Consider the following 60,288-nt stretch of genomic DNA (forward strand, 5'->3'; position numbering starts at 1 on the left):
AGAGAATCCACACAGGGGAGAGGCAGCCCTATGAATGCAGTGAGTGTGGGAAAAGCTTCATTAGCCGTTCAGGCCTTTCTAAACATCAGAGAATCCACACAGGGGAGAGGCCCTATGAATGCCGTGAGTGTGGGAAAACCTTCAATCGCAGTTCAGGCCTTTCTAAACATCAGAGAATCCACACAGGGGAGAGGCTCTTTGATTGCAGTGAGTGTGGGAAAACCTTCACTTGCAGCTCAGCCCTTTCTATTCATCAGAGAATCCACACAGGGGAGAGGCCCTATGAATGCCGTGAGTGTGGGAAAAGCTTCATTAGCAGTTCAGGACTTTCTAAACATCAGAGAATCCACACAGGGGAGAGGCCCTTTTATTGCAGTGAGTGTGGAAAAACCTTCACTTGCAGCTCAGCCTTTTCTGTTCATCAGAGAATCCACACAGGGGAGAGGCCCTATGAATGTCATGAGTGTGGGAAAAAGCTTTATTACCAGCTCACACCTTCTTCTATACATCAGATAATCCACACAGGAAGAGGCCCTATGAATGTGAGTGTGGGGAAAACCTTCAATTACAGATCAGTCCTTTCTCGACATCAGAGAATCCACACAGGGAGAGGCCCTATGAATGCAGTGAGTGTGGGAAAAACTTGACTAGCAGCTCAGGCCTTTCTAAACATCACAAAATCCACACCGGTGAGAGACCTTATAAATGCAGTGAGTGTGGGAAAAACCTTCAATCACAGCTCACACCTTCTTACCCATCTCAGAATCCACACAGGTATGCGACCCAATGGAAGCAGTGAGTGTGGGAAAACCTTGTCTTGCCACTGAGCCCATGTGAGCCATCAGAGAATCTGCAAGGGGGATCAACACCATAAACCCTCTAGGGCTATCACTACTTTAATACTTTTCCTGATTCCCACTTTTAAAAGCTGTTTGAAGCACCGATATCCCTCAGCTTGTCCAGATGAGTGAGTGGCCTATTTTTGCATTTTGCAGTTTGACCTCTTTGAGGTGGACTCATTTATCCTTTCTATCAACTCCATTATCCCATAAGTAATTCAAGTGTGCCCTTCCTATCAGGAACCAGGGAGCATCACATTTATACCATTCCTCCTATTGCAAAGTTATTGTTAGAGTCACCAGTGTTACAGATTGTATCATTGCCAGTTGTTCTCATGTTGTGCTGAAGAGCAGTTATCATGGGAACTTTTCATATTACATTTAAATGAAGAGCAGGGGCAGGAAAAAAGTGTCATTTCAGCCTCTGTGATACTGGAAGGAGATGTAAAAAGCGACAGAGTCCTCTTAGACTAAAATATGTACTGGAGCATAAGAAATATACAAAAACCTGTAGGAGAACACTTCAACCTCCCTGGACACACAATAGCAGATTTAAAAGTGCCATCCTGGAGCAAAAATACTTCAGGGCCAGACTTCAAAGAGAAACTGCTGAGCTTCAGTTCATCTGCAAATTTAACACCATCAGCTCAGGACTAAACAAAGACTGTCCCTGGCTAGCCAACTACAAAAGCAGTTTCTCCTCCCTTTGTGTTCACACCTCAACTGCTAGAAGAGGGGCCCATCCTCCCTGATTTAACTAACCTTGTTATCTCTAGACTGATTCTTGCCTGCATATTTACACCCGCCTCTGGAAATTTCCACTACATGCATCTGACGATGTGGGGATTCACCCACGAAAGCTCATGCACCCATATGTCTGTTAGTCTACAAGGTGCCACAGGACTCTTTGTCACATTTTGCAGATCCAGACTAAGGCCTGGTCTACACTTGTGTGTGTGTGTGTGTGGGGGGGGGTGTCGAACTACCTTAGTTCGAACTTCTTACCTGTCCAGACGCCGCGGGATCAAAGTCTGCGGCTCCCCCATCAACTCCGCCACCACCGTTTGCGGTGGTGGAGTTCCAGAGTCGACGGGAGCGCATTCGGAGTTCGAACTATCGCATCTAGATTAGACGCGATAGTTCGAACTCCGAGAAGTCGAACGCTACCCGTCGACCCGGCTGGTAAGTATAGATGTACCCTAACAGAGCTACTCCTCTGATACTTGGAAGGAGATGGGGTGACTCAGAGATTCCCTCCTTCCCCATCATGGCAGAACTGTTACCTTTTGTCTGAGCCAGGCAGAGTTTATCGTCATCACATTCTACCCCTCCACTTCTCAAAGTGTCATGTGATGAAGAGTTCTCAGTTGTCTGTGCTTGGAGATGATGCTTTGACTTATTTAATCCTATGCCAGAGTTGCTATGACTGGTGAGAAAAGTATCAAAGACCAGGAAGGGGAATTCAAATGGATCCTAATCGCAGTGTGATCATTTCGAGTTTAAATCCCAGGTTCCATCTATTGGTAAAGCCAATTCTGGCAAGGTGGCTGTTTTTTCCCCCATTATGGCAATGCTAGGATACTAAACATGTTGTAAATAACATAACTGACTATTGAGACAGTTACTCACTGAAATATGTTTGAATGGTTCAGAGGAGAATGTGATGGGAGAATCTCTTGTCCTGATTCTAAATAATTAGATGTAATCTGCTCTGGAATTTCAGTTTACACGTTCATTGTCATGTATTTTATCTCTCTGTGATCTGGGTTTCTATCTTTCTTGATGGCTGTGTGGTCACACAATTAGATATTAGTTCAGCTCAGATTTATTGGAGAATTTAAGACTAATGACCTTTTGCTAAAGTCATCATTTCTCACTTCAGCTTTGCTTTTTTCCCATCCTTCCATGATGATATGGAGAAATTTCAAGTGCAGTTCTGTCAATAGGAGAGAACTCTCCAATTTACTGGCCATGCTAACAAAGACACCGCAGTGATTTAAAATCTCCACTTGGAAATGGTGAACAGCAGCAGACCCCCGACTAACTGAAGGAAGTGCATATGAGCACAGTGTAGTTCAATTGTTTAAATCAATATGGTCTCAGATGGCTATGTTGGCAGGCGAAGGCCTTCTGCTGATGTAGCGCTGTCTACGCAGGGGATTAGAGATGTGTAACTACGTTGCTCAGCTGTGTCTGTTTTTCGCACCCCTGAGCAATAATTATACCGATAAATGTCTTTAGTGTAGACCAGACAGTTTTCTCTTGTGTTTTCTGCATTTGTATCACTTCTCCCCTACTTCCTACTACTTTGAAAGATTTAAAGTGTGAAAAGAGAGGTATTTTTCCTCATGATGCTAACATTCCCACATAGGAGACCCCTTCCACCAACACGCATGGCAGAAGAACCAGAGATATATGAACTCACAGAAGTGTTGGGACAAACCACAACTTGAGCCAAGGTTCAGTTGTTGGCAATGGGGATTAAAAGAAAACTAACATATGTGACCAGAATTTGTGATCTTTGAATATATTAGTGTTACTAGTGAAAATGAAATCATAGGTGATGTTATTGGTTAAAGAGTAAGAGACTAATTGTTTGATAATCTGAATAATTTTGGAAAACTGAAAATTGTCTTGTTTTTTTTTCTTTTTTTAGTTCAGGAAATGATGGTTAATCTTCAAAAGTTAATTTGATTTAATTTACCCCCTGTAGTGTAAGGAGTTCTGGTAGAAAACCTCACTCCAAAGGTTGGGATGGGAGAATAGGTGTTAGAAAGAGTGTATAAGAGAATATTGGGTCTGTATAGATTTTATTTTTTTGTATTTCAAATAGAACTTATTTTGCTTAGCTTCAAAGTCAATTTCTATTAAAAGGAAAACTACTCAAGGAGACAAGTTGTATAAGTTTTTACCCACTTACACTGTAAGCGTCACTGACTTCCCCACTTCTCTAATTTGCAAAGGAAAGGCCTGACATCTGTCATAGGATGTGTCCAGCAGGTAGGAAAGCTGCAGTTGTCAACCATCAATGCCAAGGAAAAGGCTGAAGTCCATTGCCTTTCATATCTAAAAGCCATCTAGAGGCTGGTCTACACTGAAAAACTATGTTGACATGGCCACATCTCTCAGGGGTGTGAAAGATCCACTCCACTGAGAGAAGTAGTTAATGTGACCTAAGCCCCAGTGTAGACAGTGTTATGTTGTCAGAAGAATATTTCCAGTGTTTGAAGGGTAGACATACCCTTAGACAGATTGATACCCTCTGGGAAGCGAGTCATGACATCAATTCCAATTTTGACCCATCTCTCTATGTGAGAAATCTGCTAGTATGGAGGGCTGAGCCAGCTGTGCGATTACCTGGTTCAATTGAGGGAAAAGTTCTTAGTACCCATCAGTCCAAAGACTGAGAGAAATGTTGAGTTCCAACCATTGTCATTTTAGTATTTGATTGTTCCTTTCTCTATTTTTTGTGTTGGCCTTTCTGTTCTATCAGAGTGTGACTGTGTAGCTCAGTGCATGTGTGATAAATGCTCTTTGGTGCCAATTGGCAGAGAGGTCAAAGTAATTCACAAGAAACTCCTGCCTCAGACCTGACAAACTCATCACACCTAATGCACTGATTTTTATGATATTTATCCAGGAAGCATAGCAGTGAGATCTCTACTGAAAGCTTGTAAATTATTGTTACTCCTGATCACTGCAAGAGGTGTGTATGAGTCCTATTGAAGGAGTCATGTAAGTATATGGAAAATTATGCCCATATGGTATTGTCATGAAAGTGAGTCACCCCAATCAAAGGTCTTGTTGGGAATGGCCCATTCAAGTGGGAGGGAATTGTCACCCGTCCCTTGCTAGCCAGTTATGTGATGTGTTGCTACATTGTCAATCTTTGCACCAGCCCAGAAAAGCCAATGGAAAACTATCAAAGACAAATTATAGACATCGAAACCCTGTGGAAGTGTAAACGACAATATGACAATGAGGAAATGATCCTTTCTGTGAATATACACAAAAGACTGATTCATTTTATAACACGGTGGAGAGAAACACTCTGGTTCCATTCACCAAGGAGATCACTAATGACCAATGGTGCTTCAAGAAAGGCAGGGCCCTGGCTCCTAGGGACTAGCAGTCACTGCAATAGACTGTCACCTCACACTTCAATCTACTTAGGTAGGAAAGGTAACTATTAAAAAGTGTAGGTTGCATTTTGTGATTTTGTTTTGTTGGTAAGAGTTGGTTTCCATCATTCACATTTGTTTGTTTAAATCTCTGTCCCTCGTTAAAGAAATTTCCCTCTGTTCAATAACTGTGCTCAAGTGCTATGTGTGATCCAGTAGCAGTGGGCTACAGTAAAACTGGTAACCTGGGATGTACCATTGCTTCGGGCAGAGAGGATCTGGGATTTTTCTGAGCCCTGGTCTACTCTAGGGGAGGGAATCAATCTAAGTTACGCAACTTCAGCTACATGAATAACGTAGCTGAAGTTGATGTACTTAGATCGACTTACCATGGTGTCTTTGTCGCGGTGAGTCGACTGCTGCAGCTCCCCGTAGACTCTGCCTGCACCTCTCACCGAGCTGGAGTACAGTGGTCGACAGAAGAGTACTCGAGGATCGATTTATTGCATCTACACTAGACGTGATAGATCGACACCCCCCCCCCACGCTGGATCGATCGCTGCCCGCCAATTCGGCAGATAGTATAGACATACCCCGAGTATCTGGTGATTGGAGCTGGACCCCAGAGGGGGACACATTGAAGGAACTCAGGGTTAAGGTGTCTTTGTTGTCAACTGTCAAGGTTGCTGTAGCTCAGAGGAGGGTGCTTGACTGTCTGACAGGGTGGTGAGTTTGGTCACTAACATCCAGCTGCCAAATGCAAAAGTCCCTCTTCCTCGTGGCAGGTGGCCACAAGGACACTCACGGCCCTCAGCACCCTGAGAAGGGTCACAATGTGCGTCTATGTTGATCCACACAGGGAAAGCTCCCTATAGCATAAAACTCTGCTGTATGAAATCATGGAACATGTGCTCTTCGCTCTGTGAAAGCACATAAAGAATCCAAGCGCTGGAGGGTAGGGTTTGGGTCCAGAGTGACCTAGACACATTGGAGAATTGGGCCAAAAGAAATCTGATGAGGTTCAACAAGGACAAGTGCAGATTCCTACTCTCTAGGATGGAAGAGTCCCATGCACCGCTACAGGCTGGGGACAGACTGGCTAAGTGGCAGTTCTGCAGAAAAGGAGCTGGGGATTACAGTGGACAAGAAGCTGGATATGAGTCAATAATGTGCCCTTGTTGCCAGGAAGGTTAACAGCATATTGGGCAGCATTAGTGGGAATGTTGCCAGCAGATCAAAGGAAGTGATTATTCCCTTCTATTTGGCACTGATGTGGCCACATCTGGAGTACTGCATCCAGTTCCCCCCGCGCGCGCCCCCCCCCCACGCTACAGAAAGGATGTGGACAAATTGGAGAGTGTTCAGCGGAGGACAACAAAAATTATTAGGAGACCTGGGCATATGATTTATGAAGAGAGGGTGAGGGAACTGGAGTTATTTAGTCTGCAGAAGAGAAGAGTGAGGTGGGGATTTGAGAGCAGCCTTCAACTACCTGAAGGGGGGTCCAAAGAGGATGGAGCTCGGCTGTTCTCAGTGGTGGCAGATGACAGAACAAGGAGCAATGGTCTCAAGTTGTAGTGGGGGAGGTCTAGGTTGGATATTAGGAAAAACTTTTTCACTAGGAGGGTGGTGAAGTATTGGAATGGGTTCCCTAGGGAGGTGGTACAATCTCCATCCTTAGAGGTTTGTAAGGCCCGGCTTGACAGAGCCCTGACTGGGATGATTTAGTTGGGGATTGGTCCTGCTTTGAGTAGGGGCTTGGACTAGATACCTCCTGAGGTTTCTTTCAACCCTAATCTTCTCTGATTCTAAGTAGCTGCAAGTGTCTCTTTGTGTTCACATCTGTAAAGACGCCAGGAATGGGCAACGGGATGGATCACTTCATGATTACGTGTTCTGTTAATTCCCTCTAAAGCATCTGGCTTTGACCACTCTTGGGAGATAGGACACTTGGCAGGATGGACCATTGGTCTGACTCAGTAGGGTTGTTCTTATGTTTTATGTACAGAAATGAGGCTCTTACAAAGCCGAAATGGGGGGGAGGGGCTCTAAATTTATATCAGAGTTAGAGAGAAATATGTTCAAACACAGTGAGACTCGATGTACGAAAGAAATAACACGTGATCCCCATCTCCTTCCCCAAAGCCTTAGGTGGGGATTAGCTGCCAACTGCTGCGGCTGCTGCTCTGAGGGGAGCGGTATAAGTTGTCTGCCTGTGGGTGCGGCCCACCAGCTGGTTCTTCTGGGGCAGACGGTGAGTTGCTGGGCAGGAATGGTGCATCAGCTGGAGTATGAAATATGAACAGGGATCTAAAGACTCTACACTGGCCTCCAGTGGGGGTTGAGGATGCTGAGGCAGTGGAATTTCAGCATCAGAGTCATCAAGATTCAAAGCTGCTTGGGGGTGGAGAGGAGGGGGATGACTCCACTGGATTTTTAGTGCATCCCCCTAACTACTCGCCCATGACAGCCTGGCTTTGTCATTGCTCTGTGGTTCTCCTGTTGCTCATTCCCAGCTTCTGGAAAGCAATGGCGAGGGACACCATCCCTGCCCATCCTGGCTAATAGCCATTGATGAACCTATCCTCTGTGCACTTCTCTAGTTCTTTTTTGAACTCTGTTCTAGTCTTGGCTTTCACAACATCTTCTGCTAAAGAGTTCCCCAGGTTAACTGTGCATTGTGTGAAGAAATACTTCGTTTCAAATCTGTAGACTATTCATTTCATTTGGTGACCCCTCCTAGTTCTTGTGTTATGAGAAGGAGTAAATAACACTCCCTTCCTTGGTCCTTTGAAAGATATGTGAGCCCCCACCTCCCTGCCCCACCTCTCATGTCCAGGGAACAACAGGGATATAACAACATGGCAAACAACAAGGTTCAAAGTCAATGCACGTGGGAGAAGTATCTGCTGTTTCATTCCTTACATTCCTGTCCCATTTCCTTTCCCTCCTTTCTGTTAAAAGCTTTTGTGTTTTGCACAGAAACATTATTTCCACAGGAGACACCCAGGAGTGGGGGCTGCATTCCTGTGCCAAACAATCACTAGAAGGAGGCAGACAAAGGCCTTTAAGATGAGGTGTCCATCACTGTCAAAATATCATCTCCCTCCTTCAGCTCACTGGCAGCCTGAATTTCTTCCTTATCCTACCAGAGTCTTGTCTGGACTCGGCACTATCCAGCCCCTCTGTATGTAGTGGGCAAAACCCACAAACCTTGTCTTTAAAACAAGCCGTCCCCTTCCTTCTTAGGGAAGATTTTTCTATGATTGAAGTTGAGCTTCAGTTCCCCTCTCCTAGGGGCAGGTTGGGTGTGGGGCCAGCTCCCAATGAGATCTGTTTTCACCTTTGCCCCCTAACTCTGCTCCCAGCGGTCAGGTGGCTTCCAGCCCATCCACCCTGCTTACTAGCTCCATGGTCACGTGTAACCCCCTTTGCCAGCACACGTAGCCTGCAGGAAAGCTGCTCCTGCCAGCTGTGTCGGTGGTATAGTGGGGAGCATAGCTGCCTTCCAAACAGTTGACCTGGCTTCAATTCCCAGCCAATGCAATAATGGCTTTTCTCTTTTGTTGGTTCCTTGTCTGGAAGTGGTTTAATTTCAGTCACGTTGTGTTACAATCACATTATCAATAGAATGAGACAATAAATGTGTCAAAGCCCAGCAGGTCACACAGGAGGGAGGACTACAAGGGGCTGGAATGTGTCATCTGAGAAGACAGAACACTTGGAAACCTGCATCTCCCATCCCCTGGCTTCCGTGTGATAATTCCAGCTGCGTGAGCTATTTGTACCCTGTTCCTGCATGATGGGGAAATAAAGTTTTGAGTCAGTTTTTGCTCCTACAGATTCCTTTGCTGTTACAATTATATTGATATGAACAAAAGGGAAGCAAAAAAAACAAAAAAAAATCCCATCCAACTTGCAGTACAGTTAGGGAAAGAGAAGATCAGGGGTAAGCCAAACATTTCAAAATAAAAATACTAAAATGGGAGGTGGGGGAGAGAGATCAGGTATGTGGAGATCCCTTTGATATTTGAAACCTACAACTACCCAGCTTTCTGAACACCTGTGAGGAGCAAGATGGAGTTGGGACATCTTCAATCATTGATTGTCTCTCTGTGTTCTCTGTCTCTTTCTTCTCCCCCCATTATTCTTCTCCAGTGTCTCTGCCTTTCTCCTCTTGCTCCCTCTCCCCCTGCCCTTTCCCAGGAACTCACAGTCTACAGCATTCAGGAAAAGCCAGAGTTTCATAGATTCATAGACTCTAGGACGGGAAGGGACCTCGAGAGGTCATTGAGTCCAGTCCCCTGCCCTCATGGCAGGACCAAATACTGTCTAGACCATCCCTGATAGATATTTAAATATTTTACTGGCTGCAGCCACAAAGCGAGAAAAATTACACTTCTGGTTCAGAGGCAGTGCACACACATAAGAATCAATGGGCTTTTAATTCCTTAGGTTCTGCCACCATATGCTGCTTCCATTTCATTTCAATCTTTTCCCAAGATTTCTCATTGTGCACAGCAACATTACACCCTTGGGAGAGAGTGGACCAGAGACTGAATTAATTTAACCTACAAAAACCAAACAAATAGAAATGTAGATTAGATTAGAATAGAAATGTACTCTCCAGGTTCCTCCAGCCCAGGGGTTGGCAGCCTTTCAGAAGTGGTGTGCCAAGTCTTCATTTATTCACTCTAATTTAAGGTTTCGCATGCCGGTAATACATTTTAATGTTTTTTAGAAGGTCTCTCTCTACAAGTCTATATATTATATAACTAAACTATTGTTGTATTGTAAAATAAACAAGGTTTTCAAAATGTTTATGAAGTTTCATTTAAAATTAAATTAAAATGTTGCTCTTACACCGCTGGCCCGCTCAGCCTGCTGCTGGTCTGGGGTTCTGTTCACCTAGGCCGGCAGTGGGCTGAGCGGGGCCTGCGGCCAGGACCCCAGCTGGGAAGGGTCTGGCAGCCAGAACCCCAGACTGGCAGCGGCTCAGCCCACTGCTGCTCAGGGGTTCCATCCTCTGGCTCCTGCCAGCCGGGATCCCGGCTGCCGGACCCGCTCAGCCCGCTGTCGGTCTGGGGTCCCGGCCCTGCCCACATACAGTGGGTACCTACCTTCTCCCTGGTTCTGGCCCATTCTCTTCCTCTCTCTGCACTGAGCTGAGGGTGGGAGTGGACCGAGCACAGGGCTGGGGGTGAAGGGTCTGGCCAGGGGCTAGAATGAGGGAGGGGGCTCAGGGTTGGGGCAGGAGGTTTGGGTGTGAGGGCACTTACCTGGGGAGCTCCCATTTGCGTGAGGGGTGCAGGTGGGAATGTGAGTGGAGGGGTGCAGGAGCTCCCGTTTGGTGCTCAGGGTGGGGGTGGGGATGTGCGGGGTGCATGGGATGTGGGGAGACTGGGGATGTGGGGATGCAAGAGTCAGGGCTGGGGGCATGTGAGGGGGTGCAGGTGTCAGGGTAGGGGGGCTGGGTATGTGTGGGGGTGCCAGAGTCAGGGCTGGAGTCATGGGGGGATGAAGGGGTGAAGGAGTCAACAGAGGGCGGGTGGCTCAGGGCTCAGGGCAGGGGCCTGGGCGGGGTGTGAGGGGTGTGAGGGGGGTCAGGGCTCCGGGCAGAGGGCTGAGTGCCTCCCCCAGAACCCCCATCCCCCCCGCTCCTTGTCCCGACTACCCCCTCCCGGGACCCCACTCCCTATCTGAGCCTCCTTGCCCCATGTCCCCTGACTGCCCACCTAGAACCCTACCCCCTACCTGTCCCCTGACTGCCCCAACCCTTATCCACACCCCCGCACCCAGACAGAACCCCCCCAGACTCCCATGCCTATCTAACCGCTCCCCACCCCCTGACAGGACCCCCAGAACTCTGGACCCATACAACCCACCCAGCTCCTTGTTCTCTGCCCCCCCGACACCCCCCCACCCTAACTGTGCCCCCAGGACCCTGTTCCCTGACTGCCCTGTCTCCTATACACCCCCCACCCCCTAACAGATCCCGGGACTCCCATGCCCCATCCACCCTCCCGCTCCCTGACTGCCCACTCCAGAGACCCCCGCCCCAACCACCCCCCTGCGATCCCACCCCCCATCCAACCCACCCTGCTCCCTGTCCCCTGATTGCCCCCTGCTTACCCCAACCCCCCCCCCAGCCCCAGACCCCTTACCATGAGGCTTCCTGCTCATTCGGAGCCCTGCCGCTGCGCGCGCAGCCCTGCCCGTCAAAGTGCTGCGCGCAAGGCGGCAGGGTGCCGGATGAGCGGGGAGTGTCTTTCACTCCCCGCAGAGCCAAACGCTGCCCCGCGGGAGTGCGGAGCCCCGGCCCCCAGAGCATGCCATTAAAAATTGGTTCGTGTGCCATCTTTGGCACACGTGCCATAGGTTGCCGACCCCTGCTGCAGCCCAACCTTCTGCTGATGCACGTCAACGCACGGCTATAAAGAGTTTGAAGCTTTCATTGCTTAAGTTCCAGGACCCTGAGGGATTTCAGCTCCCCTCTGTCCAGAGGAAACCTTCACCCCACTCCCAGCCAGGTTCTTGTCCATGGATCACTGTAGGGGGCTGGGTCCCTGTTTGTCTAGTCTCTCTATCTAGGACAAGCCAGGGCGCCTCTACAGAAATCCATGGCACACCCACATCTTGAACACTGCGTGAAGATGTGGTCACCCCCCCCCCCCCGATAAAAGATATATTGTAATTGGAAAAGGTTCAGAAAAGGGCAACAAAAATGATTAGGGGTCTGGAGCAGCTTTCATATGACGAGTGATTAATAAGACTGAGACTTTTCAGCTTGGAAAAGAGATGATAGAGTCTATAAAGCAATGATTGGGTTGGAGAAAGTAAACAAGGAAGTGTTATTTACTCCTCTAGACACAAGAACTAGGGGTCACCAAATGAAACGAAAAGGCAGCAGGTTTAAACCAAACAAAAGGAAATATTTCTTCACATAACACACAGTAAACCTGTGGAACCCTGGGGCACCTAGGATCGGCCACTGTAAGAAGACAGGATACTAGGCTAGATGGACCGTTGATCTGACTCAGTGTGGCCATTCTTATGTTGTGTACTTATGAACGGGAGTGTATGAGCACCAGGGCCCTCTGTGGAGCTGCCCTTCTCCTTCTATTCTCTCATGTTTCGTTGACTCCAGCCTTTTTTTCTATTCAGCATCATTGTAAACAAGCTGCCCTCACTTCCTGTCCCCTCCAGAACCAGAGTCCCCTGTCTTGTGTAAATCACTGACCTCTCTCAGCACTGACTGCCCCTCCATGTCCTTGTCCCTCCCTCTGTGCTGATGGGACCCTTCTCTCCAGTCCTTCCTCATCAAGCAGCTCAGTGGATGGGAATCTTAGACTCACCATGGGGCTTTAGGAGCAGAACCCCCCCCCGAGCTTCCATGCAATTGGCACTTTGCCATCACTGCTCAGGACTGTAACTTGTGCAGAGAGACTGGCTGGGCCACATGCCAGCTGGGCATGAGCAAAGTAGCAGGGGTGAAAGGCAAACGTGGGGAGTGAACCCAGGGCCTTATACATGCCAAGCAGGCACTGTACCACTGAGCCACATCCCCAAACAGGCCTTCTTTGCTGACTGTTACGCTCAGAGCCTGCCTCTTTCCAATGCATCCAGTGGCTTATAAGCTTCATGGGAAACCTTTTCCCCCCAGTCATGCTCTCGTGCAGGTTGCTGGTTCTTAGGGGTCACTTTGCAGCAGGGCCAGATTTGATGTGTGGGGTGGAGAGAGTGTGTGCGCCCTGGACTCAAGGTAAGCTCAAAAAAAAAAAAAGGCAAGGGAAAAACTGCTGGCTGGGAGCTAAATATGCAGGACAATGGGTTGGGATTCTTCTACGCTCAGATTTGTTATGTAGCTGGCAGTCTCCCAAATGATGGTCTGTTCCTTCCCTCAAAATGCCGGCTAACCCTCTCCTTTTCAATTTAAAACTCCATGAAAGGAAAAAAAATAATGAGGAAGAAAGCATAGAAGCTATGGATGTAGTTAAGAAAGGACTTGGAGTGATAAAAGACCAAAGGAAGGAAAGTATCAATGTTTCTGCCTGGTTTTAAACCAGGGATCTTTTGCAAGTTAGGCAAATGTGATAACCACTACACTACAGAAACCAGCTGCTGTCAATTTTGGGGCCCTTTTCTAAGGCTTTCTCAGTAGCCGCTACACCAGCTGATTTGCCTTTGAAGAACAGGGAAACAAAGGGCACCAAGAACTTATGTTTTTTGGATGAGCCAAGAAAAGGGAGCAGCATTGTCCCCCTTGGGCAGCCCCTGTTCAATTCCAGTTCAGAAAGCAAAACTCTTCTGCAAGAATATCCAAAAAATATTGTGTTTCACTTTACTTCAGAAGTACAGTTGTGTGGCAATTAAATGATGACTCTAAAGTTTCATAAAAGCAAAGAACATTAAACAAAATAGTGTGGGAAATACGGATGTATCTGAGAAAATGGCTTGGAATGAAGGAAGACAAAAATTGATGGGTCGAGAGAACAGGCCCTGTTTCCCCCTGGTTTGGAGCTTCTCTCACAACTACTGGAATAGAAAAGCTAAGCAAATGGGGTTCTATTGTTGCACAGGAGATTGAAGTGAGGCCATTTTCTCCAGATGGTCATGTCAGCAGTGGGATTTGAAACCACATCTCTATGCAGAGACCAGAACACCCAAGAGATAGGAAAAAAGTGTCTTGAAACTAGCATTTTCAACCAGTCCACCATCCTCCTGCTACAAAGACTGTGACTTATGAACCCTAGTTTTTGTTAATAATTGATGAACTCTTTAGGGCGGTCGAGTTGGCACATCTCTTTCAAAAATGGCCATCTACGTGACCAGGGAGAGGCGGTTGGCCAATGGAGACTCCTGCGACTGTGGGGCTTGTTTCTGATCCTTAGTCCGTTCACATCTCCGGGCGGAGTTCCTCTGGGCGGCGTCCGCTGGCTCCCTTGATGCCTTTGAGGAGTGGTGGGCGCTGTCCGGGGTTCTCTGCTCGGTGTCCCCGTCAGGCTCCCTTCTTATGACCCTTTGACCGCACTCCTGTCCCTGTTCTTTTATTAGTTGTCCCCCACAATTAGTGGGTTTCTGAGGCCCTGTGGAACCTCCCATTAGGCTGGGGGGGGGATCCGTTAGCATGGGGCGGGCTTTGCCCGCCCCGTTTCCCGGAAACCCAATAGATACATGGTCTCTCTCTCTCTCACACACACTCCCCCCCCCCACCCCCTTTGTTCTCCTTGGCTATGATGCAATCAGAATGCTTCAATGGAATTATTTCTCTAACATCCCATCATACCAAATAGGAACTCCTGGAGACCTTCTACAGCACAGCTGAATTTTAGACACACTCACCCAGACCTAAAGTTACACGTTTCCTGGAGTTCCATGAGTTCTGCAGTGCTGTAATCTCCCTGCTCGTGTTTTAAGTGAACAAAAGATGGGTGCTGGCATTCTGAGACAGTAATGGTGAACCTCAAAATCCTGCCCTGGGGGCCAGACAGTTAAGCAACCAGCACCCACAACCTCTACTATGATAGCATCCTGTCTGGCAGGAACTCACTTACCAACAGCTGGGGCGTGAAATCCCCATTTCTTTGTTGTTCTGTCACTGTAGTCCCCACTTTCCTATTGCTTGTCTGTATAATCTCTGTTTGGTGCTGTGATTCTTTCGGTATGCTGTATAATTAATTTGTTGAGTGTAAACCAATTAAGGTGGTGGGGTATAATTGGTTAGATAATCATGTTACACTATGTTAGGATTGGTTAGTTACATTTCAGTAAAATGCTTGGTTAAGGTATAGCTAAGCCGAACTCCAGTTTTACTATATAGTCTGCAGTCAGTCAGGAAGTAAGGGGGGAATGGGAATGGGGGTAGGGGAATTGGAATTATGTTTTGCTAAGGGGGGAAATAGGAACAGGGAATGGGAACAGGGACACAGGCAAGGCTCTGTGGTTTCAGAGCTGGGAAGGGGGACACTGAGGAAGGAAATTGGAATCGTTGCTTGCTGAAAGTTTACCCCAATAAACATTGAATTGTTTGCACCTTTGAACTTGGTGTATTGCTGCTCTCTGGTCACGCGAGAAGGACCAGGGAATGGGAGGGTGATGGGATAAACCCTCTAACAAGTACGTCTTTCAGGGTGTGAACTCTGTACCCAGAACCAGTATAATTAAGCTGACCTAAGCCGTGGTTAGATAGTGCTAAATGAAAGGAAAGATTGTTCTGTCAATGTAGCTATTACAGGGATGGAAAACCCCTCCCCTCACTGTAGCAACGGTCTTCTCCAAAGTGCTACAGCAGTATTTTAAGTGTAGCCAGCCTCAGAGTGAGACCAGATCTGGCTCCAGTTTGGCTCTGTGGATGCTCAGGCACTAAGACAACAGTAATGACAATATACTGCAGCTGTAGCTGGCAGGATTTGAACCTGCGTGGAGAGACCCCAAAGGATTTCTCATCCATTGCATTAACCAGGGATAGTTGATTATTTTATCGAGAGCCAAATTTCTTGGTCAAGGTCTAGTCAATGTCTAGACACCAGAGAAAATAATAAGAAGTATATAGAAAAATTTTGCAGTCACTATAGGCATAACTATGATGATTGTTTCGTGTTTCACTCTATATATTTGGCACCACCGCCTTTCCCTTTAGTCTTGTAGTTTACCAAGGGTAAAACTAAACATCTCTTGAGATACCAGGGAGTGTTTGTGTTCATTTCTGCTAGCTACACAGGGGTTTGATGTAGCGGCTTTCAATCCTCCAGCTCTGCCAGGACAAGTAACATTTCAGGCTGTCACTGAACTGAAGAGAGGAGATCATTTTTTGACAGGTTACTCCTCCTCTTAAAAGTTTTTGTCTGGCTAGCAGCCCTGTTTCCCAAGTCTCTCCTGAGGGAAGAAGGTTTTTGTGCAAAATACTAAAACTTTTAACAGAGAGGAGGGAAAGGCAATGGCCACATGATGGGGCCAGTATGTACCACAACATGATTCTTTTATGTGGGATGGCTCTGAACACTGACTGAGCTCCACTCCCTTGTGTTTGAAGAGATGTTTAGTTTTGCACTTGGGAACCTGTAAGGCTGAAGCAATTTTATGGATGGGGATACTAGGACTGAAGGGTTATTTAATGTTGTAAAAATTGTTAAAAACTCTTAGCTTAAACTGGAACTGCCTGTTATTAAAGGCTGGTTTCCCCACATCAGTTCCATAAGCTCTGCTAGAAACACCCTGGGTTCTCTCCTGCCTCAGTGGGAACTGCAGGGAATCGTCCCCTGCTGCCCTTGGCTCCAGGCTGGTTTTTCTGGGAAGGGCACGTGGAATTGATTTGTTTGCTGTTGAGAAGGGAGCCAGGCCAGTTCTCAGGGAACGAGAACTCCCAGCATCTTCCCAGCCCAACCCAGGCTGCTGCCCTGTCCCAGCCTCTGTTCCCCTGGGGCCCTGCGTGTTTGACTCTAGAGCAGGCCAGGAGCAGCAGCTGAGGCAGAGGACAGCCTGGGCCGGGCAGATAAGAAGGAGTTTAGCAAGCAAAAAAGGTAAAATGGCAGTGGAGTGTTACCTTGGACTCGACGGCATTTCTCCATTGGTCTGTCTGCTTTGGGGCAGGGACAATAACACATCCTGCTGCTTTCGTTATTTCAAAGGGCAGTTTAGGATTTTCATTCTCACACATGGTGCACAAAGCAGGACTCAACCTTTGGTGTAAACTAAACAAGCTGCCCACAGATTCTGGCAGCCACAATGAGCATTTGGGTGAGAGCTCAGACCTGCCCCTGTCCCAGAGGGAGGGTGTCATCTGTGTGGGGACTGGACCACTGACCTATCAGCTCTTAACTCCCAAATGTTCAGTAACTCTATTGTCAGTGCCTGTGAGTGTAATTTAAACCATAAGAAAAACCACCCTGGGCTAGACCAAAAGCCCATCTAGCTCTGAAACTTCTCTTCTGACAGTAGCCAATAACAGGTACACCAACATCCAGCCAACAAGGCACCACTGGGAGTTGAACCCAGAATCCCCTGTTTACAAAACAGACGTGTTAACCAGCAAAGCCATGGTGCCTGTGTGGGGCTAAAGCACTCTGTCTGCCCACACCTGACGCCCTGCCATTGCCACCAGGGCCTGAGAAACTTTGCTTGTGTTTGGATTCCGCAAAGCAGAGGAGCAGGTGATGTTTTCCTTGCAAGCAGTGTGTGCGAGTGAATCGTTGGCCAGGTCTGCACTACAAAGTTGTTTCAGCAGAATGATATTGCTCTGGTGTTTGAAAAACACACAATGCTACCTCGGTCGGCAGCTTGTGGCTGGTGTACACACGGCAATGCCACGTCTGGCGACAAAACTGGCCGTTTTGCTGACAAAATAAAACGACTTCGATGAGAGGTCTAGAGCTTTTTGCAGCAAACTTAGAAGTGACAGAGTGTCAGTGTAGATGCTGCTGTTCATTATATCACCATAACTGGCCTCTGCCAGTATCCCACAATGCCCGCCGTGAACTCGCCTGCCCTGCATTCCTGCTACACAGCCATGGACCCTTCCCCTTTCATCGCTCTGGGAAGTTCTGACAGCTGAGCCTGCTGCTCTGCTCTGGCAGCCAGGAGCAAATCACTGCCATGGATGCTGCTCTCTCCCGCACTGCGAACACAGAGCAGGTGGTGGGAGTTTCCTTACAGTGTAGGGGGGCCACTGGAATCCGAACTGTGACACGCCCAGGACATCCCTTCCCTTGAGGAGGCTCTTACCTTCTAAACAGGGACATCTGTTTTCTAGTAAAATCACGAAAAGGGAAGGAGAAAACTCAAAAGATGTTCCCCCTGGCGCTCACGTATGTGAACCCGAATATTCTCTCTGTCCTCAAGGAGATACCTGGAGAAGGAGACTTGCTGAAGCAAAGCCACAGGGGTCTCTGAGGTTTCCCTGGCCCCTCGCCCCTGTCCTGCCTGGCTGATGTCAGCATCTTTCTGTGAGGTCACCACCTCCACACCACCTTTGACCAATAGTCTGAGGTCCTGCAAAAAGCCTTTGTGATGTCACTGCCACACCCCTCCCTTGCTGGGCTAATGTCCTGCCCCTGCCCAGGCACTTTGGAGGTTTAAGCTACTCCCTGTGGATCACCCCACTCAAGGAGCATTCGTTCTAGGAAGCAAGCTGGCTAGACAGGAAAACATCAGACGCTGTTTGGATGGACAGGGTGGGTCTCAGGGGAGGGGCAGAGAGTGTGGGGGGGGGAACTGAATGCAATGCTCCAGATGTGGCCTCACCAGTGCTGAATAGAGGGGAATAATCACTTCCCACGATCTGCTTGCAATGCTCCTACTAATCCAGCCCAATATGACCAGTTACCCATATTGAATGCAGACACAGCAATATTTGATAAATTGGTTCCTGTCCATTCAGGAGGTTATTTCCCACCTATTCATAAATAATGAAGATGCTCTAAGCGGAGGGGAGAGAACTGTCCCGTCCGTGCAGTTAACCCATCTCCCCGAGAGGTGGTAGCTATGTCAGTGGGGGAAGCTATGCTGGTGGGTGTGCAAGCTGTGGTGTCTACATGTGTATATAAAGTTTAATCAAACCCCATTTTTAAAACCCCTGTGGCCTGGGAATAGAAAAGGAGCTCTCTGAGGCAGAGCCCGTCCTTCAAAATCCTTAAGATCACTGACTTGCCAGTGCAAATGTCATGGGGGCATAGCTCAGTGGCAGAGTGTTTAACTACAAATCAAGTGGTCCTTGGTTCAAATCCAAGTACCCCAATTTCTTCAATAAAAATAATTCTATTTCCAGTATGCTCAGGAGCTCCACTAAATAGGGATCCCTGAAATGAATGGACACACTCAATGTTTGCCTGTGCAAATGCATAAAGACCTAGCAAGCATGTCCCCAGATGAAATCAGTTCCAATCCTCTAAGTGTCTCAGTTTGTTTTCATCAACTAAACAAAGGCACATGAAGACACATTTGCAGGTCCATGGGCTACAATGTGCAGAAGAACAAGAACCACATCCACGTGGGAGGAATGGACTAGTCTGTATTACATTTGGTAAGTAAGTTGCCATTGGGACTGAAAACTCTACTGGAGGTGGACAGGAGCCTGTTACAAAACTAAAAGAACCAAGATTTACAAACTCCCTGTTACACATTCAATCCTCTGTTTGTGCACACGGCATCAACTGGGGCTCTAATAAATGGCAGCCTTCCTTTAACACAGATCTTTGTTCCTTGTGACTTTCAGATACATTCGAATGGCAGCTGTTTAGAGGTCATGTGCTGCTAGTTCATGAGCAGCAGCAGAGTCTCTGTACGTTACCAACCGTAGAGCTGGGTGTGTCTGCATCCAAGTAACTGCAGAGTCAGTGTAGTACCAGACAGTTAATTGCACAGTCTCACTTTCTGGTCTCATTCATCATTTGGGTAGAAACAGCAACGGTTTGGTGGGTTTTTTTTTCTCCTTCCTTTTCTCCTAAGGAATGTGTGATCTTGAGCATGTTAGTTTAAGTTCCCTGTGGGTCAGGAAAATTCCATCTCCTTGAAATAGCTGGGGAAGTGACCTGTTTGTATAACTTAGAATAAAGGAGCTTTTGTAAAGCAGTTTCATCTTTAAATATGCTGGGATAAAAATAGTAAATAGTAAATTCCACAGCCAGACACCAGGCCAGGATCAATTGATGGGGCCAGGGTCAATTAATTACAGAAGAAACAAACTCTTGGGAAGTAGCTGTAATTTGTCCCCAAACCTTTCCTTGTTCTCATATGCTATCAGGGATTCTCTTCTAGAGGGCAGAGTTAAGGTTATCTAGGCATGTACCCTCACTCTGTATTCCCTGTTTTTCCAGAGTTTGAGTTTTACTGAACTCGATGTTCTGGAAGGTAAGAGATATTCACTGTCAAAGTTAACTCTGTGTTAACAAAGGTTTTGTTAGTGGCAAAAAATGTGACTAATCCCTCACTGCGGTAATTCCACTGACTTCAGTGTACTCTTTCCCCATTTCTAGTTCCAAAAAAATAAGCAAATTAAAACAACCTTGAGACCTAAAATGCTGTGAGAAAATGGAAATTTTAGTAGCTCAAATAATTCAGTTTCTTCTGTGTCTTGTGTGTGTGTAAATGGCACAACACATTAATTTATAAGCACATCTTTCTTAACTTCTTTAAATATTCTGTAGTACATTTACTAGATCAGGTGGGTTGTTCAATGCAGTGAGGTTTTCATGCATTGCCCAATACATATTTTTCATATTATGTAAATGAACACAACTCATTGAACACAAAATTGTGTATTTCATGCTGTGAACTGTGTTGGTAGCTCAAATTAATAGGTTTATTTTCTCTCTCTCTCTCTCTCTCTCTCTCTGTGAGGCACAACAAAATAATTTAGTGATGCTGAAAATGTTCCCTTCTCCTCCAGAACTTCCTTGGAATCACCTTCCCTTTGTAGATTAATCTGCCCCTGTGTCTCTACAAGGAAATTATAGTTTCTATGAAAAAAACACAATTTTTTAATTAAAGGGACTGAGACAGAATAGCCACATGATGGTGACACATCAGGAATGCAAAGCAACAGGTTTGTTGCCGGCTCAAAGGGCCCGAGGCGGAGCAACAGCAGGGTTCGTTGCCCGGTGTGCGTCGCACTAATTAACACACCAGGGTGGAGAAGCAAACCACGTTTATTTGAGCTCAAAAAAAGGTGCCAGGGAGAAAAAGCATTCTCAAATCCTGCACACCCACGTGCAGGCGGGGTCCCAGCATTTATACCCCCCTTGTTTGTGTAAGCCTTTTGTTTGGTTTTCCCCCTCACCCCTCCCTTTCCAACAGCAGTTACTTTAAACATTACATCTCAGCGTGTTAGAAAAGTTCCCATTTGCATATTTATCTATGGCCTTCACAGCACAGACGCATGCAGATTTTCCTCCCCCCTCCCCCTCCTCCCCGCCGCTTTTTGCTGTTTCAAACTGTCCTGCAGCTGCAAGCTGAGACAGCTGACAGTTACACATTTTGCTTGCTGTTTTGTTAGCATCTTAGGCTTTGGCTACACTTACACTTCAAAGCGCGGCCGTGGCAGCGCTGCCGCGGCAGCGCTTTGAAGCGCTAAGTGTAGTCAAAGTGCCAGCGCTGGGAGAAAGCTCTCCCAGCGCTGTCCGTACTCCACCTCCCTGTGGGGAATAACGTACAGGGCTGGGAGCCGCGCTCCCAGTGCTGGGGCTTTGACCACACTGGCACTTTGCAGCGCCGCAATTTGCAGCGCTGGAGAGGGTGTATTTTCACACCCTGCTGCAGCGCTGCAAATTTGTAAGTGTAGCCAAGCCTTTAGGCTGGTTAAAGTTCACAGCATGGAAGAACTTGGGTTCACTCAGGCCCAAATTCACAACTTTGGTTTACTTAGGCCTAGTGACACCAACAGGTTCCTGGTTTGCACATCGATGGTGACAAGGGATTGAACTCGACTCCCCTCTTTCTACAGACACATTTGTTTTATTCTCTGAGGTCAAACATAAGTTTAAATGTTGTACTTAGTCCTCTGCCTTGTAGCTTCAACAGCCGCAGATGCAAGATGAGTGACTGCAGAGCAAAGAAAGGTTGGTTTGGTCACTAGGTCTCTGTTTCTATTGCTCGTTTGCTCTCTCCCCTTCCCTGATAAGGAGCAACAGTAAGAGAGGAAGAGGTTAAAACATGTGCTAGGTGGTGGCTGGGTTTGGATGACAAATTTAAAACCATCACAGCGCCCTCTAGTGTGACACTGACACCATCAGATTCTCATCTTTCACTCACAATTAATAACAGTTTCCCTGAACAACTTTGCTATGATTATTTCAATGGCTCCTACACCGATACCTGCTGTCCCTTCTGGCTGGTTAATTGCACTATTTGGAACCTGCTCCTAAAATTACACCTTTCCTGGGAGCAAGATTCAGAACTGCCCAAGGAAACCCCATTGGGTTTCAAGTGCAGCCCAGGCAGGGTGGCAAGGGGACAGCACAGGGGTCTCAGAGCTTCTTCTTCTGCCTCACAGAGAGAAGGTTAAGGGGGGCCACCAGTTATGACTCCTGGGTTTTAGTCCTGGCTGTGGGAGAAAAGGGGTGTTTAGTGGATTAGAGTTGGGGGCTTAGGAATCAAAGAGGAAACATCTCCCTTTTCAGCTTCAATGCACATTGAACAAGAACATGGCTTCTCATCTCTGAGGTTTCAGAGGAGCAGCCGTGTTAGTCTGTATCCTCAAAAAGAACAGGAGTACATGTAGCTCCTTAGAGACTAACACGTTTCTCAGGATCTGTTGCCATCATGTGGCCATTTCATTTCACTTCTTATTGTTAAAAGGTCTGGGTACTTCAGTGAGGCTAATCATTTAGTGGAACAAGCTCCGCACAGGATTTGGTTAATTCCCCATCACTGCCGTGTGTAAATGAAGACTGCAGCTCTTGCTGCAAGATACCTGGTGTGTGGGTGTCCCTGTTCCCCCTTCAGAACCTCTGGTACATGGCGCTTCCCTCCTCCCAGTTCAAGATCCCCATCATGTGGGTGCTCCCATCCAGGATCTCTGGTGGGTGCCTCTGTCCCCCACCCCATGAACTAGCTCCCGTGTGTGGTTTCCCCTGCCTGCCCCCAGGCTCTGTGGGTGTCTCTGTTCCCCTTTTCAAGGTCTGTGTTGCAGGGGGGCATCCCTCCCCCCAAGTCAGAATCCCCAGCGTGTGGGTGCTCCCATCCCCCCTCCAGGCTCTGCGGGGGTGTCTGTATAAAAAGAGACCATGTCTCACTGTCTTGCCCAGGCTACGCTGCAGGGGCTATTCACAGGTGCAATCCCACTATTGATTGGCACAGGAGTTTTGACCTGCTCTGTTTCTGACCTCGGCCGGTTCATCCCTCCTTAGGCAACCTGGGGACCCCAAGCTTCCCCGGGATCACCATATTGATGCCAAACTTAGTGCAGACACCTGATTGGCACAGCCCCCTGCAGCTCAGAACTCCTGAGCTCAAGCGATCCGCCGGCCTCAGCCTCCCCAGGCGCTGGGATCACAGGCTCAGCCACGGGGCCCGGCTGGTTACAAGGTCTCCCGCTTCCAATTTCAGGCTCAGCCTGGGAGCTCTGCATTCTGAGCGGGTGGAAGTGGAGCCTGGCACTGAGCTGATGCACTGAGGGTTATTTGCACTGTGCGCTTCACATGGAGGTGAAAACACGGGGCACAGATCTTTGAGCACAACCCTCGTCCTGAGGAATGGGGTCGGGGGGGGGGCTGCATAAAGAGAGACCGGCTCTCCCTGGCGGGGCTACAGCGGCTCTTCACAGGAGCAGTCCCACTGCCAATTGGTACCAGAGTTTTGCCGGCCTCCTTTCCTGGGCTGGCTCCCCTCTCCCTAGGGGGAACTGGTGGCCCCAAACTTCCCAGAAACCAGCATAGCGAGGCCAACCTGAGCACAGACATCTGGTCAGCACCCCGGGGTGCAGCCCTGAACTCTGGCAATCAGCTACACTCAGCTGCCCACCCAACAAGCGTTACTCGCAGGAGCCTTCGTGCCCCGCGTGTTCAGCTCCCTCCCAGCGCCAGCTTTAAACTCCGCTGCTCAGTTCTAAGCTTTGGCCACACGGGGGCAGCCCGGAGCTCAGCCAACGCCTCCCGTTGCTGGTTGCGTTTCCCGCTCCTCATGGCAGGTTCACACCCCGCAGGCAGATCTCTGAATCGGAGCCGAACCGTTCCCCAAATCCAGCGCTTTAGCAGCAGCTTTGCTAGGAAAGCGCTGACGTCCCCAAGTAACGTAAGAGCCAGAGCGCTGTGTCCAGGATCTTCTCTTGGGCCCCTCACCGTGGTGTCTGTCAGGCGCAAGGAGAAACCAGGGAAATGTTCTCATGGCGTTTAAGGGCAGAAGGGGCCATTAGCTCAGCTAGTCTGACCCCCGAATAACACAGAATTACACCATGACACGTATTGATCCCACAGACCTTAGATAGATCAAAGCGTTTCAGCCCTCAGGAAGGAGGCTACACTGGGTGCCAGAGGCAGCGAACAAGGGCCCCCAAGGCAATGGCAGGGAACTGACGAGGTGAAATATGCCCAGATGATCCCAGCAGGCGACCCACCCCCATGCTACAGAGGTGGGAGTCCCTGTTCCTCCTGCCCTTAAGAATCTCTGGTGGTAAGTGGGTCCCCCCAGTTCCCCAGATAAGAGTCCTCCATGTGGTTTCCCTGGCTTCACCTCCAGATAAGAACATTGTGTGGAGGGAGTGGGAGGAAGGTTGTCTGGCAGATATGTGTAAGTGGGGCAATGATCCCGCTATTGTGGGGAACTTTCCTGGCTTCTGTGCTACCCTGGTGAAGTGGGCTAGCGAAAGGATCTGAGTCCTCGCTCCCACTTCCTTTACCCAGAGGCCTCCCTGCCCTTGAGGACTCTCCTGTTTGGCAGAGTTCTCGTAGCCCCAACAAGGCTGGGCCCAGGATTCCTGGGGGGCTCAACCCCCAACCCTGCTGTGGCCACCTAGGACAGGGGCTAAGGTGTCCCCACTCCGGGGTACCCTCTCTGCACTGGGCACCTCCCTGACCCACTGATTATTCCAGACAATTTAAAGCAAACACAAGTTGTTTACTTAACAATCAATTTGAAGAAAAGAATAAGAATAAATGGGAACAGTTACAGGGAAACACATCACCCTGCTCTGCGGCAGGGAACATTACAAACAATGTCTCTGGACATCAAGGCACTTTGCAGTCTGTTCCTTGTAGGCCCCAGGCCTCCTTCTCAGGCCCTGGCTGTGCTGCAGGGATGCTGTGGGTGGGACACTTGAAATGGTGGTGACCACACACCTCCGGGCTTTCGGTGGTGGGATCCTTCTTTCCAGTGCCAGTCCCCCGGCAGGTTAAGGTCCCCCTCCCAGCCTGGCCTGCATGGACCCTTGGCTGGGGGTGTCTTTTTGTGCTGGGCCCTTTGCCCAAGGTCCCCCCTTGGCTGGCCCCAGTTGCTCACTACACCTGGCTCTCTGGCTGCAGCTCCGCTCCCAGCACGGGGTCTGCTCTTTCTGCGCTGTGCCTCTGGCTCTCTGGCTGCAGCTCCGCTCCCAGCACAGGGTCTGCTCTCTCTGCGCTGTGCCTGTGGCTCTTTGGCTGCAGCTCTGCTCCCAGCACAGGGTCTGCTCTCTCTGCGCTGTGCCTCTGGCTCTCTGGCTGCAGCTCCACTCCCAGCACGGGGTCTGCTCTTTCTGCGCTGTGCCTCTGGCTCTCTGGCTGCAGCTCCGCTCCCAGCACAGGGTCTGCTCTCTCTGCGCTGTGCCTGTGGCTCTCTGGCTGCAGCTCCGCTCCCAGCACAGGATCTGCTCTCTCTGCGCTGTGCCTGTGGCTCTTTGGCTGCAGCTCTGCTCCCAGCACAGGGTCTGCTCTTTCTGCGCTGTGCCTCTGGCTCTCTGGCTGCAGCTCCGCTCCCAGCACGGGGTCTGCTCTTTCTGCGCTGTGCCTCTGGCTCTCTGGCTGCAGCTCCGCTCCCAGCACGGGATCTGCTCTCTCTGCGCTGTGCCTCTGGCTCTCTGGCTGCAGCTCCGCTCCCAGCACAGGATCTGCTCTCTCTGCGCTGTGGCCTGTGGCTCTCTGGCTACAGCTCTGCTCCCAGCACAGGGTCTGCTCTCTCTGCGCTGTGCCTCTGGCTCTCTGGCTGCAGCTCCGCTCCCAGCACAGAATCTGCTCTCTCTGCGCTGTGCCTCTGGCTCTCTGGCTGCAGCTCCGCTCCCAGCACAGGATCTGCTCTCTCTGCGCTGTGCCTGTGGCTCTCTGGCTACAGCTCTGCTCCCAGCACAGGGTCTGCTCTCTCTGCGCTGTGCCTCTGGCTCTCTGGCTGCAGCTCCGCTCCCAGCACAGGATCTGCTCTCCCTGGGCTGTGCCTCTGGCTCTCTGGCTGCAGCTCCGCTCCCAGCACAGGGTCTGCTCTCTCTCTCTGCGCTGCGCCTCTGGCTGCAGCTCCGCTCCCAGCACAGGATCTGCTCTCTCTGGGCTGTGCCTCTGGCCCCTCTGGATCTGGCCCGGCTCTGCTCTCCAGCTCAGCTTGGGCCCCTGCTTTCTCCTTTGCTCGGCCCCACTCCGTCTGACTCCGGCACATTCCTGCTCACACGGAGGACGGGACCCACCCTGGCCTTCTGTCTTCCTGATTAGCCGGCCTGCCCTGTCAATCAGGCTGACCTGGAGCATTGGCCTCTTGCCATTGTTCCTGGGGACTGTCAGTCTCAGGGTCCTGATTTGCCATCGATCCCTCCCCTTTTAGTGCTGGGAGCTAGCAACCAAAACACCCCCACTGAATGTTAGTAAGGGGGCAACAGTCCCCTTACATATGTAAAGGGGGACTGTGTCTCCCTGTCTGGCCCAGGCTCCTTGGAGGAAGTGATCTCAGTGTGTCTGGCTGTCTCCATTCCTTCCACCCATAAGAATCCCTGGTGTGTGGGTGCACCCTAGACCATTAAGGATCTCTGGTGGGTGGGTGTCTCCCCCTAGTCAGGATCTCTGGGGCGTGCCTGTATAAAAAGAGACTTTGACTCACCGAGGCTGGGCTGCCATCATGGAACAGACCGTCTTTCTGTGGAGGGTTTGCATTCCTCCAAGGACGTGATCTCAGTGTGTGTGGGTGTCCCTGTCCCTTCAACTCTTAACAATCCCTGGTGCGTGGGTGCGCTGGGCCCCATTACAATCCCCTCTGTCTTACCCCCCATGAGGGATCCGGTGGATGTGTTAGCCAAAAGGGCCCGATTCTCCCCGGAGCTTACCTAATTACACCAAGGAGGCACGGAAGACCAGGAAGACAGGTACCATTAGCTTTATTGATCGATCAGCTGAGCGGGTGTTCTCGTCCCGGCTAATGCCCGAGAGAGACACACCTTACATGGCCGGATGGGCTTACCTTTATACCCCGAAACAAACAACTTTGTTGACGTCTTATTTGCGTTACTTGGCTGACCCTATAGGTCCTGTAAATGTATCTATAGGGAATATTGAAGTACATAGAATACATATATCAGTCAAAAAGGAACAAGATATGCATAACTGCCACGGATACATCCATCATGATAAGGGTGCAGCTGTACGGATACATTTATCATTGTAAGGAAGACATAAGATATCTCCCTTGACCTCCTATACTATCATACTAACTACTTTTGGCTTCATGCATGAGAAGATGACCCAGTAGGCTAACTGCTTTTGGCCATAAGCATGAAAAGACAGCTGCACATATGTTACGCCAAGCGTGGGCCTAGCTGATAAGCATGAACTAGTACAAACCAAGCATAAACTGATAATAGCTGACACAGGCTTTTCTTTCTGCTTGTATTTTAAGGCCTTGATTTTACTTATGCTAAGGGCCTTGATTCTACTTATGCTAAGGGCCTAGTCTTGCTAACAGGCTTGTATTGGCCTATTTTTCTAACAGATGTGGGGGTTCTCCATGCTACTGGGGGTGTCTGGTGCCCCTGTCCCTCCTGGTTAATAGTGGAGTATGTGGGTGTCCCCCAGCTCATTAAGGATCCGTGTTGTGCGGATGCCCCCGTTCTTCTCATTAAGAATGGTGCAACGGAGCATATGGGTGTGTCCCCCACCCCATGAACTAGCTCCCGTGTGTGGTTCCCCTGCCCCCATCCAGGCTCTGTGGTGTGTGGGTGTCGCTGTTCCTCTTTTCAAGATCCGTGTTGCTTGGGTGCGTCCCTAACCCACAAGTCAGATTCCCCAGCATGTGGGTGCTCCCATCCCCCACTCCAGGCTCTGCGGGGTAGGGGTGTCTAAAAAGAGACTGTGTCTCACTGTCTTGCCCAGGCTACGCTGCAGGGGCTATTCACAGGTGCAATCCCACTACTGATCAGCACAGGAGTTTTGACCTGCTCCATTTCCGACCTGGGCCGGTTCACCCCTCCTTAGGCAACCTGGAGACCCCAAGCTTCCCCAGGATCACCATATTGATGCTGAACTTAGTGCAGACACCTGATCGACACAGCCCCCTGCAGCCTAGAACTCCTGAGCTCAAGCGATCTGCCACCCTCAGCCTCCCCAGGAGCTGGGATGACAGGCACCAGCCACAGAGCCCAGCTTGCTTTGCAGTTTGGCAGCTGGAGCTTTAAACTCTGCTTGTGAGCTCTGTGCCTTGGCCAGATGGGGACAGCCTGGAACTGGGAAATGCTTCTGCTCACCCCGCCCCCGCCTCATGTCGAGCTGCAGGCGCCGCTGTCCTGCCAGGTAAGATCCCGGATGTTTCGGTGCCCCCTTTCCCCTCCCAGGTGTCCGGGTACCTCTCCCCCCCCATACAGAATCCTGGATGTGTGGGTGTCCGTCCCTCTGCAGAGGATCCCGGAGTGTGGATGCCCTTGTCCCCCCCTACAACATCCTGGGTGTGTGGGTGCCACTCCCCCCCCCGTAGATCTCTGGTGGGTGGGTCCCCAGGGTGTGAGTGCTCCCATCCCCCGATACAGGCTGGGGGGGGTATAACTGGCTCTCCCTGTCCTGCCCAGGCGGTGCTACAGCAGCTGTTCACAGGGGCAGCAACCCCACTGTCACCCTGCAGCTTTAACCTGCTCCAGGGGTGACCTGCTTCCCCCTCCTTTAGGAGCCCGGGGACCCTGAACTTCCCAGAATCACCTGATTGATGCCGAGCTTAGCACAGACACCGGCTCAGCATGGCAGGGAGCTGCCCTGAGCCCTGACAATCAGCTTCCCTCCGCCTCCTGCTGCACAGCGAGGGTCCCACGCGAGAGGCTTCGTGCCCAATTTGTTCAGGAGCATCCCAGGCTCCAGCTGTAAACTCTGCTGGTCAGTTCTAGTCTTTGGCCACACGGGGACAGCACTAATGGTCCCATCTAAACGCTGTTTGCGTTCGACCCTTCGGATCGCAGATTGTAACCCACGGGCAGATCTCTGAGTGCAGCCAGATCCCTCCCCAAACTGAACATTGAAGCAGCAGCTCCCATTGGAAAGATCAGGATTTTTGCCTTTAAAAACAAGGGAAATATCTGCAGCGAGAGACTGAAGAAGCTCAATTGATTTCATTGACTCCATGAATGTTCCTCTGTGTCCCCCTACGAGTCATGCCCCACATTTTGGGGACCACTGAAACCCTACTCGCTAAGCAGGGGCTAGTGATGCCAAAGCCCAGGGAAAGGGAGAACAAGTGCGGGGCCCCCAGCACTGGAGCCATGTGAAGGGGCTGCAGGAGAGGAGCAATGGCTGGTGGCCCAGGGAGTTAAGGGCAAAGGGGGCACAGGAGGGGGCAGGAGTTAGGGGTGAAGGAGGTGCAAGGGTTGGGAGTGCAGGAGCTAGCAGTAAAGGGGGAGTGGGGATTGTTCAGGGGCAATGGGGAAGTGCCAAAGTACAAGCTTTGCCCAGGGCACCATTTTCCCTAATGCTGGTCTGAGCAAACAATTGGAAATGACCCTTCAGTGAGACCAGAACCATAGTGTAGAAAAGCCCCTTTGTTAAGTGGTGGTGGCTGAGTGCTTAGGGTGATGGGTTAGAAAACAACAGCCACTTGTCTGTGGAGGTTTGATTCTTGCCTGCTAGGCCAGGCTGGGGTGTGGTGTCTCCATGGCTGTACTTCCAGTGTCTGATCTGCCACAGGGAGCCAAGTCTAGACATACTCAGAGGCTCTATGCCAGGGTTCCTCAAACTTCCTTTCACTACAGCCCCTTTTTGCCAAAAAACTTACTACATGACCCTAGAAAGACACACCGAGCCCCTCTACACTGAGCACAGGCAGAGGAGACAAAGCCTGAGCCCTGCCCCAGTTGGGGGAGGGCAAAACCAGAGCTTGAGGGATTCAGCCCTGGGTGGTGGGGCTCAGACTTTTGGTTTCAGCCCCAGGCACCAACAAGTCTAATGCCAGCCCTGGCGACCCCATTAAAACAGGGTTATGACCCACTTTGGGGTCTTGCCCCACAGTTTGAGAACCACTGCTCTATGCTGATGGGAGAGAGTTTTCCTGGGGGTGTAGTTAATCCACTTCCCAAGAGGTGGCAGCTATGTCAGTGGGAGAAGCTATATCGGTGGGTGTGCAAGCTGTGGTGTTTACCACATTTAAGAAGTTTAATCAAACCCCATTTTGAAAACCACCTGTGGTCTGGGAATGGCAAAGGAGCTCGATGAATCAGGGTTTGTCCTTCAAAGTCCTGGACATCACGATTCCATACTCCTGTTGTCATTGGGGATATTGCTTAGTGTTAGAGTGCTTAACTGCAGTTTTCACGTAGTCCTCATTTCAAACCCCCGTGTTCTCTTATAACCTTCTTTCTTTTTTTTTAAAAAGTTAAACATTTTCATTTCCATTCTCCATTATGTTCAGGGGCTCCTCTATACAGGAGTGCTTGATATTAATGTAAACACTCAACATTTTGCTGTCCAAATGCATAAAAACCTAGCAAAGCTGTCCATCACAAAGGCCTTTTGCAGGACCTCAGACTATTGGTCAAAGGTGGTGGGGAGGTGGTGACCTCACAGAGAGATGCTGACATCAGCCAGGCAGGACAGGGGTGAGGGGCCGGGGAAACCTCAGAGACCCCTGTGGCTTTGCTTCAGCAAGTCTCCTTCTCCAGGTCTCTCTTTGAGGACTGAGAGAGTATTCGGGTTCACGGACGTGAGTGCCAGGAGGAAGCTTTTTCGAGTTTTCTCCTTCCCTTTTCCTGATTTTACTAGAAAACAGCCATCCCTGTTTAGAAGGTTGAAGCCTCCTCGAGGTTTGAAACCTGTTCAGTCTGATCCATCTGGTGACAGTTGAATTCTAGGCATGGAAAACACGAACTTAAGGAGGCAGAATTTTATTCTGCACCTGGGATTTTGTCCCTTAGAATCACTGGGGTCATTAGGGTTTGTCCTTTCTGTTTCACCTTTTCCTCCATTCATCCATCCCTCCCTCCTTTCTCTTTGTCTCTTGCTTCTTTTGTCCTTTCACCTGTTCCCCTCCCAACACCAGGAGCAGTGTGTGTGTGTGTGTGTGTATGTGTGTGTTGCGGGGGAGTGCTCTGCAGCTCCCACTGTGGGAGGTCCACCCAAAAATGTGGGGCTGAAATAGTGCTCGGGCAGTGATCCCCACCATTGACCTGGGCCATCCTTTGGGCTCTCTGGTGAGAACCCTCAGCCTCCCGTCCTCAGTCTCTACCCTGATTGGCTGAGCAGGGGGTTATTGACAGGGAGGAGATTCAGGTCCTTGTTGTTCTCTTTTAAGACCAAGGAAATAAGCCATAACCTGTTATATGTTTGACAAATTTTGATGCTTTGCTGCATTAATGGTCTCTGAGCAGTTCATGATTCTCTCTAACATTGCAGTTCTCCTCAAATACTTGCTGAATAATTACTGTGAACTGTTGTTGGTCTGGAGCTCATCTGAGAGCACTTTATTCAGGTCATTCAGTGTTTGAAATTCACGATCTGATGGTTAGTTTCAAAATCAGGGCTCTTGGGTCCTATTCCCAACTCTGCCACTGGCTGGCTGTGTGACCTAAGACAAGTCAATTCTCCTTTCTCAGCCTCAGCTTCTCCCTTTCTCAAGTAGGGATAATGATGATCCGCTCCTACCTAGCTCAAGGTGGGTGGAGGATGGGGATCCATTGGAGAGTGTCACTAGGAGTATCAGAGGGGCCGTGTTAGTCTGGATTTGTAAAAGCAGCAAAGACTCCTGTGGCACCTGGCTAAGCACACAGAACAAACCCCAAATCCCCCCTGTGCTTTGGGAGCCAGGTTTGCTGTGGGAATCCTGTAGTTCAGATGACTTCACGCCTGGGCATTGGGATTATTTACCAGTTTCTCTGGCATTGGGGCAGTTTTGTGCTCACAGCTGTGATGGCCGAGTGGTTAAGGCGTTGGACTTGAAATCCAATAGGGTTCCCCTGCGCAGGTTCAAATCCTGCTCACAGCGAGGCCTGTGTTTTAGCCAGTCTCTCACCCGGGCAATACCTCTGTATAACCCCCCTGAGACACTCTCAATTCTCTCCCCACCCCAAGTAAATTCTGTTCTGCTCCTTTCATCGAGATGCCTGGGACACCCCCTCACACTGTGTTGTTGAGGGGTTGGGCAAACTCTCAGCACCTGAAGCCTCTGCCACTCACCTGGTGCCCCATAGATCAGCCATAGCCCTGGTTCTGCTCCTCTCTCTAGCATGTGAAAGGAGCTGAGTCAGCGACTCCATGGGAGCTACGGGGCTGCAGAACCAACAGAGAGAAAAAAAGGTGCTCAGTGCCCACTGGCAGCCAGCTCCCCCCCACCCACTACAGGCCTTGCTGACAAGCTCCTCACACTTGCCAGTGATCAGCTGTTCAGTGGGGTGCAGGAGGCACTGGGAGGGGAGGGGGAGGAGCAGGGAGAGTGGGAGAGGGAAAGGAATGGGGCAGGAAGGTGCAGGGCGGGAAGGGGTGGGGGCTTGGGGGAAGGGGTGGGGGCAGGGCCTGGGGAGGAAAGGGGGGATTTGTCCCCTACTCCGGATCCCTCTAGGGCCGGCCCTGAAGGGAAGCACCGACTATCACATTGACAATACAACTGACCAGCATTGCGGGGGAGGCTGAGGGAGATCCGCACTCACCAGGTCTCTTCTCTCCCCCACGGTGAGCCAGACACTGCTCTCTCCTGGCTCTCACTCTAGCAGCTGGACGCCAAGGAGCCATTTCCCCACAGGAAGTGCATCGAGTGCCCCTGTGGTGCTGGGGGGGCTGGTGCTGCTGCTGCCTGTGGGGCTGGCAGTGGGGCCGATGTCTGCACAGACTCTCAGCTGCCAGGCTGGAGGGGGCACTTGGGACCTTACCAGACTGGCTCAGTGAAGACGGGGGGTTGACAGAGCAATACAGACGCTCTCCAGAGCACGGAGCAGCAGCCGCCCATGCAGCCAGGCAATGAGCATTTCCCACAGCCTGGAGCCGAGGGGGAGGCGGCAGCTGCTGTTCCAGCTCCTCGGGGACAGGCCCTGTCAGCCAACAGCCACTTCTTACTCCCCACAGCTAAGGGCGCCGGGTTCCTCCGGTGGGGGTGTGGAGCAGCCGTTCATTTTCCTGTTCACACTCCTCTGCGGTGTGAAAATCGGGGAGGGAAGGCAGAAGCCCCATGTCCCTCCCGACATGACGCCCAGTGGGGGAAGCCAGGACAACAGGGTGGGGTGGCAAGTGGTGGCCAGACTCTCACCGCCAGGGTCTAGTCTAGCTCAGGGTCCAGCTCAACCTCCTCCCCGCACCACTGGCCCCCAGTCCCCTTCCACCACCAGGTCAACCCAGGCACTAGGGCAGGAACGGGGTGAGGCAGCAAGTCAAGCTGAGCAAGGCAGGCAAAAGTGAGTCTTGTCTTCATGGGCCGCTCCCAATGACGTCCTTTTTGTGTGCAACTGCTGCAAAAACCTCCTGGGCAGAAAGGCAACAGGCCAAAATGCTCACATGCAGGTGCCAAAGTAGCTCAGTTGGGAGAGCGTTAGACTGAAGATCTAAAGGTACCTGGTTCAATCCCAGGCTTTAACAGGTCTTTTCATCCCTCTTTGTGCAGGGGCAGTTTGTTCTCTGGGAGCACAGTGGTGTCTGCACCGAAGATGAGCAGGGCTGCCATAGAGGATTTAGTGGGTCTGGAACAAAGCAATTTTGGGGGCCCCTTCCATTAAAAAAAAGTTGCAATGCTGTAGTCTCATGGGGCCCCTGTGGGCCTGGGACAAATTGCCCCACTTGCCTCCCCTGTGGGTGGCACTGAAGGTGAGTCTCTGATCTTGGGCTCTGCAGTAGGAAAACATAGAATGGGCTTCTGCCCCTAGTTGGCCCACCTGACCTTTACCAAGGAGAGATGGGATCTGTCTTTCCCAACATGGCAGGAAGAGAGCGAGGCAGGGTGACCCTCAGGAATGGTGCCAGAGGGCTGCTGGGCAGTGACAGGCAGGGACTGGGGGTGAAAACTCCTCTGTGCAGCTGAGCGAGGGCAGTACCAGGGAAGGGGCATCTGTAAAAGTGGCCCTGTGGAAGGTGGCAGGGATTTGGGGGCCCAGGAGGAGGCGCTTGATGTTCAGTGCCTTGGAGCAGCTGGACTTGGACATGGTGGGTGTTCAGGAAATGCACATTCATGACTTTAGGGTAGATCAATGGGCAGAGGGTGATTGGAGGAAGGGCCTCCTGGCCAGGGAAGAATGATGGGGTTGGAGTCTTGTTCTTCATATTTGCGGTGCGACTACAGAAGGGGCTGGAGCTCCGACCAGGGAGGGCATTACTGGTGGGCTTTGTGCTCTGTGGCACTGGTTACTGCTATATTAGTGTGTATGGTCCCCAGTTAAGGCATGCGAGGGAAGATCAAAGGCTCCCTTCCTCTGGACTGCATGATGTTTGTTGTTGGGGGGGATTTTAATTGTGTCAGCCGGCCTGAGGACCGCTGGTCCCGTTTTCCCAACCGTCAGAGGAAACATTTTTACAATGAGCACTACCTGGCGCAGGTCTGTAGCGAGGTCGGCTTAGAGGAGCTCACTCCAGCCACAGAGGGGTTCACCTTTCTGCAGGGACAGACCAGGACTCGCATTGACCGGATTTATGTTTAGCTTTTGTGTCTTTAGCATGTTGCTTCTCAGATTCTTTCTTGGCCTGACTTGTTACACTTTGACACTTAACAGGCCAGAGTTTGTGCACCTTCCTATTATCCTCACTAGGATCTGATTTCCAAATTTTGAGGAATGACTTTTTGCCTCTAACAGCCTCCATTACTCAGCCGTTTACCTAGAGTGGCATTCTGCTGGTCCTCCTATTGTCGTTTCTGATATAGGGCAAACGTTTCATCTGAGCCTCTAATTGCGGTGTTTTTAAACGGTCTGCATGCTGCTTGCAGACACCTAACACTAGTGACAGCAGCTCCTTTTAATTCCCATCTAACCATCTGTACTTATGCCGATAGGTCGACTTTAGGTCTTTAACTTTGAGCGGTAGCTGAGATGATGGTAAATCGGGCAGAAACCCGTTCGACAAACCTCTTCATTTCCTTGTTATTTCCTGACTTCTTCATTCATCGCCTTTTCCTTATTTCCTGGCTGAGGTGGCGGCCTGCCAGGGAGCTCCCCGGCACCTCTGGCTGCCTGGGCTGAAGGCAAGAGGCAGGCCTGGGCGTGGCGAGGGCCTCCTGTCCCGGAATGAGGCTGCAGTGCTTCCTGGTCCCCTTTTTCCACCCACACCGGCAGGCGGCTGCTGCAGGAGAACACGAGGGAGGCTCTCGGGATGCTAGGCAGCGCTGTGTGGCTGTCAGGGGAAAGAGCCTTCTTCTCTAAAGATGGCTGGCAGAAAGGTGGTGCTCAGCTCTGTAAGCGACCTGCCCAGTAGCCTCGCTGCCAGGGGATTCAGACATTTCTGTAAGGTGCAGAAAGAGGGTATTTGGCTTCCAAGTTAATATGAGAAATATGCATTTAGGAAATGGAATTTCCATTCTTTCATCAGTGGCCTAATGGATAAGGCAATGGCTTTCTAAGTCAGAGATTGTGGGTTCGAGTCCCGTCTGGGGTGAAAAACTGCCTTCTTCCTGTATATTGCAAGGAAACCTTGACCTTATTTTCAGCAAGGAAGCTGGGAGATGTTCGAACACAAAATACTGGATCTTGGGAAAAATCCCCCAGAAATGGCAGCTTGACAAATGCTTTCTAAACCCCTCAGTAGCAAACAGTTAATACTAGTGTTTGTCTGAGACAAGAGGGAAGGGGAGTGTTTACTCCCACACCTCGGTGAGGGAAAGAGCAAGGCCGTCCTGAAAGAGAATGGATCTGTCTGGAGACAAAGCAGTCCGTGAGAATGAGCAACGGTGTGAAAAGAAGAGGTTCAAATGTGTTAGAGGGTTTATCCCTTCACCCTCCCATTAGCGGGTCCTTCTTGCGTACACACAGAGCAGCAATACCCAAAGTCCGAAGGTGCAAACAATTAGATGTTTATTGGATTGAACTTCCAGCAAACAATGATTCCAGTTTTCTTCCTCAGTGTCCCCATCCCAGCCCTGACGCCACAGAGCCTTGCCTGTGTCCCTGTTTCCATTCTCCCTCTTAGCAAAACATAGGACATGTGGTGACACATTTCCTGATAGGGCCAGGCATCAAGGTGGAAGGTGTTGATATTCCATTTGTCCCACTGCCCCGTGTGTAGTACAGTGCCCCTCTCGTACGGGCGTGCCACACCTGTTCCAATTAGCGTTCCAGGCTTCCCACTATAGTGGGCCTGAGAAGGTTGGGTCCAGGTTGTCTAGTACAGGGGGGAGGGGCTTACTCCATTACTTCTAGGTTATTTCCATAGGCAACGTAACACAAGTATACTTAGCAATACACCAGCCGCTGTAATAATCCACAGCAACACCGAGAGACCTGAGCACTGCAGCATGGTCCAACATCCTGGCCACCACCGAAACACCTCCTCTCCTCCTTCGACGGGGTCAAGCTCTTAACGTGCCCAGTTGCTGGCAGTTGCACACGCTGCCGCTGCAGGTTTTCATGCTTTTGTCCATAGCATAAGTCCATTGAATGTCCACAGAGAAATGGGTTATTGTCCAAACCAACTTAAGCACATGGTGTGGAATCAGGCTGTATGCGCTGGTTTGATTATTCACAGCAGTAAGAGTCACAGATCTATCTGTGCGCCAAAGCCCAGAGAGCAGTGTGTAGTGTGGAATTTGGTTAGGGGTGGTGTAATTGTGCCCCCAGTAATATGTACATTTCCAGCAAAACACCTCATACACAGTACACCCAATTGTCCACCCCTTGCCACGGGCCATTGGGTGTGCTCCTCCATGGCCATCAGGGAGGGGCACAGTCAGACATCTTCTCTGGATTTACACCATTTTACACACCCCTCCATTGATTCCCAGCGAGCAAATCCCCTTCTCATTATTCCCATAGGGCTTGTGGGGCCCACCTTAGCTGCCAATTCCCTTCCAGATAGCACCGTAGCTATTACACAGGTGCTGGCCTCCTAGTCGAGCATTTTGAATTTCCATACACATCTTCCCCCAGGTCAGCCTTTTGAAGCCATCCCCACCCATGTCATGAGGTTTTCTGTTCACTGAAACACAACAATGCTAACAACAAGGCAAACACCACAGACAAACAACACAAAACATACATCCATGGTATTATGGGTTAGTCTTTTGCTGGCACCAGCTTGCTTGTAGAGTGTCTGAAAAACAAAAGAAACAATTTCCACACACGCCCCCGGTGGGGACAGATTAGTGCTTAATAATAATAATACCACTTCCTTTTACAAATTTCCTTGCTAATTGCAGGAAAAATTGCCCATTTCCCCTCAGAATGTCTGTAAATGCTTCTTGGGACAAAACACAGTGGTGGTAGCAGCCACTTTACCTGACCCTCTTGTATAATTTAATTACTAAGCTTCCATCCAACGTGAGTGCACAGAGCTGCACATACAGTTACATTTATATAACTGGGTTTTATTATTAAACCAACAACTGCCCTTCTTGTAACACCACAACTGTTGCCTTTTACTATTTCCACAACTCAAAAATGTTTACTTTCCTCCAAACTCTGTATTATTAATTTTTGCAAAACCCTGGGTGGCTGCACTGCAGTGCTGGGGTGACTCTGCAGGGGGAGAAGCTGCTGTGGAGCAATGTAGAGCAGGTGCAGGAAGGAGCCGGGGTCACTATTCACATTCTGAACTGCACAATTTTCCAAATTTGGGAATGTCTGAGAACAATTCTAGGGGGAAAGTGAACCCAGAGCAGTGACACTGGAGGTGCCCAGACCTCCAATGGGGGCGGTGTGGAAATTAATAATGGGAAGATCATTTGCGAAATTAGTCGTCACTGACAAGATTTGTCTCTTCTTATTTCATGTTATGGTGTTATTTAGCGGAATCAGGACATATTTTTACTATATTAATTAAATACTTAATTTTATTTAACTGAGCCAAAAACTTAGTGTCACTTATTTTTTCTCTGTTCTAGCAAGAACTAAATGAATTTTGTGACTTTCTGGAAAGTGCAGAGAGATTAAATGTGGGGAACTCAGTCTCTGTGTTTGGAGCTGATGTTTTCCTCTCACATGTCAGTGCCTGCATTGAAATACCAAGAGGGATCTAAGGGCTGGTGTACGCTGGCCACAGGGGTGTTTGCAGAAGGGGCGGGGCCTCAGGTGGAAGGGGCGGGGCAGGGCATTAGTCTCCCCCAGCTGGCGGTTCACGCCCTGCCCATGGTGTTGCAATGACTGAGGCTGCCCAGGCTGCACTTGTAGCGAGGTTCCCCCACTAGGTGGCCGCGCAGAGGCTGCAGGAGACAGGCAGGTGGCAGCAGGGGAAATGGCGACACAGGAGCTCTCAGCAGCAGGGTGACGGACAATGCCGTGGAGCAGCAGCGATGCAGAGTGAAGAGGGCAAACCGAGAGCCAGTTGAAGGAGTGTCGGCAGCAGAAGCTGAAGTATCACTCGCTGCCATCCCCCACCCCTGGGGCTTTGCTGCCCAAGGGGAGTGGGGGTTGGGGGAAGAAGAGCGGAGGGGTCTGTTAAAGGAACATTGGATTGGCCTGTCACACCGCAAGGTGAGAAACTGAGGCACAGCACTGCCCAGTGTACTCTGGGGTGGGGGGGTTGCTGATGAGCATAGATTTGAATGTGGTTGTGGGGTTTTCCCAAACTCAGGCTTGATTCTCTTTCTCTTTTAATAGAAGTTCTCATTGGCTCTCTGCCCAGGCAGAGCTGGGGAGTGGGGGCGTGTTGCCTTTTCCCAGGCAGCAGGTGACACCTGCTGGCGAGTGAGGGTCGGTTTGGGTGACCCCCACTCAGGGCAGGCTCAGGGCAGGTCTCTGCCCTTTACTCAGCCCAGGGGGAGTTTTTTGCACTAACATCCCAAGTGTGCAAGTCCGTCCCCGCAGAGCTGCCCCATGGGGTGACCTTGAAGCAATTGTGGAAAACGGGACGGGGGTGGGGGGTAATAGGCTCCTATATAAGAAAAAGTCCAGCCAAACCGGCCTGTCCCTTTAAACACGGGACATCTGGTCACCCTGGAGCAGCCCCGCACTCCTGCTCGCCGGTTGGTGCGTTTGTGACCCGGGGGCTGAAGCCGACGCGAGAAAGGGAAGGGAGCGAGCTCGGAGCTCTCCGGCGCCACCTGCTGGGAGCAGAGGGCAATGACTGAGCGACGTCCTGGCTAATTTAAATATCACCTGGTTCTCTGCGGGTGGCTCCACTGGAGAGCTGGGGCGTGGCCTGAGCATGGCAGCACCTCATTTGCATATATTAAAAGCGGCAGTTTGGGGCCATTGGGGTAAAATAGGAGTAAGTTTTGGGGTTGGGCCCCACATGTTTAGTGCAGGCTGTGGCGAGCCGGGCTGAGCAGAGCCTGCCCCGACGGGGTGTGTGTGTGGTCACCCTAAGCTGGGAGCGTGTGGCCAGACATGGGGAAGGGGCAGGGGAGATTGGCTGAAGGTGCAGTTCTCGCTACCTAATTAAGAACGGAGAGGGAGTATTGAGATGCTTAGAGGGTTACTGGTGGGACTGACATGAGCCCTCCCCCTGTGCTGGTTGCTGCTGGGGGGAGTGTAGGGTGATGGGGCGGGGCTGTCTGGGTGCTTGGGACGTGGGTGGTTCCTGGTTGGCTGGTGCCTTGGCCTGCCTAGTGTTTTCTGACAGCTGATCTCCCATTGGCCCTAGCCTGGGGCGGGTCTCTGAAAGCTGATCTCCCATTGGCCCTCGTGCGGGGCGGGTCTCTGAAAGCTGGTCTCCCATTGGCCCGCGTGCGGGGCGGGTCTCTGAAAGCTGGTCTCCCATTGGGCCCTCCCCAACTGACGTTTCTGACAGGCTCAGCTCCCATTGGTGACGTTGTCTGACAGCGATGCGGGGCGGAGCCGCCAGGGCCTTGTGCGCTCAGAGCTCAGCGCCGCCCGCGAGAAGCCGCAGCACCGGGCGGGGGGGTCACAGGGCGCGAGGCGCTTCCGCGCGCGGCTGTTTCCTGCCGGTCGCGGGGTGACGGGTCCTGCCCGGGGCGGCCGCGGGGTCCCGATGGCAGCGGGGGGCTCTGGCGTCCGCCCGCCCGCGGCGGCTGGGAGCTGCGGGGCCACCTGCAATGGCCGGGGGCTGCGGCTCCTCCTCACCCCCCCCCCCGGTGACTGGGAGCTCCGGGCTCTGCCTGCGGTGTCTGAGCGCTGGGGGCTCCTCTCCTGCCCGGGGCGGCCGGGAGCTCCCGGGGCTGCGGTGCTGCAGGGTCTGTGAGCAATGACGTGGGGCTGCGGGGCCCTCCCGCCATCAAGGCCTGTTGGGAAACCCTGGGTCCCTCCGCAGCGGCTGGGAGCTCTGGGGTCCGCTCGTAGGAGCTGCAGGGTCCATAGGCAGTGGGGTGGGGCTGGGGGGGCTCCCCGGCCACCCATGGCTGCTGGGAGCCCCAGGGTCTGCCTGCGGGAGCTGTGGGGAGATGAGGGGTTTGGGGTGGAGGAGGGGGCTCCAGGCTGCAGGGTGGGGCCGAGGGATTCAGAGTGCAGGAGGGGGCTGTGGGTTGAGACAGGGGGTTGGGGTCCAGGACGGGGTGATGGCTCTGGGGTGGGGGCAGGGATGAGGGGTTCCAGGTGTGGGAGGAAGCTCTGGGCTGGGGCAGGAGGTTGAAGTGCAGAGGGGTGAGGGCTCTGGGGTGCAAGAGGGGGCTCTGGGTTTGGGGGTATTCAGGGCTGGAGCAAGGGGTTGGGGTGCAGACTTACCTCGGGCGGCTCCTGGTCAGTGGTGCAGCAGGGGGAACCTACTAGCCACTTCCAGGGTGCAGTGCGGTGCCCTAGGACACGTAGGGACCAGCCTGCCTGAGCCCCGCAGCACCGCTGACCGGACTTATAACCCGGTCACCCGACTGGGAGCTCCAGGGTCCCCCTGTCACATGTGGTGGCTGGGAGCTCTTGGATCCACCCACAGCAGCTGGGAGCTGTGGGGTCCATCCGTGGTGGCATGGGCCTGTGGGAGCCCCTTCCAACACTGGTGCCTGATAGCTGTGAGGCCCCCACCGGCCGACAGCTCCAGTCTTGCTGCCCCAGGGCTGAGGTGGAAAATGTCACTGAGATCTCTGAAAGTCACAAATTCTGTGACCCCCCTTTATATAATCTTAGCCTTAATAGTTGTTGACTGTCTCTCTCAATCTAGTGGTCTGCTCTAGCGCGGATGGGACAGGGAAGACAGAAGCTCACCCCCCAGCACAGGTTTGGGCAGAAATGGCTCTTGAGCTATTTGCTGTGCATGCAGAGGACTTGTCCAGGCCGGTGGAGCAGCTCAGCCAGATGAGGAGCTGGAAGAAGGAGACCGGAGCAGCCTGGACATCCCACTTTTTCCCCACAGCCACTGCCTATCAGCAGGATTCCTCCTCCTCCTCCTCAGTGAGACTAAATCTCCCAACCTAGACAGCCAGTCCGTCCGCTGCACCCCAATCCCTCATGCCAGAGCCTCCCTGCCAAAGTCCTGCACCTGGCCCCAGAGAATTGTCTCACATCTCGCTGGGAACTCGACTTCTTGTGCCCAGAGAGTCTCGGCCCCATTCAGTAGAGGACCTGAGAAACTCAGTGTTTGCCTTTGCCAAATAAGCGTTTGGAAAGGTTTTGTTCATGTGGCCTAATGGATAAGGTGTCTGACTTCGGAACAGGCGATTGAGGGTTCAAGTCCCGTTGTGCTTGTGCAATTTTACCTTTGTGCTGAAAGTCCTGCTCCCTTCAGGGCTGGAACCTCTTCTTGGCTGCTCAGGCCAATGCTCTGGCTTCAGCTAGAGCCCCGGGAAGGAGTTGGGGGTTGGGTGTCACAAAGGCTGGGGCATGAGCCCCAGGGGCTTCCAGTCTCACCTTTGCCATTCCTGAGTTGCCAAAGAAAATGGGTGGCTTCCCGGGCTAGCGTGTGGAGCAGTTTCCCTCTTCCAAGTGTGCGCCTGTCCCTGTGCTTGAGGGGGTTGCTACATAGCACCTTTGGAGCCTGGGTGTTTCTCTGCTTCTCGCCAGCTGGGGAAAAGCCTCTTGGGGTAAAATCTCCTGCCCCACTGCCAAAGTGGCACCTGGAGTGGGAACGGTAAGAGGCCCCACCAGGGGGGCTGGCCCTGCTTTCCTACCATCTTCTGATGTTGGCCACAAAGCATCAGCAGCTGGCTGCGGGTGGTTTTCAGTAGGTGTTCGGCATGCCAGGGAGCAGGGAGCAGCCTGGCTGGGATTCTCTGTGGCTGTCTGCTGGCCACGCATAGGCATGGTTCTCCCCTCCTCTTGCCCTGCCCTCAGTTGCTCTGTGGCTTTCAAGCCTTCCCTTGGAGCTGTCAGCACCAGCCACCTCTGTCCTAGGTGCCCAGAGGAGGAGAGGTGCTGGGCTCCTGCCTGGGACTCTTCCTCCCTCCTGCCTTTCCCTGACTATGAAACCTGGCCCTGACACTCCTTTCTTCAAGCGCCATGTGGGCAAGAGGAAAAGTGTGGTAGAAAGCACAAGGGCCAAACTTGTGGGCATCAGAAATCCCAAACACCCAGTCAAACCATAGCCACTTCTAGACCCCATTCCAACCAAAGACCTGGCTCCAGTGGGTATGAGTCACTCAGCACAAGGTAAACAACTCATTCTTAGACAGCTGGAGACAGGAAAGCGCTTGGATCTCCAGGGATTTATCACAAGGTCCCACTGAGATTTGAACTCAGATTTCAGCATGCCAACCATTACACCATGGGCCCAGCTTGTGCTAGTTTCTCTGAACATTGGTGACCCTACCTATTACTGAGCTTGTTAACCCTTTACAGGTAAAAGAGACCTTTATGACAAGGACCCACATGCACATCAACACGACAGACAACAAAAACCACACCAACATACCGAAAGCCAGGCAGGGTTTGAGTCTCACAGCGAAGAGGGTGAGCACACAGGTGGTTTGGGGAGCAAAGACTGAGGGGGAGTCGGGGGCAGTGCTCTGGGCTCTGCTCGACCCCTCCTGACACAGGCGGCTGGTGGAGAGCAGAGCCTGGGAGATCTGTGGAATCTGCCCTGCTCTCTGTAAAGCAAGGGGACCTCGGTGTCTTCTGAGCTGCAACTGTATTTTCTGCAGGGCAAAATGATTGGCAGAAGCCATTTGCTTAAAGGAAACTTGTGCTGTAGATGAAGTTTGAACTCACAACCTCAGCATGACTCCTCTCAGCACTGCTCTGTAAGTACTGGACACTAACTCATTGCATCCCTGGACCCTGCTTTCAGGAGCTTGTCTCCATGTTTCATGGATGGATTAGCGGAGGGGGGGGGGGTTGCATTAGCTAAAACAAATCCATATTAAAGGCTGCAGGATGGCAGCAGCAGAGGTGGGGAGCCTCCTTCCATGTGATAGAGCTGGTTCCCCCTTCCGTTGCTGAGGGGAAGGTTGGTGCTTTGAGCCCACCCAGTGCTGGAATGTCTCATGGGTGAGATTAACGGGACTGAAGGGAGGGGAAGTCTTTTCTATCCCTGCCTAGCTCCATTGGTCTCCTTTGGCCCTTTCGGCTCTCTGCTCCCCTGTTGGGGAGATGCAGAGACAAGCCCCCATCTGGGAGAGTCACCGAGAGGCTGTGTCCCATGGCGTGTGGGGGGGAGAGGGGTAGGGGTGGGATGGGGCTCAAGGGGAGAAGGTTCTGTGTGACAGTGTGTAGGGGAGGGGGATAGAAATGGTGGAAAACACAGGGGCAGTGACAGCGAAGCCCCGTGTCTGAGTGTTATGACCCTGTGTGGTGCTGCCGTTCACCTTCCCCTCCTATGGGCTCAGCTTTCATTGAATCCAGCATTTTTTCACCTGTCCTCACCACAGAGGTGTCCCACACGCCTCAGCTACCGAGTGTCCCTCTTAGAGACGCCGAGGACTGGAACTGATTTCAGCTGCTGGGCAGCTCTGCTAGGTCTTTATTCATTTGCACAGGAAAATGCTGAGTGTTTAAATTCATTTCAAGCCCCCCGCCGCCATTCAGAGAACTCCTGAACATACTGGAGATGGGTCTGGAAATCGATTTTCATTCAAAAAAGTTTTTAAAGGGAATCACTTGGACTGGAACTAGGAACCCATTATCCTGCAGGGAAACATTCACCCACTGACCTACCCTCAGAACAGAGAATGTCATCTATAGCACAGAGCAGGACCAGTTTTTACCTGGGGGTTAGTAAACTTTCTCTCTGTACAAACACCACAGCTTACAAACTCCCCACCCCCGCTCTGTGTCACCAGAGCACAACAACAACTCTCCTTGGAGCACACCCAGCTCCCCAGCTCCCTGCCCGTCAGTCTCTCCAGCATTGCTCCAATCCCTTAAAGCAGGGTCTCAACCTCAATTTACCTTAGGGCCAGGGCCAGTCCTCCAGTCCTCCCAGTGGGCTAATAATGTCACTCATACTGCCCAGAACCCGCCCCCAAAAACTCTGCCCCTCACCTGCCTAAGACTCTGGGAGGGAGTTTGGGAGGGGGGAGGAGGTCTAGGGTGCAGGCCCTGGGCTGGGGCTGGGGATTGGGGTGCAGGAGGGGTGAGAGGCTGGTCTCTGGGAGGCAGTTTGGGTGGGGGGAGGAGGTCTAGGGTGCAGGCCCTGGTTGGGGCTGGGGATTGGGGTGCAGGAGGGGTGCAGGCTCTGGGGGGAGTTTGGGGGCTGGGGGGATGGAGGGAGAGGGTGCAAGCTGTGGGAGAGAGTTGCGGGCAGGGGTGTGTGGAGGGGGGAGCAGGCTCTGGGAGGGAGTTTGGGAGTGGGAAGAGGTATGTGGGGAGGGGGGAGGGTGCAGGCTCTGGGAGGGGGTCAGGGATGCAGCACTTAACCGAGGCTCCAAGGCAGGGTGGGCTGGGGGCCTCCGTGTACTGCTGCCCCCAGACACCGCCCCTGAAGCGTCTCATTGGCTGCAAGGATTCAAAATTATAATAAAGTTACAGCAAAATTTCATCATAAATGAAGTCAAACCCTAAAGATTTCAGAACACAACTGCTACAAGGAGCCACGTGGGAAGCAATACAAAGTCAACCTTGTCTCAGAGAAAGGCAGTTAAACAATTTCTCTTTTATAAAGCAGCATAATCTCCCCAAACGGAAGGGCACTGTTCCCGGAGAAGGGTCCTGGAGAGGGTTTTCCTCGTTGGTACCGGCCATCCACCTCCCCGAAAGGCAGGAGCTAGGTCGATGGAACAATTCTTCCGACCAAGGCGCGGACTGACGTAACCGTGCCAATTTACGTTCCCCGTGCAGACCAGGCCCGAGGGTCGGTGCGTGCTGAAACAGTTAAGTCAAAACAGCTCCGTCCGTCAGAGGTGTGCAAAAGGGAAAACCCGCTCCTGGGCGACACGGCCACGCCGCCCTAACCCCCAGCGTAGCTAAGGGCATTCGGGGAGGCGGTGGGTGGGCCTCAAGCGACGGAAAGCCCTCCTCCAGCATGGGGTTGTGACAGCCTAGTCTCCGTAGCACAGAGACAGGAACAGACAGCGAAAGCCAAAGCGGCCCCAGGGCAGGGGGCGAGGCTGCCTGTTGGACGAGGAGACCAGGTGGGACAGGCGTTTTGGACAGGCCGTCCTCCCGTCAAAGGCGGAAGAGCCCAAGAAGGAGGGCAGGGCAAGAAGCTACAAGCAGGGAAAGAAGCAGAGCAGGCAGGCAGCTCCCCTTAGAGCCAAAGAAGGCACCGGTCCAAGCCCCCCCAAAAGCAGACTAGAGAGCAGACCAGCTGCAAAAGACCAGAGAAAGCCAAGAACACAGAGAGCCTTATAAGGCCGAGTAAAGTTTCAGAGCTGAGCTTTGCTTACGAGGAGGAACAACAAGGGTGCCCAAAAGTACGGGGCCTGTGGAAAAAAGCACTCCCAAAAGTACAGAAAAAAACCTGCTTTCCTTAGAGTCTGCTTTGCAGTGCACTAAGCCTAAGCAGCCCACTTGTGGTTTTCTGTTGTTCCAACCAATCGCCAGGGAAGAACGCAAATGCAGTCCCCCACTACCACAATATATACAGTCAAGTTTCCCGCATTTAGGGAAATCACAGGGGTCAGCACACCCACAGTACAATGGATAAGCCTCACCCTGGGAAAACCACCTTCATGATCATGGTATCTCCCCTGCCAGGTAAGTATGAGTGCCTGCTGCCCGGCCGCCACCCGCCCTCGCTCGCCCTGCACTTATAACACACGGGGCGGACCGACTGCCGGCCTCGCCCACACCGGCCCCCACTGCCGACAGCTGCCCCGACGCGTCCCCCGGAGCCCCTCCCTTCTCTACGCCGAGCTCCCAGTGCCAAAGTCGGGCCCTGCCTGGCAGCCTGCGTCCGCTCGCACAATGCTCTGCTCGCACACAGATCTGCATATCCGCTCCCGGGGCTCTGCCCCTCCGCTCGGGCCCCTCCCCCTGCCCGCCGGGGCCGCCGTTCTTGCGTGCCCTGTAGTGGTAGCCAGGTCCCGTCCCGGGAAGCCAGGCCATCAGAGAGACCACGTGGCCCACCTGCTGCTGGGGAAAGAGCGCAGCTTGCATTTTGCTTCTCTCTCTCTCTCTCCCCCCACCGGAAGTTGGTCCAATACAAGAATGACCTCCCCTGCCTTGTCTCACGTCAGTTTCTCCTCAGGGCAGAAGGTCGGGCGTTGTCAGCCACTCTCCAGAAACTGGACGGCCACTCGATCCCTTTTGTTACCTGCCAAGTGAGGCTGAGTGCACTGGCAGGCAGCGCCGTTTGAAGAAGTGGAAGATTGGACAAATGACCAGGGAGGAGTATAAAAATATTGCTCAGGCACGCAGGCGTGAAATCAGGAAGGGCAACTCACGCTTGGAGTTGCAGCTAGCAAGAGATGTGAAGAGTAACAACAAGAAGGGTTTCTTCAGGGATGTTAGCAACAAGAAGAAAGTCAAGGAAAGTGTGGGCCCCTTGCTGAATGAGGGAGGCGACCTAGTGACAGAGGATGTGGAAAAAGCTAATGTACTCAATGCTTCCCTCCTCCCCCTCCCCGTCTTCACGAACAAAATCAGCTCCCAGACTGCTGCACTGGGCAGCACAGCATGGAGAGGAGATGACCAGCCCTCTGTGGAGAAAGAAGTGCTTCGGGACTATTTAGAAAAGCTGAATGAGCACAAATCCGTGGTGCCGGATGTGCTGCATCCGAGGGTGCTAAAGGAGTTGGCTGGTGTGATTGCAGAGCCACTGGCCATTATCTTTGCAAATTCATGGCCATTGGGGGAGGTCCCAAATGACTGGGAAAAGGCTAATGCAGTGCCCATCTTTAAAAGAGGGAAGAAAGAAGGAGGATCTGGGGAACTACAGGCCAGTCAGCCTCACCTCAGTCCCTGGAAAAATCATGGAGCAGGTCCTCAAGGAATCAATTCTGAAGCACTTAGAGGAGAGGCAAGTGATCAGGAGCCGTCAGCATGGATTCAGCAAGGGCAAGTCACGCCTGACTAACCTAATTGCCTTCTGTGAGGAGATAACTGGGTCTGTGGATGAGGGGAAAGCAATGGATGTGTTCTTCCTTGACTTTAGCAAAGCTTTTGATACCGTCTCCCACAGTATACTTGTCGGCAAGTTCAAGAAGTTTGGGCTGGATGAATGGACTATAAGGTGGACTATAAGCTGGCTAGGTCGTCGGGCTCAACGGGTAGTGATCAATTGCTCCACGTCTAATTGGCAGCCGGTCTCAAGCGGCGTGCCCCAAGGCTCGGTCCTGGGGCCGGTTGTGTTCAATATCTTTGTTAATGATCTGGAGGCTGGCGTGGACTGCACTCTCAGCAAGTTTGCAGATGACGCTAAACCGGGAGGAGCGGTCGATACGCTGGAGGGTAGGGATAGGATACAGAGGGACCTAGACAAATTGGAGGATTGGGCCGAAAGAAACCTGATGAGGTTCAACAAGGACAAGTGCCCAGTCCTGCACTTAGGACGGAAGAATCCCGTGCACTGCTCCAGACTAGGGACCGAATGGCTAGGCAGCAGTTCTGCAGAAAAGGACCTAGGGGTTACAGTGGACAAGAAGCTGGATATGAGTCGACAGCGTGCCCTTGTTGCCAAGAAGGCTAACGGAATTTTGGACTGTATACGTAGGGACATTGCCAGCAGATCGAGGGACGTGGTCGTTCCCTTCTCTTTGACGTTGGTGAGGCCTCATCTGGAGTACCGTGTCCAGTTTTGGGCCCCACACTGCAAGAAGGATGTGGAAAAACTGAAAAGAGTCCAGCATAGGACAACAAAAATGATTAGGGGTCTGGAAGACATGACTTATGAGGAGAGGCTGAGGGAACTGGGATTGTTTAGTCTGCAGAAGAGAAGAATGAGGGGGGAGTCGATCGCTGCTTTCAACGACCTGAAAGGGGGTTCCAAAGAGGATGGATCTAGACTGTTCTCAGTGGCACCAGATGACAGAACAAGGAGCAATGGTCCCAAGCTGCGGTGGGGAAGGTTTAGGTTGGATCTTAGGAAAACCCTTTTTCACTAGGACTGTGGTGAAGCACTGGGACGGGATCCCTAGGGAGGTGGTGGAATCTCCTTCCTGAGAGGTTTTTAAGGTCAGCCTTGACAAAGCCCTGGCTGGGATGATTTAGTTGGGGATTGGGTTGGACTAGATGACCTCCTGAGGTCCCTTCCAACCCTGATATTCCATGATTTGAAGCTGTTCCCGTGTATCAAGGTGAGCTGCAGCTCAGCGAACCCCAAGGATCTGAGCGAGGCGAGCTACTTTGCAGCAGAGGCAGACCAAGCAGCAGGTACAACGCGGGGTCGCACCCCAGCCGGCAGATAGAATCTCATGTCCGAGATCCCAGCTCCCGTTACTTTGCAAAGTGTGTGCGTTTGCTCCGGGTTTTAGCTGTGGGCCAAGTGCCCTCTGGCTTCTCGTCCGGGCTCCGTCCTCCATGCGCCTGGGCATCAGCGGGACTGTCTCAGGAGAGCAGCTGCCGCATCCCAATCTCCGCCCAGCCGGGGAAGGAGCAGAGGCAGCCCGGAGAAAAGACTCCTTTGAGCGCCGGAGACGGCCGGAGCATCATATTTGCATAGCCACCGTGCATTGCGTGCAGCGAAGCGAGTCCCTGGTCAAGGGGCTGGTTTTGCTCCCTGTGTCCCTGATTCCGATGATCCAACTCAGGCTGTCAATCGGTTCAATTCCATTTCCTCTGAAAGCTAGCGGTGTAGCGGGCTGGGAGAGTAGTCACCCTGACTTTTGGGAGCGTAGGCGGTTGCCCCAGCAGCGCCTCTGCAGCACATTCTACATACTCTGTTTTCTTTTCAGTTCGTATAAATCGTTTGCCTTTTACTAAAGATTTTCATAGAGAGGGATGTTTATGAGTTTGTACCCAATTTTTTAAGGCTTTGCTTTGGCAAGGCTGTTGCCTGCTGTGAGAAAAACAGAAGGGTGCTATCTGAGCTGGTGTCACTGGCTGAAGCTTTTCTGTAGTAGTATGAAAAAAGCTCAGAGCTCTGAAAATGATTTTTTGGGTTTTTTTTTCTTAAAGTTTGTCGTGTTAGTGAGATGGTTTCCTAGTTAGCAGGGGATCGTTTTTTGACGTGTATTCCGCTGGCTCTTTAGTTTTGTATGTTTTTGGCAGGAACGGTGGAGGAGAGTATCACGGTTGAAGAGCAGCAGAGAAATGCGTTGTTGTTTGTGTTAACGTTTGGTTTGTCCTAAGAGTGTATGGTTTGGAGTCATTTGTAACTCTTCGGTTAGTTATTGGTAGCAGCTTATTATTGGGCCCCTAAGTTGAAAGACTGCTCTTGCAGATTTTAGTTTGTCATTGTTGGAAGGTCAGTTCAAGAGCTGCTTTCTTAGTCTAGTCCGTGAGGGTTCTTCCGCCGCGAGGGGTGTGCATGCGTAGCAGAGTGTGAGCATTGCTTCTTAGCGCTAAGATCAAAGTGTAATGGGGGACATGACAGACTGTGTATATGTATATGCCGTCCAATACCAAAACACTAACAACCCCCTACAATCTGTATGTTACCCCCAATGACACAATAACTGATGCTTCAAACACTTTGTATTGTTTATTTTTAAATATTCTCTAATAAACTTTAAATTTTTATCAGTTTAATCTCTGGTATGTCCTTGATGTGAGGACTGGATATTAACTTGATTTTTGAAGCAGGGGGGATTAGAACAGAAGCTTGCTTTGTCTGCCCCATGCATTGACCTGGTATTGCAGTGCTTCCAGGAACAGGGTATCTCCTTTAGGGGAGAACCTTCTGGTTCGAAAACCAGAAAAGAGTTGAACTGTGACACTTTCTTTAAAGCAGATGTTTTTTGAAGTAGCAGAAAAATCTGGGTATTTTTCTTCCTTTACAGTTTCTTGGAAGTGTTTTGTCAGTCTATAGATATGAGAGGTTCTTCTTTGTCTTGCTAGAGAATTATTTAAGAAGCGGGACTCCTTCTTTCTGCTGTGAGTCTTTTCAACAGTATGAGGGACAAATGCTTTCCAGATTCTGGGTCTGTTGGGGAGATGGGTTTTTTTTGTTTGGTTTTTTTTTGTTTTTGGGGGTGGGGCGGGGTGGTTGGTAATATTTGACGTCACATGTATATCCACAACTGCATGAGTTACATAGACCTCTCCCCACCCGGCCTACGTTCTATGTATCTTGGTTCGTAAGATCAAGACAAGGCACTAGGTGTCGTGCTGCACCCGGCACACAAGGGCCCCAATCCTGATTTTTTCCCCCCAAGCCTACTGTAATTTAAATGTTAAATAATAATCCTTAGCTTCTCATTGTTGCCACCCTCGCTATTGGAAAATCCCCAAAATCGCGACAGTGGCTTACAAATCAGGGGGATTCTTTTTAAAAAAAATGTAATGTGGGTTCTCTTTCTTTCCCTTCTGGTTTTCTGAACCAGGCAAGCTAGAAACTTACCTTTCTAGTGTGGCCAGAGCCCCAGAGAGCAGCAGCCCCCGGCGCCTGGGGCTGGCAGGCAGCGGGGCTCCTCACGGTTGTGTGTTCCACACTTTGATTTCACCCACCAAGTATCAAATGTGAACTCCTCAGACACTAGAACAGCCTTAACATGGAGTCACAGACAGACCCCTTGGGCACCCTGACTCTATCTTGCCACCCAGGGGTAGTAGAAGCTGCTACTGTAACACGCAAGCTCTGTATGTCCTTTAGGGCTAACCCTAGCCAAACAGCCGGGATCCCTTGCTGATGCTTAGAAGGTGTGCCGTCTCCCTGAAGTCCAAGCAGCGGGGCGGGGGGGGGGGGACGGGGAGGGGGACAACAGTTTCTTCCTGACAGGGATTTTTATTCCATTCCCCCAGAGCTCAAGCTGATGGGGGCAAGTGTTTGTGCAGGGCTCTGCCTCCTCGGAGGTGTGTGAGGGGGAGCAATCACCCAAGTCTTTTGTCCACGGATGATCCACAGTGGCTTGTCTGATGTCTCAGTCAGGGCCTTCTCTTGTTGGAAAGGAGATGACGCCTCTTCTGGTAAACTGGCATTTCACACTTGGTAATGCTTCTCTCCTGACTGGTGGCGTGGCGGGGCGGCGGCAAGGGGGTTTACAGCTTTAGTGCCAACGCTTATATATCACCTTACAACATGGGCTACGGCTATTATAGGTGAGAATAATGCATGCAGCAACTCATGAGCTTGTCATAAACTCTAAACACGTTTTTATAAAGCTAATGCCTGTTTTAACAACACTAACAAACAGGTGAGCAAGACTAGTTTCCAGCCATGCGTTTGTCACTTTTCAGTAAGGCCTAGGGGCCTTGGCATGAGCTGGCACCTGGTCTGCCAGTGTCAGAAGAGGATCTGCCCTCTCTTATCCCCAGGTGTCTGTACTGGGAGCAGTACTGTTCAACTTATTCATAAATGATCTGGGGAAAGGGCTAAACAGTGAGGTGGCAAAGTTTGCAGATGATACAAAATTGCTCAAGATAGTTAAGTCCCAGGCAGACTGCCAAGAGCCACAAAGAGATCTCACAAAACTGGGTGACGGGACAACCGAATGGCAGATGAACGTCGGTGCTCATAAGTGCAAAGTAATGCACATTGGAAAACATAATCCCAACTATCCCTATAAAACGATGGGGTCTAAATTAGCTGTTACCACTCGAGAAAGAGATCTGGGAGTCGTTGTGGAGAGTTCTCTGAAAACATCCACTCAATATGCAGCGGAGCATTGGGAGTCATTAAGAAAGGGATAGGTAATAAGACAGAAACTATCATATCGCCTCAATATCAATCCATGGTACGCCCACATCTTGAATACTGCGTGCTGATGCGGTCGCCCCAATCTCAAAAAAGATATATGGGAATGGGAAAGATTCAGAAATGGACAACAAAGATGATGAGGGGATATGGACCAGCTTCCATCTAAGAAGAGATTCATAAGATTGGGACTTTTCACCTTGGAAAAGAGATGACTAAAGGGGGGTTCGAGGGAGGTCTATAAAACCATGACCGGCGTGGAGAAAGTAAATAAGGAAGAGTTATTTACTCCTTCTCATAACACATGAACTAGGGGGTCACCAAATGAAATTAATAGGCAGCAGCTTTAAAACAAACAAAAGGAAGTCTTTCTTCACGCCCCACACAGTCAACCTGTGGAACTCTTTGCCAGAGGATGTCGCGAAGGCCAAGACTATAACAAGGTTAAAAAAAGCACTAGATAAATTCATGGAGGATAGGTCCATCTATGGCGCTTTGTCAGCGGTGTCCCTAGCTAGGTATCCCTGTTTGCCAGAAGCTGGGCATGGGCGACAGGGGATGGAGCACTTGATGATTCCCTGTTCTGTTCATTCCCTCTGGGGCACCTGGCATTGGCTGCTGTCAGCAGACAGGATACTGGGCTAGGTCTTTAACTTGGACGGGTAGCTGAGAAGACGGTAAATCAGACAGAACCTGTTGGACAAACCTCTTCATTTCCTTGTTATTGCCCGACTCCTTTATTCATTTCCTTTTCCTTATTTCCCAGCAGACCGACTAGCCACCAGATTTGGGTGCTAGCAGAGGGACCTGTCGAGCTCCTTCTTTTCAGCAGCGTTGAACATGCCAGGGCACAGTCAGCTTCTGGATGTTCATCTGAATGTAACGCCTAGCGCTCAGCTTTATTCCTCAGGAGGAAGGGGAGGTGGGGCGCTGAGGACAGGGAGGAGGATGTTGGGGGTGGGGCGAGAGGAGGAGGTCGGGGGCGAAGGAAAAGGCCAGGCAGAGCAGACAGGGTGGGGGAGGGGACGCTGGGGGATCCCCACAGATGCGGGTGGGGCTGGCGGGAGGGTCACAGCGGATGGGGGGACACAGGGGGCAGGTTGGGGGGGCTTGAAGGGGCTGTCGGGGCCCTACAGTGGAAGAGGAGGGCCCGGGGCAGGGGCTGGGCCTGGCGCCTGGAACTGGGGCTCTGAGCCCCCAGCCCCCCCGTGCGGAGCCGCCACTCACCGTCCCGCCTCAGCGCCCCTCGCCCCGCCCGCCGGGTACCCTCACGCCCACGTCTCCCCCCGCTCTGGGACCCCCCAGCAGCACCGGGGCGGGTCCCACTGGTGCTGCCCGCGGGGACTGAGCCGCGCAGCCCCCCCGGCTCCCTGGGGCTGAGGCCGCCCCTGTCCGCGAGCGGGATTCGATTCGGCAGCGCGCGCCCGTGGGGGGGAGGGGGGGCAGCAAAGCCTCGGAGCGAGGGAACCGGGGCCTCCCCCCACACGCCGAGTCTCTGTCCCGCGCTCTCTCCACCAATCAGGGAGCAGGGAGGGGCGCGGCGAAGTGACGAGTTACGGCCCCTCCTCCAATAGAGGCCGCGTGCGAGAGAGAGAGAGAGAGAGAGAGAACTACGCTTCCCAGAGTGCACCGGGAGGGGGCGCGTTGTCTGAGAACCCGGCGCGTCACTTCCGCTCTGAGACGAGCCAGGAACTACAACTCCCAGCCTGCCCCAGGGCGCCTCCGTCCTCCCCAGCCCAGGTGAGGGCGGGTCCCTGGGTCAACCTGACACCTCCCCTCCCAGCGCAACTCCTCATCCCCGCCCCGCCCCCCCGTGCAGGGTGTGAAGCTGCCCCGCCTAGGAACGTGCTGCGCTGCTTCGCCCCTTCCCCCCCCCGCACAAAGCGGCTGGTCGGGGCGGGGGCGGAGCCGGGTCTGGCTCTGTCCGGGGACTCGATCCACGTGTCCGCCCCGCGGGGATGTTCCCGGCCCCCTTGTTCGCTGGGGCTGTAACACCCGCCCCCCCCTGTCCGGGTGTGAGCGGGTCTGGGTGCGTGGCCGACGGGCCTCGGCACAGGTGTACCGACAGAAACACGAACCGCTCCCGATTCGCTACTTTGGCTGCACTGAGCATGCGCGGCCGAACTGAGCATGCCCAGTAACCCTCGCTGTCGCCACTGCCCTCTCTCTGCCCTCACTTCTACTCGTGATTCGCTGCCTCCTCTTGGGGGCGTTTAAAATGCTCAAGGGGGCAAATCGCAGCGGGGGGGCTGCCAGGGTGTGAGCGGGGCACAGAAATTAACTGGCCAGAGGGGGTCAAGCTGCTGTAGGCAGCGGCAGGAGAGAGGCTGAAGGGGAAAAATGGGGGGTGGGGAGTGGGAGCCGGGGTTAAGCCCAGGGGGGGAGAGACACTGCGAGACCCTGTGCGGGGACAAAACCCCCGTTTAGGGAGGGGGTGGGGGGGGAAAGTGGCCCGTCGGGATGAGCCCCCTGCTGGGCTCGCAGATCTGGGGGTGTCGGGGTTGTGGGGGGGGCAGAGGCTGTTTTCAGTTCTGCCGCCTGTCAGCCCCGGAGCAGGGGGCGGGTTCCCAGGGCTGGGTCTTAAAGGCACCGGCAGCCCAATTCCCAGACTGTCAAAGCTCAGGCCTTGTCTACACTACAAGACTATTTCGAATCAACTTAGTTCGAATTTGTGGATTCGACCTTATGAAGTCGAATTTGTGTATCCATACTAAATACACTAATTCGAATTTCTGAGTCCACATTCACGGGGCCAGCGTCGACTTTGGAAGCGGTGCACTGTGGGAAGCTATCCCACAGTTCCCGCACTCCCCGCTGCCCATTGGAATGCTGGGTAGAGCCCCCAATGCCTGCTGGGGGAAAAAATGTGTCGAGGGTGGTTTTGGGTAAGTGTCGTCATTGAACCGTCAGTCACAACCTCCCTCCCTCCCTCCCACCGGGAAAGTGCCTGCGGGCAATCTGTTCGTGCACTTTTCTGGTCAGTGACAGCGCGGACGCCACAGCACTGCAAGCACGGAGCCCGCTGCGATCATCGCCGTTTTCTCCTCCTCGCACTTTATCGTCCACGTCTTCCACAGTCAGCTGCTGAGAAATTGGGCTACTTTTCAATGGTGCTGCAAGCACTGGGGGACCATAGGGGACGTTTTACAAACATCAACGTCGGGTGGCCGGGCAAGGTTCATGATGCGTGTGTTTTCAGGAACTGTGGGCTGCTCAGACGCCTGCAGGAAGGTAGTTTCTTCCCGGACCACGAAATAACTGTTGTGGATGTGCAGATGCCTATAGTCATCCTCGGGGACCCAGCCTGCCCGCTAATGCACTTGCTCATGAAGCCCTATACAGGCGCCTGGGACAGCGACAAGGAACTCTTCAAATACCAGCGAGCAGCGAGCAGCGTGACCTGTGACTGTTCAGTTTCTTTACAGAGAAGCTGAACCTGCCCCTGTTTCTTTACCCACTGACTGTTGACTCTCCTCTTCGGTTACATACCCCGTTCACCCTGTTACCCCCACTTCCAGCACACGTGTAAAAATAAAATACATGTCCCATTATTACTTAACAAAGGTTTCTTTATTCATGACTGTTCGTGAAAGGGTTGAAACTGGGACGCAGGCTGTGCTGGGTAGGGTGTGCGGTGATGTAAAGACCGCCTCTAAACTCAAGGAATGACAGGCTCCTGCTCCTAGAGCGGTCCGCAGTGCCGGAATGCTTCTTTTAACGGAGCCTGCCATCCCTCTTTATGGAATTCTGTGTGCGGGCGGATATGTGACCTTGTGGTGGAGGAGGACGGATCCAGATTCCTCAGCTGCGTGACTCAGCGGTCCAGGACAAGCACCGCTGTATAAGATCTGTAACCGCCCTCCCCCGCTGCAAAGTCACATCTCCCCCGCCCACACAGATCCTGGAAACCACCTCCAAAAACCGACCAGGTTGCCTACTGACTGCACCGTGTGTGTGACCCGCTGCTGATCCTGCCCCCGTGTCTGTACCCTGGGAAAGGTGACTGTCCTATGCAATTAACCACCCCCTTTCCCCACGCCCCCCATTCGAACACAGTCTTCTTTGAAAAAACATAACGGAAACAGTAATTAACAGCAAAGCATTTTTATTAATTAAGTAGACAGTTAGGGGATGGGACTGGGATTGGGACTACTGTGAGTCTGGAAGTGAAGGACTTCGGCAAATGTAGGGTATGAGAGCTTTTGGGTACTTGAGCACTGTGCTGTGGTGCAGTGACAGTATTCACGTCCCCGGCCGCCCCTCCTCCTGATTATTTTCGGTGAGGGGGGTATGGGACTTTGTGGCGGGGGAGGGTGGTTGCAGATACACTGCAGGGGGGCTCTGTCCTCCTGCGGTCCTGCAGAACATCCACAAGGCGCCTGAGCGTGTCCGTGTGCTCCCTCACTAGTCCAAGCATTGTTTCAGTCGCCTGCTTGTCTTCCTCACGCCACCTCTCCTCCCGTTCGCTGTGTGAGCGCTGGCACAGAGAGACGGTCTCCCTCCACTGGCTCTGCTGGTCCGCCTCTGCTAGGTAGCAGCCCATACATTCCTCGAACATCTTGTCCCTTGTCTTTTTCTTTCGCCGCCTAATCTTCGCCAGCCTCTGCGAGGGGGATGCTGTGGCAGGTCTGGAGACAGTGGAAGCTGTGAGATGGGAAACAGGGAGTGAATTCCTTGCAAAGATACATTTTTGCGAACAATTAACTGAGTCTAGGCTGTCTCTGGGAATTCTGGGTTGAGACCCCTGTGCCTGCTGGGGCAGAAATCATTTTTGCGGTGGATTCTGGGTAAATGTCACCAGTCATTCCTTCCTCCGGGAAAGCAACGGCAGACAATCATTTCAAGCCCGTTTTCCCAGAATTGCCCTGGCATACGCCATAGCGTGGCAACCATGGACACTGTTTTGCCTTTTGTGTATGTCACCGTATGTGTACTAGATGCCGCTGACAGAGGCGGGCAAGCAGCGCTACACAGCAGCATGCTTTTGCTTTTGCATGACAGCAGAGATGGTTACCAGCCATATTGTACCACCAACCATACCATAAATTGGTAATAAGATGGTAATAAGATGGGCATGGTTACCTGTCCTTTTGCACTGCCCCATTTGGTGCTGTCATAAGTGCCCCTGGCCGAGCAGCCAGGGGCGCAAAAGCAAAAATTGGGAATGACTCCCTGAGTCAATCCCTCCTTTTTGGTACCTAAAAATAGAATCAGTCCTGCCTAGATTATGGGCAAGTGTACTAGAGAACCACTGTATCATAGAACCAGAGAGCACAGCTGCTCTGTGTCCGATCCTGCATAAATTATGAGCTGTATGCTATTCACAGGGGGTGCTCCTGCAACAACACCACCTGTTCATTCCGTTCTTACCCCAGCCTTCCTGGGCTACCATACCATTGTCCCCCCACTTGTGTGATGAAGTAATAAAGAATGCAGGAATAAGACACAGTGACTTGTTTGTGAGAAATGAGTGGAAGGAAGCCTCCAGCTGCAATGATAGTCCAGGCAGGACATTAAGGAGTGTGGATGAAGGAGCCCATCATCCCTCTGCTAGTCCAGGGGCAATTGAATCTTTTATTTACAATGAAGGGAGGGGGCTGATGGAGCTCAGCCCCCTGTTGCAATGATGAGGACGGTTACCAGCCATATTGTACCATCAGCCATCAAAAATTAGGGACAGGCGCCCTTGATCGACCTTACTGATACTAGTCGGCATGGTTACCAGCCCTTTTGCACTGCCCATGTGCCAATAGGCTGATGATGAGGACGGATTTCCATCTTATTGTACCATCAGCCATCCATAGCGTGGGGGGAGCAAGGATGTTGGTGTTGAGTGCTGCACCATCGCGTCTATCTGCAGCATTCAGTAAAGATAGGGTGACATGTAAAAGAGTCAACAGAGGATTGTTTTCACTTCTGGTGGTGGGTGGGGTGTGTGCGCAAATTGCCGAACTATGCCCTGACCCACCGCAGACACTGTGTTTGACCCTAGAAGCATTTGGAGCTCATCCAAGAATGCAAATACTTTTCGGAGACAGTAGGAACTGTGGGATACCTTGCGTCCTCATTCCCCCCTCCCTCCATGAGCGTCCATTTGATTCTTTGGCTTTCCGTTACGGTCGTCACGCAGCTGCGTGCTGAGACTGTGCTATGCCGTCTGTCCTTAGATTTTTTAAAAATACTTTGGACCAGGCGTAAAATTACAGTAATTAACCTAATTAGATGCAGGAGTCTCCGAGCGAGATCACCCTGAGGAGGGTCACTGAAGGAGACAGAGAGCGCATGCTGCGTGAAAGCTAGCACGAACCAGGGCCCGATGCAGCCGTGCTCGGGGAGGCAGTGCTCCCTGAATACCGCATGAAAGCCTCGCGCGGAAAACGGTGCTATCACGGAGCACCCAATAAGGCAGCTCTCCTCAGGAACCTCCTGCTGATGCTTATCGATTAACGGAAGGAGAGCTTCGTGGAGATCTCCCAGGAGGATTTCTGTTCTATCACCATATATAGAGAGACCTCCTTCTCACACACTTCAGATTCCTGTTATATTAAGAATAAAAGTTAACATGGTTACAGCACTTACCGACTGCTCCTTCCCCTGATTCAGGGTCCGGGTTAATGGCCGGGGAGGGTTGTTGGGGGATCTCCGTGACGGTGATGAATAGATCCTGGCTCTCGGGGAAACCAGCGTTGTAAGCGCTCTCGCCTGCCTCGTCCTCCACAAACCCTTCCTCATCTTCCCCGTCCGCGAACATCACCGAGGAACTGGCCGTCGACACTGTCCCATCGTCAGAGTCCACGGTCACTGGTGGGGCAGTGGTGGCAGGCTCCGTAGCGTCCGTTTGCCGCTTTGATTTTTTGGTAGCCTTGTCTGGGGTCCTTGATTTTCACACGGCGCTGCGTTGCATCCCGCCTGTATCCTCTGTCTCTCATGGCTTTGGAGACCTTCTCGTAGGTCTTCGCATTCCCTGTTTTGGAGCGCAGCTCCGAAAGCACAGACTCCTCGCCCCACACACCGATCAGATCGAAGAGTTCCCAGTCAGTCTATGCTGGGTCCCTCTTTCTATTCACAGATAACATGAACTCCTCTGCTGGAGAGCTCTGCATCGTTGCAGGTGCTGCGGAGCTCGCCCCGATGTCCAGCCAGGACGTCAGATTCAAAGTGCCCAGACAGGAAAATGAATTCAAATTTTCCCGGGTCATTTCCTGTGTGGCTGGTCAGAGAATCCAAGCTCGGACTGCTGTCCAGAGCGTCAACAGAGTGGTGCACTGTGGGATAGCTCCCGGAGCTACTAAGTTCGATTTGCATCCACACCTAGCCTAATTCGAGCTAGCCATGTCGAATTTAGCGTTACTCCACCTGCCGGGGTGGAGTACCAAATTCGAACTAAAGAGCCCTCTAGTTCGAATTAAATGGCTTCCTGGTGTGGATGGTTGAGCGGTTAGTTCGAATTAACGCTGCTAAATTCGAATTAAAGTCCTAGTGTAGACCAGGCCTTACTTAAAAACTGGAGCAAGTTTAATTGTATCTGTTTGACGTTTACAGGACAAAATAATGGTAACTAATTGATGGGTGGTATTGCCAATCACTCTGGAAAAAAACCCTCTAAAAGCCTGCTTGCTGGCATTTTTGTCTTTTTTACTCTTTTTCCATGCTCCTGTAAGTGCCTATGATGCGAGTGCTGATGACTTCTGTTTATTTGCAGAACAAAACTGCAGGGCAGCGGACGTGCAAGCCTTACACCACACTAACAATGTACCGTCACCAGGTGGAAGAACGTTAGTGTGCATGCCTAGTCTATCCTGCGGCTCCTTTTTGATACTACCAGTTGGAGTGGGGATTTTTAATATGTTCTGTGAGAGCCCCTCTTCCTGTTGTGGCCTAAAAAACTCCTTTGCAAAGCCTGTCTGAGGAGGAGTGAGGTTCATTTGAAGAGAAAGGGTAGAGTAGGAACTCGACTAATTTTGCTGACTGGTGACTGTTATGGGCTGATTTTGCCAGCTTCTCCACAGAGGCATAGGAGGCTAGCCCCACTGGGAGCAGCTCGCAGGATGGCGTCTCGGTTTGGTTATTTTCTTTGTAATTATTTTTGGATTGTGCTTTCAGTTGTTGTGGAGCTCACCTCCAGCCTGGATGTGCATGCTTTTATGCTGATGGTTTTGTTTTTCTTTAAATTAAAGTAAATAATTTCAAATAACCCTCTTTGAAACATTTGTTTATTATTTATTTAAGGCTGGATTTGAACTGGCAAACTAAATGCACTTCCAGAGCCCACAAGCCATGTGATTCCCCCTAAATGTAGAGGCCTCTGATGGTTTAGGAGAAAACAGTACAAAAAGATGACCAGAATACTACAACGAGACAGCAAACCAG

At 51.6% G+C, this 60,288-nt stretch overlaps 5 non-coding genes across 5 annotated transcripts; 4 read left to right on the top strand and 1 right to left on the bottom strand.

Moving 5' to 3' along the window:
- The first annotated feature begins 18,619 nt into the window (after positions 1 to 18,619).
- Positions 18,620 to 18,692, top strand: TRNAC-ACA. The gene has a single exon. It is a non-coding gene; the product is annotated as a tRNA-Cys (tRNA).
- A 13,012-nt stretch (positions 18,693 to 31,704) lies between these two features.
- On the top strand, positions 31,705 to 31,786 carry TRNAS-UGA. Its single transcript has one exon. It is a non-coding gene; the product is annotated as a tRNA-Ser (tRNA).
- Positions 31,787 to 45,725: 13,939 nt separating this feature from the next.
- LOC123361329 lies at positions 45,726 to 45,889 on the bottom strand. The gene has a single exon (XR_006576143.1). It is a non-coding gene; the product is annotated as a U1 spliceosomal RNA (small nuclear RNA).
- A 3,109-nt stretch (positions 45,890 to 48,998) lies between these two features.
- Positions 48,999 to 49,114, top strand: LOC123361331. Its single transcript, XR_006576146.1, has one exon. It is a non-coding gene; the product is annotated as a U5 spliceosomal RNA (small nuclear RNA).
- Positions 49,115 to 49,767: 653 nt separating this feature from the next.
- LOC123361330 lies at positions 49,768 to 49,950 on the top strand. Its single transcript, XR_006576145.1, has one exon. It is a non-coding gene; the product is annotated as a U2 spliceosomal RNA (small nuclear RNA).
- The last annotated feature ends 10,338 nt before the right edge of the window (positions 49,951 to 60,288 follow it).

Source organism: Mauremys mutica, unplaced genomic scaffold (assembly GCF_020497125.1).
Source record: "Mauremys mutica isolate MM-2020 ecotype Southern unplaced genomic scaffold, ASM2049712v1 Super-Scaffold_100467, whole genome shotgun sequence".
Taxonomy (NCBI): domain Eukaryota; kingdom Metazoa; phylum Chordata; order Testudines; family Geoemydidae; genus Mauremys; species Mauremys mutica.